The sequence below is a fragment of the Lottia gigantea genome, assembly GCF_000327385.1.
Source record: "Lottia gigantea unplaced genomic scaffold LOTGIsca_72, whole genome shotgun sequence".
Lineage (NCBI taxonomy): Eukaryota > Metazoa > Mollusca > Gastropoda > Lottiidae > Lottia > Lottia gigantea.
Window position 1 is genome coordinate 1,197,915 of NW_008710427.1, and position 72,089 is coordinate 1,270,003.

Consider the following 72,089-nt stretch of genomic DNA (forward strand, 5'->3'; position numbering starts at 1 on the left):
GGGGATATTACCCTCGCGGCAATAATAAGTTCGAAAATGAAATGAATATGAGACATCATACTTATATTTGATCCCTTTCAGTTCAGTCAAGTGCCATTGCTCAAACACTGTCAAAATCGTACAAATAACAAAATTATCAAGAATGATTGAACGCGTTTTCAAGAACAAGGGCAATAACTCATACTAATTAATTTTCGATTTATCTGATTTTCAAAAGTTTCATCTGTGTGTGACTACATACTCTCATACTTCGTCAATATCAGTCAATAATTGTGCCCTGTAGAGTGTTTGCGGACTAGAAATTATGGACATTTCATGTGGGCGTACAAAAAGACAGATCGGTGGATGAGTATGAGTGACAGCAATATACTTCCATATCCATGTGGGTGCCTAAAAAGGGTATGACAGAATAGAAATAAAGTAAAAAGTCAAGTCAAATGAAGCTGACATCAACAATCCAAAAAAAAAAAAAAAAAAAAAAAAGCTTGTAAAAACCTTACTCTGAGCTCTATTCCCAAAGAAATTAGAAAGCATAAAAAGTAAATAAACACATCGAATAATTCAAAATTGAATTCTAAAGTCATGATAGTATGAACACAATTAGACATACGAGTATTAGAAGATTATCAAGAAGTTTCATATGTACCGAAGATGCTGTTAATATCAAAAGGCCTATGAAATAATGACGTCATAAAACAATTTAAGTGAAATTGATCCACAGACGATACCGATGCTATAAGTAATGTCCCACATAAACACAAAGTTTAGAAAACCTCTTTACAATCCTTTTATCACAAGCACAAGAGTTTCAATAACACATTGGCTTTTTTGGAGCCGTAGCAACCTAACAGAGGCCTAAGAGGGAGTAATCATTGTTTTAAAAACTTCATTTGCAATTCAACAAAACATATATTTTAACCCTGATTTTAGACTATTAAACGTTTTCTTTTTTTCATAATATATCAAGTAAATCGTCTCTAACTCCTATTCAAAATAAAATATTAAACTTACATTATTTCTATAAGGCTGTTTACTACTATTGGTCATAGCCATACCATTCATTGATGAGTGGTCATGATGAGCTACATGGTCACCAGTAGGTGGCACTTTGGTATGGTAAATATGGTCTGCTGTAAGGTATGGACTAGGACCTAACCATGATAGTAATATTGGTAGATAAACTAATCCATGAAACAAACCATACCATACAACCAAGAAAAATACCTAGAATTAAATATTATATGTCGAACAAAAGTAATTGAAACATTTAACATCAAAGCTGCAGAGATATTTACCAACGCAGACTCAAACCTCTTTAGACTCTTTAGAAATATGACGGTCGTCATCATGATCATTTTCAAAGATGGCCGTTTCTGCTATTCTCTTAAATGTTTTTGTTTAAAAAAATCGATCAAGATTGTTATTTCTCAATATTATGTCACCATATGATCATATAATTTCGCATAACACTAACCTTTTTATTCAATTTCCCTTCTTTCCAGTGTTATATTGAACAGCAATGATGGGATTTAGAGTTTTGGTTCGGACTGTTTGTACTAAAGAGTTTTTATGTGAAAGAGATGAAATCGTGCATGTCAATTATAATGAAATAACAAACCTTGAAAAATGTTGAAAAGACATAACTGTTGCTACCTGCCAATAACACGAAGGCCAAAAAAGTACTAAAGCCACCATTGAATACTGGTGGTCCCATTTCACTTAGTGTTTCCTTAGCTCTTTCTGAAATATGAAACGTGTTCACGATTATTCTCAGAGTGTTAGGTGATGTGGTATAAGAGAAGATACCAGGCGATCAGTGTCGTATTTAGCAACTGTTATCCATGTTGACCCTCTTAATATAATTTTATTATTATTATTACTTACCGTCTCTGGTACCTTTAATAGTCATGAAAGTGTGTCCTATATGAGCTGAATAATCTACAGCTAGACCAATAGCTAGAATCAGTTGTATACTAGTAACAGTTTCAATTGTTAAACCCCAGAAGTGCATTGATCCACCGACATTTACCTACAAAAGACAAAGATGAATTTGTTTTACATGCAACGGTTTGGATAATCGTCATACTAAATATGTATTCAGATAAATAAAATAGGCACCTAAGCAATGGGGGGCATTTTCTTACGACAGCAAAATTGGCCTTCTCTTTTTTGGTTTTCAGCTATCGATGTGCACAGCCTGTAGCCCAAGACTATAGGCTACATAGCTTTCCAGTTAACAATCATTGACATATGTCATGTCATATCACTCACCAAAGTAAACAAAATACAAGATGATACCATTAGACATGTCCATAAATTAGCTATTAATATTAGAGTAACCACAAATACACAGGCAAAGGCTAAACCCAGGTTTCTGTACAATTCGTTCTTGATAACCTAGAAATATAAAAGTATTGGAAGTTATGATTCTAGCTCAAATAGTAGATAGTTACTCTTAGGAGGAATAGAGTCTTGGCTCTTAAAAAGCCCGTGACATCAATTTTGCAAAGTGACACACCTAATTGGTTTTCCTTTGGAGTTGGTATGTCAATAAGGAGGCACATTTACAAGTTTTCTGATATTTTGCTCACCTTATTAGTTTCCCAATTTAAAAAGGATCTAGCGTATGCAAAGCAGTCAGTATTAGGAAACCCAGCATCAGATATAACTTTTCTCAAACTGTCCATAGCAGCTATTTCAGTCGCAGAGTCTGGAAGATTCTTTAGTTTAAACTCCATCTGACTTGCCTGCAAATACAATTATGATGATAAAGAAGCTGATGAAAGATTACAGCTTATCAAAGTAACTATTTAAGTGTGTAAGGAAAAAGGCTGACACTTTTGCAGCTTCACAGCATACAGATCGAATAGATATTTCAATTAAACAGTTCAATATTCTAGATTGAATAGTTAAAACCCTTTGTAAAACTATTGAATATTTTAACCCTTGTGTTGAAATAAAAAGTCAATTATGAACTGGCTTAGAATAACTGTGTAAACCAATTCTTTTCCAAATAATTCTTGGGGCAGCAAAATAAAATAAAAATTCAGAATAAGTTCAAGGATGAAGATTTTATGAAATGTTCCTGACCAGTCACTTTAGCCTAAATGCTATCTATCTTGCATGAAAATATGAAAGAAAAGTTCACCATACCACTAAATCACCACCAGTCGTGTTAGCAAATTTCATCAATCTTTTTAAACTGCGTTGCTCAATGTTGACATATTTATATAATGTATCAACGAAAGCAGGTTCATCTACAGGGTATTTATCTACAATACAGATAGATTGAGTGTAATCTAATGAAGGAGTGCTTTTTTGCGGCCCTTTGGTTAATCACCGCCTTAAATAGCCCATATAATGTAAAACCGAAAAATAATTTCTAATGCTATGTCATGTTCAAATAAACAGATCACATTCCTCTTTCCGGATGTTTGCCTTTCACTAAAGTGGACCCTACGGTTTTTGCTATTGTGAATCTAAGGGTGCGGGCACATGAACAGTCTTGGTCTTGGACTTTTTTTCGAGGGTTAGAGTCTTGTCAAGTGTTTCACCGACCAGCTGTGGGAACATGAGACAAAAAAAAAACAGTCGATCGTTTTCCACTATGTAGATGATCACGAGCGGATCATTCAATTGAAATGAATCTTATTGGATTATGACGCTCTGTGTAAAGGACGATAAAACAGGAGAACACCAATTTCATACTCTTCTATACAGAATCAGGTATTAAAATTTATATTTTTAAAATCACTATTTGTGTAATATGTAACAACAGTTTATATATTAAGATTCAACAAGATGAACTTACTTGCATCTAAAGATGATGTATACATGGGATTGGTGGTTGTTTCTAAGAAGGAAGTATAAGTTTCAAACCAACTGTCGAAAGTACCATTAGCACCATATTCATTATTAGTCATACCCGTATAAATAAGATCCAGTTTAACTTTACTTCCAAAATAATCAATATTACCTACAAATATCATACATGAATCAAAAAGATATTATTATTTAAATCATAATTTAAATTAAGATAAAGTCACACCAAAAACATCTTCTAGTCATGATACAAATTCTTAGTGTATTTTCTCAATACATGTATTTTGCATCTTATGTCTGGTGCGAGCCATGTTGAATGAAATGAAAGAGCTGCAAACGTTTTGCGATTCCTATGACAGATTGGCATCTGTGAGATAAAGCCCGAGTAGTTCTTTCAATCTTACCACAATATATTGATCCTTTTTTCCCGTCATCTGGAAATATTTTCTCGGATTCAGTTAAATAAAGGAATGCATAAGAATTTTGAGGAATAAACCAATTGGAATCGAACTCTTGTTTTAAACTTATGACACCGTACACATTGGCTCCAAATATTGCCAGGGTTAATATGAATAGAACAATCTGGAAAAAATGGTACTTTTTAAAATTGGAGTGAGTACAAGCTTCATATGCACCCTTCTCCCAGTGTTAAAATAACATATAGGGATGTTTCGTAATATCATGAAGCTAATTTTGATTTATTGATAAATATCATTATAGAGGTTTTGTTTTTTTTTTTTTGTCACCTTTAGCTTCATTTCCAACTCGGCATTATGATACTGATATTTCAAAATATATCCTATAAATTGGAGCGCATTATCACTTTAAATGGTGGATAGATGCATAAATAAAGTTTCCAATTTTGTTTAAGAAATCTGCAGTTTTAACCGGGGGCAATACGTGTCGAAGTGCTGTTTGGGTGGCAGACTTGTTTGTCAGAAAATTTTCAGGCAGATTTTCTTTCAGAACTTAATTATTTTTGGAGCATCACTCTAAAACTCTACTTGTGTGGCTGGAAAAGTTGATATTCGGGCCCCTCCGTCTCCTACGCTTATGCTGGGGAACGAAACTCTAATAGAAGCTTTGTAGTGAACAGATTATTGTGAGCAGATTTCAAGATATTGGTGTTAAATCTTCAATTACGGGTCAAATCGATAACAAAAATCATCTACAAGGCTCCACATAGCTGGTAATAGTATTTCGAGATGGGAAAGGTAACGCAAAAAATATAAACAAAACAGTCGCTGTGGTGGTTTGTCAGATTTATAAAATTTAATATCGATACTTTTTGTCGAAATCTAAATGTGTATTTTAACCTACCTTGACTGGAAGTTTCATTAAAAATGGTGCATAATATTTCTTAAAAAATGTAATGAGTATTTCTTTCTGGCTACAGGCATTAGGAGTGTAGTCTTTATGTTTGTAGCAACAGCAACAAGCATTTCTATCATCTCCTCGTCGTTTCTGATCTAATGTTAGTGTAGCAGTGAAAAACACTAGTTGAAAAACAAAAAGACCGAGAATTCCCAGGGAGGCAAAACCACAAAATGATTTCAAGGCTGGAAGTTGCTGAAAAGAAATAGAAGTTAATAAAGTTATATGGGTCCTACATCCTACAATATTTTTAGAACTTTTTGTAAGGACAGGAGCAACATCTATATAACTACGATTACTTTCGACGTATCTTTAAAGAGAAAGTCCGACATAGAATAACTCGCTTTAAAACTTCTTAACATCCGAACAGCCTATGTCGATATAGTTCTTCAGATTTCCAGGTTAGCTAGAAATCGCAACTGATATATACAACTTTATGTAAAACACAAGAATAATGAATAAAAGGCGGACGAGTGATGTAATTAAATCAGACATACAAGAGATAAACCTCGTTTTAAAATCCTTTACTGACAAAGTACCTACCGTCGTTGCACCTATGCCAAAGGCAACAATATCTGTTAATGACGTCACAGTGACTGACAATCCAGCATGTTTTAAGACATGTCCCATCTTCTCCGGGATTTCAAGTTCGATTTCATCAGGATTCAGATTGTTCAATGCTCCCATAATAACAAACATATCATCAACACCAATACCTATACAACATAAAGATGTAGTTATGTTAGTGGCATACCTTATTTCATTTGAAGCCTTAATATAAGTTATCGTTGGTTTTACCTTCTTAAAAATCTTGAAAGTTACATTTCAGAAGGCAAACAAGATGCTACATCATCTTCTGCTTCAAAATGTAAATAATCGGTTTAGTTTTTGTAGATGGCTTGAGTCCATTTTGAAAGTAATTTGAGAAGTTCAGATATACAATAGATAGATTCCGTTTTATCTTACCTAGCAACAAGAAAGGTAGAATTGAATGGAGCGGACCATATTCTAAACCGAATGCTGAAGCTAATCCAAACGACACGGCGATGGAGAATCCAACACACAAGATACCAGAGAAGGCTAAATAAATCTGAAATGAGGAAAACAGGATATGGATCATGATAAATAAGTCAAGTTTAAGACTGTTTTTTATCCATTGGTCTGACTGGCTTTTCGAGTAATTGTATCAGGCAATCATCATCATCATCAGATCGTATCAAAGTGTACTTACTCCTTGCTCAACTTGGTTAAAACGACCCAAAACAATTGCTACATAGACAATCAAGACAAAGTATCCTGCAGATAAGAACGCTACATCTCCAGATATAGCTCCACCGGCTTCATCACCAAAACTATAGTAAAAACATTGTATGATTAATTGGCGATCAAATAATATAATATTTTGGATCAAAAAAAAGACAGGTATACTTATGGAAAAAAAATAAAATGTGAAAACCTTGCAGGTTATGGCGTGGGATGTAGGTAATTAGGTCACAGGTAAATCGGTCACCGGAAATTTGGTCACAGTAAAAAGGTCACACGGTAATTTGGTCACAGTAATAAGGTCACACGGTAATTTGGTCACAGTAAAAAGGTCACACGGTAATTTGGTCACAGTAAAAAAGTCACTCGGTAATTTGGTCACAGTAATACGGTCACATGGTAATTTGGTCACAGTAATAAGGTCACACGGTAATTCGGTCACAGTAAAAGGGTCACACGGTAATTTGGTCACAGTAAAAAGGTCACATGGTATTTTGGTCACAGTAAAAAGGTCACACGGTAATTTGGTCACAGTAAAAAGGTCACACGGTAATTTGGTCACAGTAAAAAAGTCACTCGGTAATTTGGTCACAGTAATACTGTCACACAGTAATTTGGTCACAGTAAAATTACCCATTTTAGGTGGTGTTGGTCATCTTATTCACATCAACCGCTTGTAGTTGATAACTAGATTCAATAAATGGTGGAGGACGGGCAATGTCACAACTTAAGTAGGTTCGTGACTTTGACCTTGACCTCCAATGACTTTAAAAGTCATAGTGTTCGTCTCTTCGTCCCATGGGGGTTCTTTGGACTAATTGCTATGTCCAGATGCGGTGTCATGAATCCTCCGACACAGTCCGACAAGACATTTGAGACTTGATATTCGCAAATTGAAAAGCACGTTTTCATCAAACAGGCTGCAATCTTGACTACGTTTTCGAATTTACCACTGAATGTGGAATTCATATTTCCGCAGAATTGTATTTCTGGTCCTCAAATCGATCAAGTGGCGTTTGAGACTGAAATAATAAACGATTAGGCCTATGTGACCTAAATTTATAGTGGCATTGTCTCGATTGTTTAATGAACTAGTCTTTAGATCAATTTGCCTACCAAGCCTTTTCAATCTTGAAAGGTGCTACCAAGCCGTTTCAATCTTGAAAGACCTTGCAATGATATAAAAATCGAAAAGAATCTGCTTTGAAACGCTCACGTTATTGGTACAGGCACGGAAATTTATGAGTAGTGGAGATTATATATAAAATACATATTAAATCAACTTCATTGCTGAAGTCAATACTGGATGATTTCACAGGCTGCATTCAGTGAGTGAGAATTCTGTAATTTGGAATGGAGAGAGTCGGCAAAAGTTAAACGGTGGTATGGCTTGCAAGCTTAAAAGGCAGACCGGTGGCGGGTTGTATCAGCAATAACTATATAGCTGCAGATTGACAGGTATACCAAATACTGTTCGACCGTTCAGGGCCCCACAAGGCCCATCCATCTCTGGTAGAGGGCAAGCAGAACACTATATTATGTATTATGAAATAAATATCACTACACCAGTTACCAGTAATTTCATTTTACTAGTTTTGCCTTGACCAGATCACTGTGTGACCAAATTACCGTGTGACGGTATTACTGTGACCAAATTACCATGTGGCCCTTTCACTGTGACCAAATTACCGTGTGACCTTTTTACTGTGACCAAATTACCGTGTGACTTTTTTACTGTGACCAAATTACCGTGTGACTTTTTTAATGTGACCAAATTACCGTGTGACCGTATTACTGTGACCAAATTACCATGTGACCCTTTTACTGTGACCAAATTACCGTGTGACCTTTTTACTGTGACCAAATTACCGTGTGACCTTATTACTGTGACCAAATTACCGTGTGACCTTTTTACTGTGACCAAATTACCATGTGACCTTATTACTGTGACCAAATTACCGTGTGACCTTTTTACTGTGACCAAAGTGTCGGTGACCGAATTTCTTGTGACCTAATTACCTCGCCCCATGGCGTGAACGCAGTTCCATAAAGAATCACACAGATTTTGAGGTATAGAAAGCCAATTGTGTACTTTTATTAGACGTTTGTCTAATTCTATAATGATTCATGGGTATATTGATGCTTTCTTTCATTCAACTTACCTTCTGGTTGCAAAATAATTGATTGTCAGTGCAGTTTCTTTTTCAGCAAGAGCTAAAAATTTAGATTCCCATTCTGCACTTTTCAGTTTTATCTGAAGTAAGAAATTGTTCACGATACTGCATTTTCAAATAAGATATTTAGTACAAAAGTCTGTAGTCCACTTTTTAAGACCTGCTTTAAAGTTAACATTCACGACATTGGTTCTGAAACAACTGTTTATTATGATATGTCAGCTAGTAATTCATCTATTAATTTCATGTGTGTGAAGAAAAATTTGTTCATTTTACACCTACTTTAAAACAATAGCGTTGAATGAATAACTTCATCTAGTCCAAGTACAAAAACACAATCTACTGGATTTAAGAAATAGTAAGATCTACATTTGGTGGAATCTTTGGTAATCAAAGTATAATTACCGTATCATTGCCATTTAATAACCATGTCATCTTAGTACCAGTCGATCCTATTATACTACCAGTACTATTTTTACTTATTTCACCTAATGCTGTGGAAACATCATAAGCTCTTCCTGACATTGGACTGAAAAAAGGACTTCAGTGTATTTTACGTAATAAACATTCTAAAATAGACGCGAAATGGTTTTGGTTCACAAAAGTGACATCGGGTTAAATACGGATACATTCGTCGCGATTATGCTGTGTTACATTATGACCATCTTATAAAGCGCGTATATGAGCAGAGAGCATTTAAAATAACATTATTAGCCATGGCATTTGCTATTGGCTTTACGTGGTACACTTTATAAATTATTTGTTGATTAAGATCTTTTACAGTGACATCAAACATACTTTATGGTAGCTGTATTTATCTCGTTTAAAATGTCCGCTTGTGTTAAACTTCTTATTATAGTACCATTATAGCTCCATAATTCTAGTATATTACTTACAGAACACGAGGCACCAACACTATCATGTAAAAAATAAACAGTCACATTGAAATAAAAAAAAATCTCATCGATAGCAACTGATTACTGTTTCTTGTTCTCCATGTTTTCCGATTTTGTTTATGCAATTCATAGCATGTGAGGTACTAAATCAAGCTGCCCCACTAGACCAGCTTCAAACTTCAAGGGTTGATGTGAGAATAGGTCAAAATTATTCCTAGTTGAAGTGAAATGTCATCATATTTCGTAGAGCTCGCGTGAAAATTTGTATGTCGATAAGACGGGACATTACAATTTATAATCAAAACAACGTTTGCTTCGTTCTAAAAACGTTAAAGATCCTTGCACTTCTGGAAATCGAAAAAGCTTAGGAGAGTACTTATACTCTGACAACATTTCTCTCAAACTGTGTATAGTGTGTCTGAAAGCTCAATGAGATGCAAAACCTTAGGAGGAAAGATTCTACTTCATTTCAATATTTATATATCAAAATAAAAGTAAATGACTTACGCGATACAAACATCAGACAGTTCGTCACCAGAATCTGTTTGTAGATTTTCAGCTTTCTCATAAAAATCAAGCATCTGAAAAAAAATCAAACTTAATATCTAACTGAACATTGTCTAATTATAATAAGCTGTATATCACTCAATATATTTAAAGGATTGATTAAAATGCTGTTGGTGGTGTGCTTGGCACTGATCACAGGGGAAATCGAGTGGCAACATACAGTTGGTAAAGTAATTCAAATAGTACCTTGGATAAAATTTACTATCCTGTATTAAATATAGGCCTGTGTAGGCCTATTTCTCTAGAAATAAGCTATAATTTATATAGCTTACCTTTCCAAATATTGATGGATCCAAAATATTAGGCGCTTTCACCATGATAACTGCAAATCTGGTAGAGCTAGGATACCACTCTTCTACTAGTTCTAAATTCATGATAACTTCGGAGTCACTTGCTGCCCATAATTTATTCGTTTCTGTAGTCTCTTTAAATGCTAATGCTATACCAATACCACACAAACCAGCAATTATTATACATCCTATCATGTATTTTATAGGATGTGTACCTATACTTTTTCCTAATCTGAAAGTGGTAATTTTGAATATTATCATATAGTCGGAAATATAGGTTAAAAAGGTGTTCACCTCTTTTAGTAAAACGTTTTTATTATCAAAAACGTCGTAAATATTACATGAAAATATTTCTAAAGTATGCTACTTATATCTTTGTATCTTTTGATCTTTTTGAACTGAATTTGTTTTTAAAGGGTTAATCAAAAACGGAGAGTACTAATTGTTAATTACGTAATGTTTTTGACTTTAAAAATTAATACGTTAACGTAAATGGGCACATTTCTCTAGATTTTGGAGTATATTTTTTACAAATTTAAGCAAAAAAAAAAAAAACTTTTCAACTGACAAGAAAAGGAGAATATCCCCTTAACATAGAGGCTATTGTAGTATTGATGAATAATATCAAAATACAGTTTTTGGCATAAGTTTTTAATCAAAGACTGTTAAGACATGTCCATGAAAAGAAATTAGTATTATCTCGTAGCTCGTTCAGGATGATATCCTAATTTGGAGGATTTTGCTACAAAATGCATCACTTGTGTATTTTGAGTAGTTATTTTTCTAAGCCAAACACCCTAACTTACATCCTGATTAAAGAAAAGATGTTTTTAACGACAACTTACTTGTAAAATACTGATTCTAATGAGCTGATTATAGCGTTACTGAACCTCTGTAGTATTCCAGGTTTTTCTTGAGGTGTTGTTGATTCAGTGGGAGCAACTCTGGTTGTACTAGGTTTCTTTTTAGGAGATCCATTTAAAGATGACTTACTCCACTGTTTTGTTGGGGATTCGTTCCTCACAGGTGACACGTTCCGTGAAGAACCATTCATGTATGGTCCACCATTTCTAGTCGGAGAACCAAAGCCGTTTCTTGAGTTATTACTGTAACTTCCTCTCGGAACTGGACTTGTGTATGGTCCACCATTCTGGTAATTGGCTCTGGTGGGTGATCCACTCATAGCTTGAACTGTAATCAAAGTGGTGAACTAACTGAAAGTAGTAATAAATATAACATACAGTTCTAACAAATTACGAAATGAACACTTATAACACCACAATATACGTCATAGTACAATACAAGAATAGTGTTAATATACAATTTTACATGATAATAGAATTAAAGGTCAGTCACGTGTTAACAAAAAAAACCTGAGGTCATTGTCTTCATACATGGTTTTTCTGCCAAATACAAATACTCAATTACTTAATTCATTAACGGAACGATAAATATACGAATATGTAATGAGTAAAGTGTACAAATCTTTGAACACCTTTATTCATATTACATTAAGAGGGGTAACTAAAACGCGTCCTCTATTTGCAATTTTGACAAGTTTGAAGTAAAAGTCGTGCATCTGTAGAAGTGAAGACTATCTTCTTCGACCCCTAATTCCTCAAAGATTTATGCAAATTTCTTTAGGAAAACTTAAAAGTTACAAAAAAGCAAAACAATTTTCATTTTATTATAACCTAAAAAAACATTTCGCTCACTCCTCATGTAAGCTTTTATCATGTGACGGTTATTTGAATTGTAGACATAAAGGGTTGAGCTGTCTTTGTTAACAACTTTGAAACTATAGTCATTCGTGAACAATTATTGCTAACTATTTATTATTCATTATATTCTTCGGGTCAATTTCTGGGACTTTATGGCTTGAGTTTACTGGGTGTCTTTGTGTATTTCAGCACATAAAAATAGTAGAAATCTGAGTATCAATAGAAGTGTTTAAATTTCGATGATCATTGACTGTATGACTGGCTACAGTCCGCCACAGTGGGCCCACATTTTTAGTTGAGATAAATTTCAATAAATTCTTTGGACTTGTAGCTTACTCAAGTTCAAGGCTGATTAGTTGAAAGAAAAACAAAACAAAACGAACACATCAATAGCTCATTATCAGAAGTAGGCTAACGAACTGGCATTAGGCTATAGTAAAGATGTTTAGAGAAGAAATTTAATAAATGTATGTAAATATTTTGGCTCAAGTTGGATTCGTATTGATTAATTATTATAGTCAACATAATGGGCATTGTTCATGATTGATCAAAGCAAATATGGTATTGAACTTATAGGGAATATACCGGGATAACTATATTTCGGTCGGCTAAGGAATAAACAATAATAATAAGCGAATCCATCTTCCATCGATAAACATTACAAAACTTGGATTTAATTATTCTAATGTTTTCATTTCAGTGGGAGGCTTTCTATTATTGTATAGGAGTGTACAAAATCGATATGCGCTTAACCCTTCTCAACATGTTCAAAAGTAACTTTGGCATAGGGCGGCGACATTTCCCCTTGGCATATCGGGATTCCATTTAACTAAGTCTGTTTATCAGATTTTGTATTAACTGTTTAAGTACTAATCTTGATATTGGTATAAATGGGATTGTCATAATATTAACAGATTATCGATTAGCAGTTATGTAGAAACCAATGGAGGTCAAAGTGCGATTTCTGGGACGAAGAAAATGATTACCGTGAATAGTATTTATTATATGCGCAATAGGTTCAATTAATATCAGGTAGGAACTTTCCTATAGAGCGGTCAGTGCTTCAATGAATCGAACCGGTGACGGAGGTTAACTATATCACACATACAAACCCTTTCCTCTTCAGGGCGGTTCTATTATAGAGTCTAGAAGAAGTACTTGTGATCTAAAGTAAACGTAGTGATTATCCACATTATATAATATTATATAATACATAATATGTAGTCTTTCATTTGACAAAATTTGAATATTAAGAATGGTGGGGTTGACGTAAAAATAAACTGATTGAAGATTAACAATTATCAATCGATCAATTTATAATAGACGTCAAAGGTCGTTAAGTAGGACTCTTTTGAAATCAATACCGGCCTTGAATTTGTGTCATAACACGACTCATGTTTATCAGTGAACCTTTAGAACTACCATAGCATTAGCAGTATTCAATTTCTCTAACAGGACCCTTAACTATAGCCCGTGTTAACTCTTGTGTCATCTAAGAAGTACATGTTTGCCTTTGAAGTATAGAACATAGACCTAAAGGCAACTATGATCTTGATTATTGATAAAAGGCTGGTGTATGCCTTTAAATTGACTATCTTTAGGCTAAGATTTAACCAGGGGTCATCTAATCGTGGGAGTTTCTTGTTGATAACACAAACTGTAACTGTCTTTAAATCACTGATAACCATACGTAATATTGAATACCCGCGATAAAATACAGGCCTAATACTATGACTAGAATTCGCACGTAATGGTGTTTATGTGATTTTATGTCCGTTTAAAGATCATTCCGTTTCAGGAGTGTTAGGAGCTTTGTATTCACCCATTTTCCTCATCCCCCGTCACTAAGTCGACTCCCTTATTTTCACAAAATGCAAATTTACGCAAGTGTATAGTCACCGCATACCACCATCAGTCCATAACTAATTATCCCCCTCCCAAAAGACAAACCATAAGCTTAGATACCAGCCTAATAAAGAAAATATCATACCTTCTAAACAGTGTTTATTAGTAAATCATGCCACAGCTCCAGTGTTCAATAACATTCACATGCCTCGTAACGTTAGACCTATATAATATTAAGAGATCAATAAGCCGGTGGTAAATGAGGTGTATTCTAATCGTCCGGGATTTCTACAGTGATATATTATACAGGTATAACTAAGAGAAAAGGTATATAATCTCAAATAAAAGTCATTGTTTACCTTACATAACGTTTTTATTTACACCGGATATAGACTACTTCAAAGCAAATGATTCTGCGCGTTAAAACCACTTCCCTTAAAATCAATATACTTCCAAAGCAATTATCATGATTATTTTAATAATAGATCACAGATATACACACTATATTTAAGTGAAAAGCCGAAAAATTTTGACGTTGTTTGATGTAATTTCCGAACCGGTATTCGTTTTCTACACAAAATAACATATATTATAGTATATTAACTGTGGACGAACTCGCTTTTTTTTTGTCATGGATGAGCTATTTTCTAAACAAGATAAGCCTAATAAAGTGAGATATTAATACGTTTAGGTTGATTTGTTATCCTGAAAAACGAAGCTGTCTCCAAGCCGACTGTATTCTAAACCGACTGTTAACCGCTCACGTTTTGCCCTGTAACAAAATTTTGCTAATGGCCACAAGGTTACACCTCACAGCAGTCTCAATTTCAATAACTGTTAAAGAAAAATTCTGGAATTATATGTGGTCTGCTTCAAACTACACAGTATCGTCCCTTTATAAAAATTTGTAGTTCCCGATTATAAAGTATCGAATGAACAACAGAACGCTAATGTAAAAGTCTCTGCTATCTATTATTCCCAGTGCATAAGCGGTTTGAATAAAGTGGTGTCTGCTATCAATTTCTTCAAAATGGATCCAAATCGTTTAGATGACCCATCAACAAATGTTCTTAAATAGCCATATTGTAGTAAAACCTTTACGAAATATTAATGTTTAAATTGAATTCGTTGACTCAAGTCATTTATACACGTGTCTACAGTATTGAGTTATGATTTTTCGTTAATTAACAGAGCCTGTATTTGATAAGATTTTTCTCAGAAATATTCTCAATTTTGCCAAATTAAAAAAAAAACGATTAAATAATGATGTTATGTCTTCTAAAATTGATAAGAACTTCAATTGTCTGTAAATTTGGACAAATTGCCAACCAGACAAGATATAACAACTGTCAATATCTCAATTTTATATTAGTTTAAACCAGCGATAAGTTTCATCCGTACAGTGTAAGTAATCCTTGAAGAATTCTGGAACACGTCTATCAAGACATCCAGGCTCAATATACATAACTTTTGAATTCGGTGATGACGTAACATTTTAAGGTTCCCCTCATCCACCATTGTCAGCTACTGTAGATCAGTTAAGAAGCTGAAAACCAAGCTCAGCATGGCATATCCAAGGGAACGTCATCTTCTTCACGTTTCATGTCCCTTATGTGGCTTAAAACATGTGCACGTTTCACGCATTTCCCTTATTCTTTTTTTTTCTTTTTGTCTTTTTTCTTTTTTGAAGCTAAAGCATAATATACATGATACACGCCCCTTGCAACAACTCAGTAGAGCAGAATCAATCAATTGGCAATGTTTTATAATAAAACACAGTGGTGTTATTTTAATTCTATATTTTTGTATATAACAAAATAGTAAATATTTGACGTCTTTCTCGTTGATTATTAATAGCAATTTATTCTCTGACATGTCTAAGATTGTCTAAGATTGTCTAAGTACATTTCTTATAGTATTTTCACAATTCAAAGGACCGTTAGTTGGCACTATTTTAAAGGGGTAGTATGCATAATTTTATTCAAAGAAAGTAACTCGTTAATTATAAGCTTGCTTGATTTAAAAATATACTACTACTATGTAAAATACTTGATCAAAATGAATTTGTCTCTAAAATGGTTAATAAAAGAGTGGGCTCATTATTTACAAATCAGTTAAACTATAGTTTATGGATGTGTATTAAATTCTCGGTATTTTTAGTTGAACCTTCAGAATTTTACAAGACATAATTATTAATCAAATCTTTCAAATAAGGTGAGGGACAATCTCTAGCTATGTGTCAAAAGTTTTCATTAATTCGAGCATCTATAACTTTCACAACCCACCAAAAAATGAGACTACCCCTTTAACATTTGCTTGTATGTGGAACACGCCACAAAATATTAGAATTGTGCACAATTCTAAAGCTGCCAGCTTTGTAAAATATGTAAAATACATTTAGAGAAGATTCACGAATGTGCATTGATTTTTTGTTCAATAAAATGTGTATGCTTACACGAAGTTGAACATTGCCCCAGAGTGTTTTGGTCATGTTTTAAACACGATATTTCTTTAAAGATCATACTATTTCTGATGTTAATCTATAACGCGAGTATACAAAAAAAAAACAACCACATCAATCCTAATCATTCAATGCATTTACAAGAACATCTCTAAATCCAATGACCGCGGTGGCTCAGTGGGTTAGGCGCTTGCTCGCTAACTTGAAGAACCAGGGTTTAATCCCGGCAAAGGTCGCGATAATACCTTCGGATTTTTCAACATTACAAATTCAATCAACCTGAAACACAACAGATCGCTGATATACATAGCATAATTCATTTTGTGTGAGGCATTTTGCACCTTTTGAAATGTCGCTACTTTTCCTCTCTAGTTTTTAAACGCCAATTAATGTTGGCCATTGGCCAATCTTTTTACCATTATTCAAACGGCAAGAGATAGTTACGCGGTCAAACTGTTTCACAAGAGGCCTACACATGAGTGTCAACAGACGATTCCTACATTTACACGCAGGCCCGTAACCACATTTGTTTGTTCGTAGGGGCAAGTAATAAATTAATAAATGCAATAATGCGTGATGTTTAGTAGCAGTATCGGAATTGGTTGGTAGCTTTAAAAGAAAGGGTTTGAATGTCATTGGCATATTGTGACATACGTCATAAGAAAAAAATAGCTGTCATCTAGTTTGCATAGTTTGCTTTGTACTATGGAGCTTTCTGAGGTCAGAGTGCAGGAATCTTTACTTTCCGTGTGCATAAAACCGCTAAAAACATACGACTTCCATTATTTGTTAATAATTCATCTATAATTAGTTTAATCTGAAAATCAATGCAATCTAACGAATTTATTTCACGCAATTCACTTAAGATGAGTTCAATTATTTAGATTATTATAGAAGTAAAGCCACAAGTCATCTGAGTATGATCAAACTGTTCTGGAACCAATTTACTGAAAGGGCATCTTTCTCGTTGAAATCAGTTTGACAATAATTGTCAGTCATTGTGTAAACTAAAACAAATTATAGGTAAGTTCAGGTATTACGGATGTTGTAAGCTAATGACAGATGCAGTGTACCAGAAGGGTGGGCCCTAAAGGACCTTCTTTTGCCGTACATTGTCATTCTTTTAAATCTTACATGATCTACGATAACCATTGCATCATTTTGTCGATCTTTGGATGTGGATTAGTCATGATGCATGATGAGAGTTGAGGAAGACTTTGGTAGATCACTTATCTCAGTTTTCAAAGAATAGGCTATTCTTTTTTATTTACATACGTATGGCCTACGCGTATCTTTATATTAAAAAGAAAACAAGAATAATACAAACAGAGTGTATAATCAAAACAGAAGGTGGTCTTTTTCAAACAATTCAACAAATTATAGATATTTTTACCTTTGTTTAAAGTTTATGTTATTCATGACAAAACTAATTATCGTTAACGAATTTTATGAACCATATAAAAAAACAACAACTAGCTCATATTTTATTTAAATTTCTACAATTTATCGCTTTTTTTTTATTTTGATATTCTCTTGAGTATTTCTAGTAAAACATTCAGGGATCTCTTAGGGATACAATATCGGTCATATAAAACAGCTCATCTGGAAACACAAAACACAATAGAAGGAAACAATAGATTTTGGTGAGTCTCGTCGATTCCCCAAGGACAGTGTATACAAATGAATCAAATATGTATGAAGCGTTGACGAGTATTATGGATTCAGCAACGTATGTATGTATTGCTTTGAATATTTTAAGGTAGGCCATGCTTCTTGAAGCGAAACATTTGAGAAAACCTATTCCTGTTCTATTGAATTCAGTGACTCTCGTATGGTTTTGACCAATCCAAAACCATCAGTTGCCAAAAAAGCGAAGAAGAAAGACGTAATCGACAAGATGTAGATTTGAGAACAGTCGCGTCTAGACGATTAAACATTTGTTCAAAACATCGTCATTCATTTTTAAAACAGTGTTCGTGGACATATGTTTAATCGTCTGCACGTGTCGGCTGTAAATCACTCGGGCCTGCAAAGTCTCATGTTGACCTCTTTTTTCTATTCAGTCTCTCTCCCATTGGCGAACCTCTGCGCACCCCTCTTCAAATTTCGAAAAAGAATTGTGAAAATGATAACTAAAGCAACAGCACTACTTAACAGCCTGCTGTGAGCATAGATGTTTGATTATTTTATTCGACGGCGGTCCGTCCACAATTGCTTGTTCTTAAACACTCTAGAAGGTGCAATTCTTGACAGATGTTGATGAAACGTGGTGTGAGTGTTTGTTATCACCCAAGGAGAAGGTACAATTTTTGACGGATTTAGATGAAACTTGGTGTGAAAATTAGAGGAATCGAAAAATATTTAGTATATGTTATTGCCCTTGTTCTTGAAAATGCGTTCAATTTTTAGCTCGAAAATGCACTAGAAGGTTGAGTTATTGACATATTTTGACGAAACTTGGCGTGAACCTAAGGATGAAAAAATTGAAAAATATTTAGTATGATTTATTGCCCTTGTTCTTAAAAACTTAAAAATTTGAGCCTGTAATTACTCTAGAAGCCCAATTCCTGACAGATTTTGACGAAACTTCATAATATTTTATAGTATCCTCCTAAAAAGTTCACAAGAAGTGTAAGATTGAAGGTTGAATATTTCATACTGTACTGCCGAATATCTTTATTTTTTTCTAGTGGACGTATATTACCTTTTCTGGCAAGCTATCTTAAATAGTATCTCCTCTCCATAATTGGTTTTTACACGGCCATGGACGAGTTTGGACATAGTATGGTCATAAATGACGTGTATAGATAGAAAAATGTTTTTCGTTCCTGAGTAAAAAGATAAAAACAAACAGGTTAGTTTTAGGGATGTTTTTAATCTCGTCGTGAAAACTAGGAAGTGAGATATATAGTCAACAAAATGGAATCGTTTTACAAATGGAAATACAAATGATTTGCGCTCATATAATAGAGTAAAGGGTAGATAAACGAAACTTTTTCTTAATCTGGGCAAACCTACCTACATGAAGAATAATATATTTGTTTGTTTGCGAGTAACAGAACTAGTCTGTGTTGGCCTAGGTGAGGGATAAAAGGTTGATAATGACCCTTAATGGAAAAATTCCAAAGCAATTTTAACATAAAATAGATATCATGAACGATATAAATATTTAAAAAAGTGAATAGAATAAAATGAGATGATTTGTGATGTAATACAGATCAATATTTATCTAATAGAAATAAGTAATATTGTTAGGAAATTGTATGTCAATTATATAAATTTGGTAAGTGTAAATACAACTCGAAACATTGAGAACGTTATTGAAAGAGACAACTATATAGAAAAGGATTTATAAGATCTTTACACTGGGATTGTTGTACAAAGTGCATCAAAATTACAGATATTGAGTATAATATGGTTACACACCGTTATTGATTTAACATTGCTAAATGACTTTAAATAGTAATAACCTTAAGTTATATATTAAATCATGTCTAATGGGAATTAAAGGACCTAAGAGAAAAAGACACATCGATCTCCTGTGACGGAATGTTTTCAGAATAGACTCGAGTAAATATTAGTGTTAATGGCAAACGGAAATTACCAATATTAATGCATGTAAACCAATACGAGAACTAAGAAATATTTATACGTGATTACAGGTTAAGGATAGAGGTATTACTGTGAACCTGCAACAATGACAGACCGCTTTGTGTTAGTAATTATTTTAGGAACATTAGTGACCTTAATACAATCTTTATTACTGGAAATACCAGATACCGGTAAGTACATTTATCATAATCATCAACTTAAATAAGCTTACTCTACCGGCTTTTTGGTTCCTTGGAAAAAAATGTTTTTCTGATTTTTGATTTTCTGGAGTTTAGAAGGACGAATACGTGCATTAATACGCGCACGTTAAATTGAGGCATACAGTATAAAATGTTCTCAAGCCGATTTTGTACAAATTCGTATACATGTAAGCTTTCCTTTTAATTTAGGACATTTAGCCTGACAAATCTGGTCCTGTCAGTTCCTTGAACATGATATACTGGAAGGACATAAAAATGTCAGCATTTTATGCGAGTTGGGCTAAATTTTCTCCTTGACAAAAACCAACGTACCTTTTGGTAACTTTATAAAAACTGAAACATTAAGACAATCTGGCCATTATCGGATATTCTACAATGTCTCTATTCCCGGTACATAAATAGGCTACCGTCCAGCTGTAGGATTTTCATGTAAGTTAAGCAAACCACTGTATGTGAGCTTATAAAAAGTCTAATTTGTACCCATATCGCCATAATGCCCAACCGGAAATTTGCTTTCCTTGATGTATGCACGATATCATGTAGTTTGATAATGCAGAATTTAGATAAAAAAAATATACTGATTCAAAGTTTATTTACAGATTTATACGTTTATTTATTGACACGAAAGTGTATTTTCAGTGGCACAAACATCTGGTTCTAGAACCATCAGACTGTATACAGACAAACGATCATGGAAAGAAGCACAGCAAATTTGTAGAGATAACGGTGGCCTTCTTATTAGCTTGGAAACAGCAGCAAAGCGCGAAATATTTCAGAAATTAAAAACGGAAGATTTCAGCTCGGAGTAAGTAATGTTCTTATATACATAAATAGAATAACTAGAAACAGCCATTGCCTGGTCCCCGTCACTGTGCCTGTATAATGAAATTGTTATAGGTTTCCTAGTTTCAAAACAAGATTTGAACGTGGAATGCATTTCCAACTATTGCTGGGTTATATTTAACGACTATTACTGCATCACTTTATACCGACTATATCTTCACATTTTCTCCCAATTTTCAGTTATGATAGACCATGGGTTGGTTTGTATTGGACAAATGATCAAACATTACATTGGGACGGACTGACAGCATGTCCCGCCCCCGCAGCACAAGATGTAGATAATTATAATTTTAAAGCGGATGGAGAAAGAAATTTTAAAAATGGTGAAAGATGCTACAGAGAGAATAATGGTCTAGAGTTACGGGGCTGTGGGGGGAGTAATATGTTTGTCTGTGAATTCTTTGCAGGTAAATTATTTATAATGACTATAATAGTCTCATTTTCTTACATAAATAATTAAGGTGCAGAGCGTGGAATAAAAAATTCAAATCAGATTTGAAAATTTATTATCTTTATTTGTTCTGTCATCTTATCTTCAAATATACTCTTAAATTTAAATACTTTTAAATTGCCTCATCCCTGTCAAAATATATATTACCCAATCCTACATAGTATTAGTCTGTTTTAAACAAATTTGGCATAATGTTAATTTAATATGTTGAGAACATTTTTGGATATGTAGCCACGTAAAATTCCACCTAGGTGAGACGCCATTTTGTGTTTCAAAATGGAGACCATCAAAAATCTATAATTGTCAATATTTCTGGATCTATGTCAGCTATAAACTCGTTCTTGGTGTCTAATCGTACATTTTGGGGGGTTAAGGAATACGATGATTCAAGTTTCAAGTGGCTACAACCGCTACCATGTTGAATTTCAAAATGGCGACCATCAGAAATTTATAATTGTCAATATTTCTGAATCTGTGTCAGCTATAAACCCGTTGGTGTCTAATTGTACATTTTGGGGGCCAATGAATACAATGAATTATGTTTCAAGTAGCTGTAACTGCCACCATGTTGAATTTCAAAGTGGTGACCATCAAAAATCAATAGTGTCAATATTTCTCGGTCTAGGTCTAAACCCGTTTTTATATAATGATGAAGTTGTAAGTGGTCACTGTTGCCATGTTGAATTTCAAAATGTCGAGTAAAATATAGGTGCTTTACCTAATATTTTGTTATTCTTGACATCAAAGCGATAAAGGAGAGTGATGCCCCAATTACATGTTTTTCAAGTTACTTTTGATGGGGATGGAGAACCATTTTCAAGATTAGAGTACTGTCCTGTTGGTTCCACATTTATTGAGTGAAACAGCAGCCAAGACTGTAAAAATGTCCTCAAAATTTGCAAAAAAAACTTTGCAATGGAGCGTTCGGTCGAAAGATCAAAGCTACTCAGTGATATTATCAAGCATCGAAGAATACAATGATTCAAGAAGCTACAGTTGCTACCATGTTTGATTTCAGAATGACAACCATCGAAAATCAAATTTTTGGAACAGAATCCCATGATTTACTGTTGCCAGGTTTAATTTAAAGAAACTCAAATCTGGGTGCCTATAGGGGTTATAACCTATTACTTTGTATTTAAGCTTGAAAATAAATCTAATTTTGAAAATGGTTATCCATCCCCATCAAAACACTACCGTACGCAGAAGTAACTTAATTTACTGTTTAACATTGCAACAGTGACCACTTATTAGTTGAATCATAGGATATGATCTTCATTCAAAATATACAAGAACTAGATCAGAAATATAGATACCTATAGATTTTTGATGGTCACCACTTCGAAGTTTCAGTTTCAGTTTCAGCCACCAGTTTACTTAATTCATTGTATTCCTTGACCCCTAAAATGTACAATATTAGCCACCAAGAACGGGTTTATAGCTGACATAGATCCAGAAATATTGACAATTATAGATTTTTGATAGTCGCCATTTTGAAAAGGGAAATTTAATGTGGCTCCATATCTTCAAAAATGTTCACAGTATATTTAAGTAACTTTATGCCAAATTCGGTGCTTGTATTACAAAATGAACAATACTTTCATATGGGGTCTATGCCGCTGGACAATTATTTGTCCGTTATTGTTTTTATACATAGCGTAATTTTTATCCCAAATCCTTGAAACAATGTTAGTACTGATATAGCAACGAAAAAACAAAACCAATCGAAAGAACTTTTAACATATCGAAAGTCTTTTTTAAGCAAAATTTTTTTTCAGCTGATGGCTGCCCATATGTGAAACAAAATATACCACTAGCTTACGGTTCCCAGGTTTACACTGGTGTACCATCACTGGACGATTGTCAAGCCGAATGCAGCAATAATAATGGGTGTTTTTTAGCTGGAACAGTTTTAACAAGATGCATTTTGATGTATTCTGTGGATTCAGCAAATACTTCTGTCGTTGTTAAGAATTGCGCCTCAGGTAAACATTTATTCACTTTGTTGGATATTTTATTTTGGTTGCACCAACACTATCTAACAGAAAACATCTTTTGATGAAATAAATCAGAATAAGCTTAATAATCCTTTTGAAGGGGTTGATAATTTGATCAATCCTTGATACTCTAAATAACTCTACTGATCTACTCTTTTAATCTGTCGAGTTAATCGCTTGCTTGTTTTTATACGAAGCTGGAAGGCGTATCCCATGTCAGTGATACATTGTCCATTCGAATAGAATAATAAACCAGAGCCCGGGTTTGCACGTTCTATAGGCTTATATCTCAATAATCTGAAATTTGAAAGTACTAGAAATGGTGAAAGTTCGATTTGCCAGTCCATCATAACCCAATCAGAATCAGCAAAATCGGATGTAAAACATCATTTCATTTTTTTTATATATTATTTTAACTGATTTAAAACTGAAGGGCAATGTTTAGTATTCAAATAATGTACAGTCAATAGAACTTTTTATGTCTTTTCTTTAGGCTCTTCAATTGAAACGTCAATAATAGGTGGTATTACTGCTGATACTACTAATCCAGATGAATGTGTGATAAATCCCACTACAGCTGCAACTACAACACCAGTCCCGCGTATGTTAAGCTTAATCACTTACTACAACGTTGTTATCAATGTGATATTTTATTTATTTTCTTCTTGAAAATCAAGTTCATTCGAATACTAAGACATCATTTATCCAGTTAACTAACCAATCATAACAGAAAGTAAAGTCTGGTTTAAAGGCAAGAATAACAAATAATCCCTCCCCAACAACAATGGCTACAATGGCTTAAACAGGCCAACAAATGCATATATATCATCGTGCAATACCAAATTAAATCTTCAAATCTGGGATGGCCAGTACCAGATATGTTATAACTATACAACTAGAGAATAATTGATCTCTGAATAAAAAGTTTTTATAATTCTCGACCGTTCACCTTTGCTACTTCACACTTCGTGAGTATTCTGCAGAGAGAATATAAAAGAATGTGTATTTTATCAATATTTTTAGCTCCTGCATGCCCAGAAGAAACAGTTACAGAAACAAGCACTGAAACGAGTACTGAAACAACGACCGATACGTCAACAGAAACCTCCACGTTTACAGAACACTTTACTGAGACTTCTACAGAAACGTATACAGAAACATCGACAGAGTTTATGACTGAAACAACTACTGAATCTTACACCGAAACTCAAACAGAAACTGTAACAGAAACATCAACCATTACCAATGGTGCTACTACAGTATATGAAGTGAGCAGTATAATAATCTCTGACGTTTCCACTGCAGTAATAACGGTAACAGAATCGCCATCTTGTGAAGTAACATGTTCTTCTTCAGAAATTATTGAGTCAAGTCCAGAATATAGCACTTCCTCGACAGTTTATGTGCATTTTTCTAGCAGTCTATCAGCCAGCGACGATGAAAGTGATAGTTCCATAACAACTTCGTCCACATTTGGAGGATTTTTAGCTTCGGACGGAACATTGCGTACACAAGTTTGTCGCGACATAATATATGTCACCCATGATCCTGCACAAACTCAAGCTGCTGTCAACAGCATAGTGAATGAATTAACAGTGGAAAAGGGTAATTTGACTGCCGTAGTGATTAAAAAAATAAGTGCAGATGACGAGCGTCCGTCCTCAACAGTGATTGGTTATGCCGGAGTAGTATTTTTAGTAATACCCATTGTGTTAATGATAATAGTAGATGTACCAACATATTACATTGCGGCTCAAGCTGCTGTCAAATTTTGCAAAACCAACAATCATTAAATAAGCTTAAGTTTATGAAACAATTTTGTATCATAGAATCAAACAAAATTATATTGGACATAATTTTCGACCGAAATAAGCAGTTCATGTGCCCCACTCTCCAATAATGCCTATATATACGTTATCAGGAAACATGGCGACTTAAAAATAATATAATGCATAATAATATACTACCAACTAGTGTAACTCACCTACGTTTTTCATTGAGCGTTTCACAATAAATAAGCCTAAATGTTCTTTACATTTTAAATTTCCTCATTCCGTTGAATTTTTTGTCATTTATGACTCTATTTCTATGACCGTTAAGTTAAAATTGCTTCGAATAAGATAAACATGTCAAATACAATTTCAGGCTAACCTATTTTACTTGATTAGCAAAAATTTATTATAAGTGTTTCAGACTGCTAATCAATTGTCGCGAGTTATTTTATTCCCTGCCATAACCTATGAAAATAACAAGATTCTAATTTTAGTTGCCTATGTATTCCTATCATAATTATCTAAGCGACACAACATAACATACACTTGTTTGGGACCTGGTATTTGGCATTTTCAAAAGATTTAACCAATATTTTTAACATGATAAAGTGTCTGATATGGACATACCTACCACATTCTCCTAAGGCACCACAGGTAAAACTTGAGTTGTTAATCCCTAAAATAATTTTGCAAAAAGTCTTTTCGATATTCAAATTCCCAAACATGGGAGCCACATTATAGAATTTGCCTTTTGACTGCATCACATATTCTAAAAGACACCTAAACTTGTGGATTGTTTTCCTCAACAAGATTACAACGGGGATCATTGCCTTTTCAGCTTTGAGGCTACACATTGCTGTACTCTAACAATATCTGGAGGAGAGTAAAATGCCAAGATAATTGTAATAAGTCACATCTTCAAGGTTACGATTATTGAAATACAATAATTTTTAATTATTCCTCATTCCGGAAAATTATAACCTTTGTTTCCCTGTGTTAACAGACAAATTAAAGTTTTTATAAATTAATTCAAGTATATGAATTTTTCTTCGCCAATCTTCTACTGTGTCAGAGACAATTCCTAAATCATTTGCATGAAGGAGCATAAGAATATCTTTAACATCTTGTAAAAATGCTTTTGACATTACCCACTCTCATAATTGAAACTAACTGACTGATATACAGACAAAAAGCAGCGGGCTTAATATACAACCTTGTCGTACACCAGATAAACACTGAGAAAATTTGAACCTATCTTTACAAATGAGAAGACTGAATATACATAGGAAACGTTAAGCATGTTACCACAAACACCATTTTTGCAGAGAAATTATGCAATTTACTCCAGATAATACTGTCAAAGGCCCTGGAAAAATCAACAAATAAACAGTAAAATATTTTATTCATAAGAGAAATGGATTAGGGAACAGGCTTTCGCCTATATGACCCAATTTAGATTAAATATAATATGATATATTCAATATGATATATATAGAGATTAGGGTGATTGAAGAGTAACCACTTACTATTCAATATAAAGCACTGGCACAGGGTTAAAGTTATGTTTACAATAATTGTGATGCTAATATGCAGTGAACTAAATCAAAGAAGATCTTAACGGTTATCCTATAAATCTTCTTGGACCTAATAAAGAAATTCATAATACTTATATTCTACATTTACGGAAATAACATTATTGGGACAATTGCCTGTGGAAAATACAGAATCATAAAAACTTTTCTGGAATAATGAAGAAAAGCGATTAATGGCGAGGGGAAGTTGTGTATTGATAAGAGTCTAACTGGTTGGTTAATAAAGACATTGTTCAAACAGTTTGCCTTGTCCATTGGAGTAAAGGATGGGACGCCATTATGAAGTAAGGGTGGTATATCGTTTTTGGATTGTCCTTGCTTTTTCACATAAGAGTTGAGAAGATTCCAGCAATCTTTAGAACCAAAGTTTTCTTTTTCATTTCTTGTGTTATCAATTTTCTTAAAATATTCTTTTTCGAATCAGTTTGGTATAAGCTTACTTGTTTCTTATTGTCCTAAAATATTTCCAATCAGTTTCAGAATTCGCTCTGACTGCTTTTCGATAAATCTTCCCCTTTTCTTAGACAGATATTTTTGTGTTAAACTATATAACGTGAATATATGATCAACAGTTGAATACCCCCTCCTATATCCTGCTTGGGCATCAATATACTTGTCTTCTTGTCCACACTAATTTTGTATAGAGCACAGCTGAATAAAGCTTACCCACATAGTCAAGGAGGGAAATACACCGATGCACTGGAAAGCAACCGTCCTGGAATATTTTATTGTTTATATTGTTAACAAAGGTAATAACCTCGTCAAAGATTCTTTACAAAAATCTATGCCGATACCATTAGGGCCCGGTGCTGTTTCAGATTTCATTTGAACGGCACATTCCTCACTTCTCCTTCTGTTATAGATATATTCAGTGAGTTCATATTTAAAATGTTTTCGTTAGTTTTAAGTAATCAATAATGTTATCGGGGCCTACTGATGGTTCGTCTGCCAATGACTGATTGTTAGGATTTAAAATAGACGGAAAATGATTGATCAAACACAAGGTTTTATTGACTGACATAAATTGGACTTGGGTCTAAAATGTTTTACAGTGCTCCAGAAATTTGCTTTGTCTGTGACAGAACGGTCATAGGCCTATGAATTCCCTTTTCTTACTATCATGACAGTCTTTTACAGCTTATAGATCAAGATGAGTAGTACAATTACAACATGTTGTTTAGAAATTTCAATTTTTCTGTTTAAAGTGCATTTAATTCTTTATCAAACCATGGAGGCTGTTTTAATGTAGGCTAATAAGCTTACTTGAATGTCTGCTATGTCCCAATGTCATTTGAGTGGCAAATGTCTTAACAAAATCAGTAGGCTAAGAATGTTGACTGCACAGTCAATATTTTGGTTTACGGTACTTCTTTAAAAAAATTGATAGTGTATTTATCATATCATTTTGATACATTTCAACAAATTGATCTCTAAAGCCTAAAAGCCTACTTATCTTGCCATCCTAACCTTGATTAAGATAATAAAACTTCACCTTCACTGGCTTCCCACACAGAAGACTTTCACATTTCTTGTATTATTGGAGTTTGAAAAAGAAGCGATTTGATTGGATTGTAGGCTATGCTAGCGAATGCTACCAACCAAAAGCTTCCACAGAAAGTCTATGAACACTAAAGACATTATGTAGCCTAAACATCCTTTCCTTCTGTCGCCAGTGTCGTGGGCTCTGATTGGCTGTAAGCCTATTCTCTGGCATGCAATCTAATCAAATCGCTGTACAACTCTTGAATGTTTCAAGACTTTGTGCAATAAAAAATTAATGCAATTCCCTTCCCAATATAATAGTTGTACTTACTTACCCTAATTAGGCCTACTACCATGGATCTTTAGGTAGACTCTAGAACCAAACAGCTGCACAAAATTTATTTTTATCTCAAATGACGTCATCTGTAGTAACGATGACGTTGGAAGTTTCAGTGGACTCATAGGGATTTTTAAAGGAATAAATTAGAATGAACATAAAATTTAAGAATTTTAAACTTGGCCAATAAGAGCATATTATATTCATCAGTAGATATACCCATCTCATAAATAATATAACAGGATCTTTTGGGTCCCCACGTCATGACGTTACGGCGTTATAAACTCTCTAAATGAAACCAAAGCCCTACATTATATATAGGCTAAGGCTTTGACTGCAACTAGAAAGTGAAGGCCTACTAGGTCGCCGACAAACATGACGAAACCGCTTATAATAGATCCAAAATATTTTCAAATTATAAAGTGGTCCCTCTCGTAGCCTAAATCGAAAATTCTACAAAGTGCGCTTCCATGGTGCATCCGACGCTACATTTACTGATATATAGCGTTTCGTTTGAGAACTAATTGCTTGGTCTTGGGGTTCTGCAAAATAGAGCAACACTTTAAAGTCAAGGCAGGGGCGCAGAGGGAGTGCAATATATTGTGTTTGCTTATTTTTTTCTCGCATTTTCGGCGACCTTGTTCATTTGTAGTCGACAAATAATATCAAATAGCCACAGTCCAGTGTGAGGAGGGGTATCAGTATCATAGGTAAGGTCGAAACGCATTTGCGACAGACAAATCGGTCAACGCGAAATATCACACAGCCACAAAACACGAACCAGCAGAACGTATGGTGCACGAAATAAGCTCGGATATGAGCTCGAAAACAAGTGTAGCCCATTCGGAGGAATTCTATTACTCTTACGAAATAAGAGACAGCTTGGAGAGTAGGCCTACTATTGTTTGCCATCGAATTAAATGGCGGAAAATTCCAAAATTTCATGAAGTGATTGGATACGTGAATAGCCTACTGCGTCCAAGCGAAATTCCACCGCAGCCCTGAAAATATCCCATGTTTTCGATTCTATGGAACTCTTATCATTATAATCTTTCAAATTAATCATTATATTGAAAACTTATATAAGGCTTTGAGCTGACAGCCTTTGATGGAGCTTGGGACCCAAAATGGAGTCTGTAGACATTTAACCATAGAACTGTATAATATGATTTAACGTCATATTTTCATGACGTCATAAGAAATCTCTTGCTTCAGAGTTGTCGCAACCACCATGTAACCCTATATAATTATCTTACTATGGTCGAAACTTATATACATGCTCTTTAAACCTTGGATTTCGGGGAAGGGAGGGTTTGATTCTCCCAAATGTACAGGCCTAGGATGAAGTAGACACTTTGTTTAGAAATTGGGTGAGATCGGCTATTGAACGGTCGTCGATGTTGAAATGATTAGAAACAGGCTTGTCTTTCTTTAATTTGATATCCGACCTATGAGCATTAAAACGAGTTCGTAAATTATTCTTAGTTTCTCCTACATATTGCTTGGGGCATTTCTTGCATGAAATTAAATATATTACATTCAAATGTTCGCATGTTAGATGTTCCTGGATCGGATACCTTTTATTCGTAGAGTTGCTTACAAAATAATGACTTTCTGATATAAAGGGGCATCTACTGGATAAACATGGAGCCCTCCTTAAACCTGAAGGTACTTCGGCATAAAGCCTGTTTTTAGCTGCTATCTGTGCTAAGGTGGAATTCTTATGTTTCGTAAAAATCGTTTAGAATACCCACTCTCTTTCAGTTTTGAGAAAACAATTGTACAGGGTTGGTTGAAATCAAATTCGGTGATATCGTAAAACTTGTGACTTAATTATACCAGAGAAGGTATGTTTTGGGTGAAAGGAGCTCTTGTGCAAGAATTGATGAGTATCAGTTTCTTTGAAACGAACACCTCACGTTCCCACTCTGCCATGAAAATGTTTGCGTACGAAGGGGCGAATCGTTTGCCCATAGCTGTCCCTGAAGTTTGTAAATATGTTTTACCATTAAATGTGAAACTTCAAGCTTAAACAACGTTAGAATACAAATGTGGCGTTACCCTTTGATCTCGGCGTACCATTATTGTCACAGTCCAGAAATTAAATAAGTAAAATATACATTTTAATCCATATCCATATCATTTATAGTAAAATGAACGACAAAGCAATACGGAAGTAATAGTATGTAACTCGAACAGAAATATATTTTTATTTATTTTCCTGACCGGACATTTTAAAAGATCGTCTGTATTGTTAGGCATGTGATTGGATATCATGTGACTTATATCATAGCACGTGTCTGAGTAGATGTTATTGTTTGTGAACCTTTTTTGTTAAGTTGGTTAATGTTCGAAAGCTTGTCTAATAATGACGTACTACTCGGACCTTCGGTGCTCGTCCCACGATCATTTTTAGACTTATTGACAAATTAACTTCTCCACCAATTAGATTCCAAATTATTGCGGGAAAACGTTTGAATAACCAGACGAACAATTTTTGTTACAAAGTCTCAAAGTTCTCGGTTGAGTTTTTTGTCATATAGTGTCAATTTTCAAACAACAATAATATATTTTTCAGAAGACGAATCAAAAGAATATCTTCTATAATCTTTACAACAGAATATTCATACATGTATTTGAAATGGCATGCGAATCAATGTAGGCAAAGCTATGTCCCCTTCAATTTCTCCATTACCGGAAAAATCTCACCTGGAAACTTTGAAAATTGCGTAACATCGACAGAAGTGTTAGAATGCTCTGATTTTTTTGTGTGAATATTAAGTATACGTGTTTAGAACTTTCTGTCGAGTTTCACATCGAAAAGCTGGTTGGTGCGAAACTGCAACATTTTCGGATAACTCAATAGAGGCCGCCATTTGCAATCACCATCCTTTTACACCAAATGTTACGAGATTCCTTAGTGTAGTGGCGTATGGTTTGCGAAGGTTGGTTATTAATTTCTAATGACGAGAATATGGGATTGTTAAAGCAACGGAAAAAAGGTGTGAATAATCTGCCGTTGCTTAAGGAACATGCATTATATAGAGCTTTGATAGAAGTTGACTGGTTTTTTCAAAACAATTTAATTAGTAAGCTATATTATTACCATCATCATTGAACATTGTCATCGATATCCAAATCTTATGTGATTGGTAGGGGGGGGGGGGGGGGGGATATAAGATAACCCAGAATTTGGAAGGGGGAAACCAATCCCTGAATAAAAATACACGATGTCTGCGTTTAAAATGTGGATCTTCTGCTTTCAGTTAGGGTCTACATTTCAAAATCTAACTGACTGGTCGCTGGCTGAATTGAATAAGTTATTCACGAGTTGTACCCCTTTGCCGGAAATACCTATTGACTTATAGTGCATTCAGACGACTAAAATTACGGAAGCTTAACTATCGACCGTTCTTCGAGTCTGGTTTATTGTTTTTTGGTGAGCGTTCAGACGAATATAGAAATTAAGCCAGCTTCGACATTAGGCTACCTTGGAAGTTATCGGGAAGTTCAGAGGTCATAATACCATTACGCATGCGCATTATTGTAGCCGAGCTAATATTTGAGAATACCTTTGTAACAATCTGATCACATGGTAGCTGCGTTAGAGTATATTTCTATACCATGTAGTGTACATCAGATCAGATTGTATAAACCTATTGCTTGTCACAAATATACTTTTAATTGAGCACTCTTCACTTCCTATATAATCTTATCCTTCAATTTGACTGGTTTTCTCTGATCTGGTAACCTTATGGTTCACATCAGGGTGAGCACTTTTAGGCTGAACAGCCCAATATTAAGACGTCTTAATCCTAAATCCCTTAATTCCTACTCCTCCCCCATTTTACAGAGAAGTGAGTTAATTTCTGAGTGAAAAAACTTTGTTGAAAATCGGAAAATCGACGCCATTTTTGTTGTTATTGTGAAATCATGGCGGGCAATGGACAAAATCAAAATGCTGTTGTTCCACAAGCTGAAGTATCACAGATAAACGTTCCCAATCCTATTCACAACAAAATCCAGTTTGGCCTTCTACCCGACAAAGTTGACATTTCGGTAGACAAAGGTGAACATTTCAAAACTTGGATAGAAAGTTGGGATATTTTTGCCGATGTCAACAACATAAATGTTCTGCTAATTAACACCCAGGTTTCTTTATTGAAAGCGGCCTTAGCAGACGAATCATTAAAAATTCTTAGGAATTCTCAAAGAAGACAGCCAAACGAGATACTGCGTGCTTTAAAAATTTATGCCCAAGGAAACCTCATTGAAGTTGTAAAAGCATTTCATTTTAACACTCGCGCACAGGCAGTGAATGAAACTTTTGATGATTTTCTTACGGAAGTCAAGGAACTTTTAAAAACTTGCAATTTTCCTGAGGATTTTCACCATCGTCTCATACGTGATAGAATCATCGTAGGTATAAACAGCAGTGATGTTCGTAAACTTCTTCTAGCCAAATCTTCTGGATTAACTCTAACAAAAGCAATCGACATTTACCGTTCACAGGAGACGTCAGCTCAGCAAGTTTCCGAGATCGTAGGATGCAATGGTATTAAATCGTGTCTCGCGCTATCAAAATGCCAAGACAAAAGCGAACCAACAACCTTCCAAGATTAAATGCTTGTAATGATAATACATTTTCTTTTCAAAAAGGTGATATATTGAGAAAGAACTTTAGGTGGAAAGAATTTGCGCGAAATTTGGAAGGCTCATCAGAATCTTTTTGAAAGTTCCAAGAAGGTTTGGACTGTACGGAATATATCAGTAGATAAATCAGGACAATCAGTGCCAAAAAGTAAAATAGAGGTTTTAATGAAAGACGACGGAAGGAGAGAAATGCATCGAAATGTAGTGGGCGATAGATCAAATAATGTTCTAAATTTTCAAATCGATGACTACAAATGCAAGCAGCATGTTCTGAAACATGACAAGAAAACTTATCTCCGTTAAATCACCACAGGCGAGACGGAGTCGACAGTGGATTATCTGGTATTTCCTGGGGCCAAAATAATAATAGTTCGGAATGGTTATATCGGTAGATTTAAGAACATTTTTAAAAGATTTTAATGTTGTTGAGTTTTTGTACATATCAGGTAAATTTTTCCATTCTCTGATTGCTGAAGGGATAAAAGAGTTATAAAATATGTTCTAGAATAATATTGTTCAAGAAGGTTATTGTTTCTAAGGTTATATGAGGATTGTTCTGTTTTGATTAGGTTGCAGAGATAGGGTGGAGTTAAATTGTTGATCATTTTATACATCATAATGAGTTTGTGCCATCTCCGCCTCTCCTGTAGTGTAATGAAACCTGTTTCTTGATATAGTAATCGATGGCTTGTTCCCCTCACATATAGTGCGGAGTGCATCAAGTTGTAATCTTTCTAGCTTGTCTGTTAATTCTGCAGTGCTTCCTTCCCGGATAATGTCACAATAAGCAAAATAAGGAAGAATAAAGGAGGAGTATATTGTTTGAAGAGATTTTCTATTTAATCGATATTTCAAAGATCTAAGACAGTTAATGAGCCTACCAGTTTTCGATTAAGTCGTAGCAATATGTACATTCCACTGACAGTTTGATTGAAAAGTTAACCCCAAGTGCTTATGTACAGAGACGTCTTGAATATGAATTTTGTCAAGGTTTAGTGTCGGTAAGATCGGATTTCGTTTAGTATAGAGTGCGAGTGATTCGGTTTTGAGAGGGGTTAAAGGAAACAAGCCATGTTCTAGCCCAACTGTTGATTTTTTCCAAGTCACGGTTAAGTATTTCTGCGCAAGCAATTGGGTCGTCGATTTTTTAGGTATAAGCTGGTATCAAGTTGATGTTTTTTATAATGTCATTTATATGTATTAGGAAGAGTAAAGGTCCTAGGACAGAGCCCCGTGGAACACCAGCGGGAACAGTTTTAGGCTCAGAGGAAACTCCAGTGACAACAACCGTTTGAACTCGGGTAATCTTGAAACCACTGGAGCAAATTTCCTCTGATGCCTGCAGCCTGGAGCTTATGACAGAGTGCAGCATGCCACAGAACACTGTCCTGGTATACTGCTCTTGATCTATGGCTTGACAAAAGAAGTGATTATGGTCGATTAGTTGATAAATGGTGGACTCGCCGTGTAAAATACCGCTTTGCAGATTAGTAATATTGGATTTTTTTTAGAGGAAGTTAAAGACATGCTTATAAATACATTATAAATACATTTTTCAAATAGTTTGGAAATAATACTGAGAAGAGAGACAGGTCTGTAGTTGCTGCAATTTGAAGGATCGCCCTTTTTTAAAATAGCTGTAACATTTGCTGTTTTCCATAAAATCGGTACTTTAAGTGAAAGAGAGAGGTTGAAAAGAGTGCAGAGAAAATTTCGTTTTTGGTTGATTTTAATAATTTACCATTCACATGATCAGGTCCAGAAGCTAGTATGTCTTTAACTTCCTCGGGAGTAAGGTGCACTTGGCAAAGTGAATTGTGATTTTGTTCTAAGATCGGAAGAGGTGCATTTGAAGTGTTCAGCTGTGATTGTGATATAAAAAAGTTATTCAGACAGTCCGCCTTGTCAGTCGGAGTAACAGCCGGTTTGCCATTGTTGATTAGTGGGGGAATCCCAGCTTTTGGATTACATCTGTTATTCACATATGAACTAACCAGTTGCCACCAATCCTTGTTTCCAAAATTTCCCTTTAAGTTAATTTTGTTGTTGAGTTTATCATAACTTACCAATGTAAGTGTTCCGAATTTTTCTAAAATTATGCCAATCTGATTCAGAATTCGATCTAACAGCTTTCCGATGGATTTTATTTTTTCTTCTGCTCATGTTTCTGATCGTGTTATTCATCCAAGCTTCATCACGGGGTCTTATTGTTACTGTTTTATTGGGTACATTTTTCTTTGCAATGTTTATTAGTTCAGATGTGAATAAAGTTACCGAGTTGTCAATACTTTTATTGTCAACAATGGCATCCCAGTTGGTACTCCCTATGTCTCGTCGTAAGTTGTCATAGTTTGTCTTGTCATAGTCCCAGATGGTGCGTTTAAAAAAAGGATACTTTTGAAGATTTGAAAGATAGACGACAATACACAGGGCAATGATCGCTACATGACGGAGCCAAACAGCCAGATTCAAGACTTGTACAATTTGTTAAGATAAGATCAAGGAGTGTTCTAGGGCCATTGGTATCAATTCGAGTAGGATCAGATATAAGCCGTTTAAAATCATAAAGGTTTATAAAGTCATGGATAAAAGAGGATTTTTTGAAAACAAGTCAATATTAAAATCGCCAAATATGAAAATATGATTAATGTTGGAAGTCGATACAAGTGAGATAAAATAGAATCATTTATTGAATTATCGGAGTGCGGATGTCAATAAGAAATTTGGTATTGTTTAGTAATGTTTCAATCCATATGCCCTCTGTATTGGCCGTTTCTGGACTATATTTCTATATTATCAAATATATTAAAAGTAGATAATATGTACTATTTTCTAAATTATCAAATATATTAAAAGTAATATGGACTATATTTCAATATTATCAAATATATTAAAAGTAATATGGACTATATTTCAATATTATCAAATATATTAAAGGTAAGTAATATGATGTCGCAGCTACACGCCCCTATGCAAGATGGAATCTGGGACTCGCCACGTATTTGGTTCGAAGGATGGAATTACAGATTAGTTTCATACATTTATTACACACATTACATCTAAGAAATACACCACATGAAAGTCGGATAGTCGCGGATATGTGCTAAATACCAATACGGAGGTTGCCAATGCATTCCGCCATTATTAATTAGATCTACACCATTAGTAAAAAAAAAAAAAAAAAAAGGTGTCTAAGGACTAGTGCTAAAGTATCACCGACCAAAATAAATAGCCCTGAAATGACAATAGGTTCTGTTTAACAAATCAATATCTTCGGCGTAAAGTACATCTAAATATTATCCATGAATATTATCCATAGCCCGCGACTAACATTAAATCATATACAAAACATATTAGAATGAGTGACAAACATTATCTCATCTACTTCGACAGTTAGTAGAAGTCACATTAACATACGATCTAAAGAATAAAATATAGTTACCAGTTTGTGGAATAGGACCACAGAAGTTAGCAGCGCACTCCAACTATCTCACATGTAGGTACTGAGCCACTGTAGCCTATTAAAACTTTATACCAGCAGGTATCCAGATCCAACCAATAGAACAATGCACGAGCTTATTAAAAACCAACCACCGAACAAATAATTACACCATGTGATATACAACCTCGTTAGACAGTACAATCAAATGCATTGCTTACTAACCGATATACAATTAAACACAAATTGGTTTATAATTAGACACAAGTCTTTTCTGTGCACATCAACTAAATTTCAAAACTATGATGTAAGTTGATATAATCCCAGAAAACTAAAATAACGAACGTAACATAATTACAACAATTACTAAATTATATAAACCAAATATAGCAAAACCAGAAATAGTTTACCAATATAGATTTTATAACCTATAACCGCATACCAAGCATTAATAATACAGAACGTGTTTAAACAACCTGTAATAAATCGAGGGGGGAATTGACAAGACAATAACCTGTAAAAAGTAAAAATAAAAAAAAATAAAAACCTGTACTCTATGTCACATGGTACAAAACACATACTGTTACCTTGACTATATTTCTATATTATCAAATATATTAAAGGTAAGTAATATGGACTATATTTCAATACAAAAAAAAAAAAAAAAACCTGTACTCTATGTCACATGGTATAAAACACATACTGTTAAATTGACTATATTTCTATATTATCAAATATATTAAAGGTAAGTAATATGGACTATATTTCAATATTATCAAATGTATTAAACGTAAATAATATTGACTATATTTCAATATTATCAAATATATTAAAGGTAAGTAATATTGACTATATTTCAATATTATCAAATGTATTAAACGTAAATAATATTGACTATATTTCAATATTATCAAATATATTAAAGGTAAGTAATATGGACTATATTTCAATATTATCAAATATATTAAAGGTAAGTAATATGGACTATATTTCAATATTAGCAAATATATTAAAGGTAAGTAATATGGACTATATTTCAATATTATCAAATATATTAAAGGTAGGTAATATGGACTTTATTTCAATATTATCAAATATATTAGTATATTCTCATTTTCTTGTGGTGGTCCCACAGTATCTATGCAAATAAACCTTAAATTCGCTGGGAAATGTCAGGAAATCGTGTTTCCGGGTGTCTAATATCAAAATTTTCTTGTGGTGGTCCCCCACTGGCCCCTAGTATCTTAACAAATAAACTTTAAATTCGCTAGAAAATGTCAGGAAATCGCGCTTCTGGGCGCCTAATTCTCAAATTTTCTCAGCGGCATACCACGGACCCTATACAAATAATCTTGAATCTTAAATTCGCTGGGAATTGTCAGGAAATCGCGTTTCAGGGAGTCATATTCTCTAGAATTTTCTAGAAGTCCCCAGATTCAAAAAATCGTTTTTCCAGGTTTCCAGTGGACGACCTCGGCAGCAATAAAGATAGCAATAACTCTTTCGAGAGCACCACTGTAATGCGTAACAATCCACAAAGTTTTCTGGGAGGTGAGGGGGATAGACTACCTAAACTAATGACTTTCTGATATAAAGGGGCATCTACTGGATAAACATGGAGCCCTCCTTAAACCTGGAGGTACTTCGGCATAAAGCCTGTTTTTAGCTGCTATCTGTGCTAAGGTGGGATTTTTTATGTTTCGTAAAAATCGTTTAGAGTACCCACGCTCTTTCAGTTTTGAGAAAACAATCGTTTTCCAGTTTATTTGTTTCTGCTATGGAATCTCCCTTAAAGACTGTGGTATCGAGAAAGTCTTTTTCTTATGCTTTTGTCACTCACGTTTGCGGTTAGTTTGATAGAAGGATGGTGGTTGTTGAGAATTCCCAAAACTGTTCGATAGAATAAGTCCAAACCATAAAAATGTCATCCAAAAAGCGTCCGTAAAAAAGTGGGTCAAATGGACGGAGGGGCAACACCTCACGTTCCCACTCTGCCATGAAAAGGTTTGCGTACGAAGGGGCGAATCGTTTGCCCATTGCTGTCCCTGAAGTTTGTAAATATGTTTTACCATTAAATGTGAAATCGTTTCGACTAAGACAAATCTCTAAAAGCTGTAGAATTGCATCGTCGGGTCTGTTTGGATCTGGGTTTCTATTAAAAGCTTTACGAACTGCCGTTAGACCAGTAGTGTTATCGATATTGGTATACATAGAAGAAACGTCGATAGAAATTACAATAGCATTAGAGGGAAGTCGAAGATTTTTCATTTTATTGACAAAATCGGTTGTGTCTTTAAGGTAGGCGCGATGTTGACATTCTAGAGGTAGTAAGAAATGATCAATGTATTCTGACACTGCATATGACTCACTACCACAGTCAGATATAATCGGGCGGCCTTTAGGGATTTTATTCGAGATAAACCACTCCTTGGTTGGATTCTTATGGATTTTAGGCAAAGTGTACAAATGTCTGAGATAACTAGTTTGACTAAATCGGCAAGAATATTGTTAATCATGTTAGCAGTTTCTTTGGTAGCTGATCACGGTTGTTGAGGCCTAAATGAAGAATAATGGTAGTAGGTGTGGGATCTTGGTCGTATGATTCCAGGGTTGACTGTATGTGATAGATTTGGGCACCGGGGTAAGAATGTATTTCAGTGTCTGAACTGGTTTTGGTAATTCGATTCAGGTTAGATGATCCAATTATTAAGGTAGATTTCTGAAGCTGTTAGCTTCCATAATGATTTGTCCTTGGTTTGGTGATAATACGGTTTGGTAGCGGATATAATGGTCGTCGACGGTGTGATTGGTACTGGTTTGGTAGTTGTTAGAATTGTCGCATTGGGAACGGACTGGGATCTGGTTCGAGGGGGGGAAGGTCTGGATACACGTCTCGACTTGGATGGAGACTGAGGGGTGGTTTGCTGGTGGTTGGCTAGTTCTTGGATCACGTGGTGAAGATTCAGATGGTGTGGAAGGGGAAGACGAGTCTGAAAGTGAAAAGAGAAGGGGAGTGCCCTCTCTACGAGAGCGTTTACCTATGTCTGCTGGACTAGGAGTAGGTGAACTTCGGGCTCGTTTAGGGGTTTGGTTCGGCAACGTAGTGGCTCTAGATGGTGCAGGTGTAGTGTCCATTTCAGTTGGTAGAGATATGGTTACTCTGGTTTTTGTTTCGTTGATTGTTTGGTAGAATTTGGTGATTACAGCTTGAGTGAGACGTTTCCCATAGGAGCGACGGGCCCAGGACAGGGCATGAGAAACGATGCGGTCGACGGCAGGTGATGATAAAGACTTGGTACGAATGGTGGTCAGCTTCTGTGGTTTGGTAATGGTCAGGACCTGCGTAACCTGAGAGAGCCATGTCCGATTGAGGGATCAAATATTCGCGTCAACAGCTGATGTTTTCATTGCTGGACGGATAAAACTATCCAACTCAGAGACTTTGCGTTTGAAGGTAAACGCTGGTTGGCCTTGCTGTTGAAGGGTAAGGATTGCCAAATGATGGAGGCACTGCAAAACTTGGAAGAACACTTTCACAAAGGGTTCTTCCTCCTTATGAGTGGGGACTGGTTGGCGTCGGTGGGCTGGTAGTTGTTTCTGTTGTTGGTCAGGTCGATGGTTACCTCTTGATTGGTTGGTTGGTGGTCGGCGATTGGTAGGTGGTAGAGGTGTTGGTAGATTATTGTTTCTATGTCTGGCTTCTTGCCAGTGGTTGTTGTAGTTGGGAAGCATAATGAAAATAACTTGAGGTTAGAAAGGGAATGTACAGCGGATGTAACAGGAGGAAACTGTATATGCTAGCGTGAAAATGTGGGGATCAAATTATGCAAATAAGTCAAACTGGGTTTGGGGATATATAAAGTAAGATGAAAGTTATGATGGAAAATGCAAAAATATACATTTAAGTGATAAATAACGCTAACAATGATGTGAAAAATTATAACAAGTAAAACAAAAATGAAATGTTTTAGTGGATTGAGTCACCATTTTGACAAAAAAATAGTTTCGGTTGTTTCCGATCTATATATAAAGTAGTGTCTATTTTTAGTAAATGAAATATGTCAGAGCGACAATAACAAAGTATGGCACCCAGTTTGTGAATCTATATTTATTAAATGGTTATTGAATTATTTATATTTTACATATACCACAATATAACAACCAATAGTTATTCATGAAATATTGTTATTTGAGTTGAAACATTTTTTATAATCAAAAGTATTTCGCCTTGCAATTTTTTCAATTACATATAGTGATATGACTGAGTCTAAATCACTACGCTATTGTCAATCAAACTCAATCTTCAGGCAGTTTTTTTCTCTTACCCATTTACCGGGCAAAATAGCAACCTTTATAGACAAATCAATATTCAACTCACGGAAACTAACTAACATTGGCGATAGTTGAGCCGAACGGTTAATGGTTAAGAGCAATTTGTCCGTGTCGAAGTGAAAAGTGAAGGTATCTGGACTTGGGCGATACAAATCATTGTAAAACGAATGTAGTTAGTTTGAGGTATTTTTTGAAAGAATTATGCAATGTTCATACATTTCTTGTACTTCTGAAGACTATTTACATATATTCAAGACTCAACATGGTGCAGCTGTCCCTTTAGCATAAATTGTTTAGTGATCTGAGTCTTCACTCCACTTGATTTGTCAACTCTTCAGAAACTCGACCCTCGAACTTTTTCTATATCATATGTGATATGAATACAACTTCCTGCAGTACAGGAAACGACTATTTTTACACTTCTGCATCTGACGATCTTCATATTTCCCAAAATGTGGCAGAAATGACAATCCTGGCAGAAAATATGCACGCAAAAACGAAAAAAGGGGAAGAGAAGGGGATTTCTAACGATATCACGGAGGAAATTATACAATGATTTAGTGCAGTGCTTCTCAACAGGGGAGGAATTCAAGTCAGTATACAATGCAATCAAAGAGCAGTGTGCAATGCACTGCCACTGATATTGATTTGCTTTAAAATACGTTTATAATATCCTTCAATAAAAGAATTTTTATCTATGAAATCTTTTCTGAGTGGGCATGGAATATACATCATATAATGCAATGAGGATTTCATTACAAAATGTTTTAATAGTAAGTCTACCATCCTGAAAAACTGGTGACTGTTTTATCCTTCTGATTAAAGTTTAGCCAACGACATGCAAATTGACCATATATAATCGCCTTACACTTCATCATTATATCGAATAAGGATTGAATTGTGATCCCAAAATTCAACACCTGAGCTCTTTATGTTATCAATTTGACCATTTTCTGGCTACACCCTGCAAAATAAGATGTCTCCAAAACATTACAGAACACGCCTATCTATTTTCCGGGTTGTGAATTAGAGGATGGTATACAGATGTTTCTAGATATAAAAAGTATGTAGGGCCTAACATTAAAAGATTGACTTTAGACAGAAGCTTATCTATTTCTGGAATAACCCGTCACTATTTTTAGACGCCCATATGGAATATAAATAATGTCGTCACGCATGTCCTTCCGTTGGTCCGTCTGTCCACAATTGCTCGTTGATACTCTAGAAGGTACAATTCTTGATAGATTTTGACGAAACTTGCTAAGATCGTTTGTATTTACCCAAGGATGAACCCTATTGAAAATTCGAAAATTCGAAAAAGATTTAGTTATTTCCCTTGTTCTGAAAAACGCGTTCAAGTTTTAGCTCGTAAACACTCTAGAAGGCACATTTCTTGACAGATTTTGACGAAACTTGAATGTTAGTGATTGTTATCACCTAAGGATGAATCCTATTGAAAATCAGAAGAATCGAAAAATATTTAGTATGAGTTATTGCTCTTGTTCTTAAAAACGTGTTTAATTTTCAGTTCGTAGACACTCAAAAAGGCACAATTTGTGACAGATTTTGACAAAACGTGGTGTGTTTGTTATCACTCAAGGATAAATCCTATTGAAAATCAAAGTTATTGTCCGTGTTTTTGAAAATGCGTTCAATTTTTAATTCTTGGCAGATTTTGACGACATTTGGTGAAATTGTTTATTATCACCCATGGATTGAAAATCAAACAATGTTTTATAGGAGTTATGGACATAGTTATGGCTATGTAATTACTAATTTTGGAAGTAGAAATAGATGAAAAATAGACTTGGTAGACACTCCGTATTTGCTGTCAAGCTATCGACAATAATGATAATGTCGTTCGCTGTGAAGGGTTAAAGGTTTATGCAACGTTTCGACTTGTTTCGCGCGTCGTTCTCGGGCACATAATGATAAGAAGTGATGGCCGAACTACATATACATCAATGCTTATTATTAAGAACACACAAGAGAAAAATTGGTTTATTAGTATATTGCCTAGGCAGTGCCATTACAGCTTACTCTTTATTAAATTCCACCTTCCCCAGTACAGAAATGCACCTGGGTAAGGGGCAAACTGAGATAGGAGCGAACTGGAAAGGGGGCGATATGGAAAAGGGACAATATAGCATGGGGCGATAATAGAAACACCGGTGACTGTAAGTTGTGGCCATTTTATAATTATATTCTTCGTTTCGTCGACAGTGCATTTGTGATTCCATATATATATTATTGTACGTTATCCTATCAGTATAGTCATAGAACTGTAATATAATTATTTTAGTTCCTTGTCAGTAAAAGCATTTTCAGCCTTTTGTCAGTTTTTTCCAGCAAAATGTAAATTGTTCGGGATAGATTTGTCTTTAACACGGTATTTGTTAGTTGTTATATTAATTTGTGCAGGTAAAAAGTGAGTGTCCAGGGCCGTCATTTCTGGTATTGAACGGACCACAATTAATTTCCCCATGTTGAGCCACTGTCATACTATAATAAGACTCTGTGTTGAGCACAAAGGGTTATCTCCCATACAGTCCTTACTTTCTTTTATTGTGTTGTGTTATTATTAGCAGTATATCATTTTGTATTGTCATCTTAGTCATTTGCCATCTTAGTCATTTGTCATCTTAGTGTGACTAATATCGAAACGCGTTTGTTTGCAAGATAAAGAGTTCACATTTCGTCAGACTTTGATATGAATATTCAGAATGAAAGTTTGATAAGATAATTTCTATGTATCTAATAAAACGTGTCAAAATTAGCCTGTTGGTATGATATAAGCTAGCTATTTCCTTTGACCTAAAGAAAATTAGTCAAAATTCGCTAGTTTGCACAAGAGAATTCATGCAATTTAAATGACACTTTGTAAGCTATTATCAGATCACTGATGAGTTTGCAGATAACAATTTATTTTGACTGACTTCAGGAGACTGTGAAAGACTTTTGTAACTAGTGGGAACATTGCAATTTCAACTAGTTGAAAAAAAATGTGACTGGTTTTTTCAATTGCTATGCAAATAAATCAATGTGCTATTCAATTATTAACTATACTATTCGAAGTACGTGTATATTACATATGTTTTTCAGAACATACTTGAATTTTTTCAGCTAACTGTTCAACACAGGACCTTTATAACAGATATGCATTTAATTTATGATTTAAAATGGCGCTAATGTTCTTAAACTACATATCTAGTGAATGTTAAAAGCTTGATTGTTGATTCAAATAAATAAAGGACATCTCATCTGAAGCACCTTTAAAACTAACTTGCCAGAAAGCTGTGCTAAAAAAGTTTTAATTAGTTAGCACAATAATTTATTATACAATTACTTGCATAAGGGTTGAAAAATCTCGACCATGACTGGTGACATCGATTTGCATACATATGGGATGGATAAAACCTTAACCAAGTTTATGATATTTCGATGAACAGATTTAGAGTTGACTTATGAAAAGTGTAAAAAGTTAGCAATACTGAATAGAAGCTCTTGTTTTCTTCCAATTTCTTTGAAACTTGAAGGTATTTCTTACAACTTGGAAATTTACGATGCAAGTTGATTTGAAAGGTAAAGATTATGTCTCAACTGTTAACAGAGCATCCAGCAAGAAGCCCTAAAGCTGCAAAGTAGAAAAAACGCAAAACTCTTCTTCGTTCGCCGTATGTCCTACTTCTGTTGTATGGTATACAACCAGAGGCATTTCACGCACGCAAGGAAAGTTAATACGCGCTTCTGATTGGCTGTGATTGGCGCCAGGGTGTAAAGCTAGCTGACAACTGAAGTTTTTAAGTCAGTGTAGAACAGTATTTCGTGAGGATAACAGGATCGTGGGACATATCCAGACTGCATCATGAATTCTTTTGTCTTGTTCGCTCTTGTTGCCGGTAAGTACAATATCTGTTATATAGAACAACGTGTTTCATTATTATCGATTTAGCATCAATTCACTACACTAACTGTTATTAGACTGTAAACAAAACGTCCTTGAGCTATAATATTGATGTGAGCTACGAAAAACGGCTGTTATTCTCCTATCTAGCACCAAAAATTTTAAACATAAAACATTACCATCATGAACCGAAATAATCTTAAATTATGATAAAATGATCAATTATGTAGTTTCAAGACCGATTGAATGAACTTTTAAATCAAGAAATGCTGAGCTTAAACGATTCATAACCCTTGGGGTATGAGTGTCAAATTTTCTTATCAACAAACAAATGGCCGTTCAAATATCACCATGACCTCCCGTTCACCTCTAGATTGGGACGCTGGTGACATATTTTGATAAAAGCTCTTTGTTATCATTTCATCAGCGCATTAATCGCATCTGTGTCGCAAACAATAGTTTTCGCTTACATTGTTTTGCCCAAGGCCTTCCAAGTCAGAATTGACAAAATTCATATCACTATTTCGTTAGTTGGTCTTTTTTAATTAGAAGTCAAATATTTACATTCGAACTTCGGTGTTCGAGGCTGGAAATTGTAATAGTTTAAGTTTCAACTATCAAGTCCAAACAATTATTGGCGAAAATGTCTGTAGCTTTCAAGAAAGAATTATTGACTGTAGAGCCAGTATATAGGAATTTTCTTTTCACCATGTTAGCCGACTAACCTATAAACCTGGGGTCTTGTTGAACATCATTGCATAATTTCACTAACTGAAAATGTCTAACTTAGGAGCAGGGCGCTGTTACGTTATTTGGACAAACACTTTTCTTTTGTTGATACTTGGGCCTGGCACACATCACATTGTACTGCATTTTTCGTAATGAACTTGAGGGGGAAATGATTTTCAATGTAAAACGGAGCTATTTAGCAAAACATGTGCACTAATGAACCACAAAGAACTGGAAGGCGTACTTGCGGAGTCATTTGTCTTTTGTTTTCTGCATTGATACACAATGACAAATTTTTGTCTTCTCTTATGGTTTGTGTGAATTTTGCACAACAGTTGAAATCTTCTTTCTGATGACCTTGACCGCACCACCCCAAATGACCTTGATAGTTGCTCAATATCCTCCTTTACAGCCACACATAAGAATCATGTACCACTCTTATATATTTTGCACGCTTAACATGCCAATTGAAAATCCCATTCGCTTATTAACATGAAGCTAAAATTATAAATGTCGGCTAATCAGCTGTCATGGCTCCCAACATTGATAGCAATCAAAATAGCAGGTGTTAATTGAAGATATCTTTTCCATTATTTCTGAAAATTATGTACTATATTCAGTTGCTCAGTAATGGTTAAATTTGGTAAATTTCAACCCAATAAAGGGATAGAAAATAATTTTTTATTATTGAATTTTTATATGATTAACGCATCTGAACGTAGGCAAAAAAAAAAATGCGTGGATTTTTTCCCTTGTTATATAGATCGCTATCTAACCGATATTGTTTAGCCGTGGACTCGTTTTTGTCATTATTTCAATTCCTAGATTAAATATCGCAGCTAATCGACATGAACAACCATGAATTCTAAAGAATAATGTATCGAGATTATACATCAAAAAGTACATCGAAGTGTAAAGATTATGTGGCTTGGCCTGGAAAAGCCACCCTAAATGAGAGCAGCCGTGTAGAGCTCGATATGGCGATATGCCATAATATAAATATGACGTAAACGTAAAAGCAATGCATATATAATATTCTAATCGTTCATAGACTGTCATAGGGTCCAACACCGGGTCATATCATTGGAATTTCAGAGAGGAATTACTAATGTAATTATCATTAGATCCCTCTGGACATTATTCTTAATAAGTTCATCAGTAGATTCATTATTTCCAATTTGTATTCAGATATTTGACTAGAAATAATTAGCTTGATTATCAGTTACAATTCTCTTACTTATCAGTGACGAGGACTAGTTAATGTCAAGACCATTTTCTTGTAATATATGGAGATAATAATCTCTGGTTAAAGGGAAAGCTTATAAATATTTAACTATGTACAAACGTGATTGAGGTAGATCATCATGGTAATTAGTTGCAATTATCTTATAGTCTGAAGAAAGGGAATGGTAAAAATAGTTGACGATGTACTAACTGTGTTTAGATGGACCTTTATGACCCGCTTGTCAGAGCTAAATTCACAAATCCTAGAAGGCACTATGACTCAAGGTGACACAGTACTTGAATGTTGGTGTTCTTCAATAATATATTTGTCTTATATAACACAGACCGCAAAAAGATATTCACGCAAATAAATAGTAGTAACAATGTTCATCATTGTATTGTTGCAAATCTAGCATGCTTAAAATTGGAGATATTTTATAATGAATTCTTAAACATATTTAGCCATGGGAATTCATGGAATGTCAGTTAATTTCTAGTTATAAGTTCAAGGCTACTGATAGATATAAAGCTGTCAAATTAAATGGAGCCAGATGTTTCTATAATTGACCCGTTTTACATACAAAACCTGGTTTATATGAACCATATCTTTTCTTAAATGTACAATACATGTAGCATTCATAAAAACAGACACTTTAGAGGTTTGTAAAATATTACCAAGATATATTACTCATTGAGCTAGGTTACTCATTGGTTACAATACTTAATCCACATAAAAGTGGACCGAACCTCGCTAAATGCAAATTCTAAGTATATTTAGAAATATAACCTACTGGATGCAAACAATGGTATTGAAAAAGTCAAGAAAAGATTATATTTCTGTCTGAGACAGATGAAATATCTATTGTATCATATTTTATAAAGCTCGGCGTTAAATAAATGACTTTTTTTGTATCATTTGTTCAAGTTTACACAGGCATGAAGCTTACAAATAGTTTAAAATAATCTTATCGGAGAGAAAAAAAGCTTTTTGACACACTTGTTCAAATCCATGAAATTATCGGTTTCTTTTTTTCGCTTTTTCACAGATTAAATTAAAACATCGTGGAAATATTACCAACTTTTTCCCTCAGTGGAAACACAGTTATTGTACCAGTCTTAGGTACATATTCTTCTCTCGATTAAATTGATCATGTGTAGACACAGTTTCTATGGCAACTGAGTATTTTAGGTCATGTTTGATTCACCCACATGGCCATGAAATGAAGTGAACCTTATCAATTGAAAGTAAAATTACTCCATCGAAGAATATTTGTGTTAAAAACAACTTTTTCTTTATTATTTCACAGGAAAGTAAATGTCAGTATCGACCGATAGTCCATCTTATATTTTCATATTCTTAAAAACTAAGCTACTCAACACTTTAAGATTAATATTCTTCCCTCCTGACCTAAACCCATGATTTTTTATACGCCCACATGGAAATGTGGACCTATTATTGCCGCCGCCCCTGTCCGTCCGTCCACATTTCTTGTAGGCGCGAAAGAGGCTACAGTTTTTCAACAATCTTGATTAAACTTGGTATGCATGTATATATTGATGGGATCTCAGTCAAGTTCGAAATTGGTAATAATGGGATGAACGGTTTCAGAGTTATTGCCCTTGATTTGGTAAATACGCGTCAAATTTGGCCTGTAGGCATGATAGAGTCTTTAGTTTTTATCCAATCTTGATGAAACTTGGTATGCATGTATATATTGATGAGATCACAGTCAAGTTCAAAATTGGTAATAATCGGATGAACGGTTTTAGAGTTATTGCCCTTGACTTAGTAAAAACGTGTCAAATTTGCCTTGTAGGCACGATAGAGACTACAGGTTTTATCTGATCTTAATGAAACTTGTTGTGTATGTATATATAATTGATGGGATCTCATTCAACTTTTTTTTGCCTTTGACTTTGGTAATAATCGGATGAACAGTTTCAGAGTTGTTTTCCTTGTGTGTACAGCACTGAGACATTGTTTGAATTGATTGCAAACGTGCAATCGAGGGGGGCAATTTAGCAAAGCACCTTAACAGACGATTAAACGTCGGGTAACGGACTTTCATGGAGAATTTTAGATTCGAGATTATTTTTGTTAAAACACACAAGTTATAATACGTTACATTTTTATTGCTGTTTAAGTTTAAACGTAGTCGAGTATGTTTTATGGCAAAACGTTGAACAAATACGTCCAAGTTAATTTTCTGGGTACGCTTCCTGTTGAAGGCAAGAAGAACAAGATTGCGCTGGCGAAGCTGAGTCATAGATCGTCGTTGTGGTGAGTCAACGCGAGTAAGAGTTGAAAAGCTGCTTTCACACACAGCGGTACTAGAATGTGGCGACGCTTGCAGCCAGTGCATATAATTTAGGGAAAGCCAATTTCTGCTCGTATAGTTTTTGAAGAACAAGATTGGAGTCCTGATTTTCTGTCTTGGCAACGTTATCTTGCAGAAATTGTTTTGACACCTCAATTGTTATGCTTCTCGAGACCCTTTCCAGTATCACCTACAGCATGCTTCCAATCTGTGTAGCCTTCAGTGGTGAATTTTTATTCACCCGCAGATGTATTGTGAAACACCTGACATGGAAATCAAAAAGGGGCGTCCCTTGACACTGAATACTCCAGCCATGGAAATCGATCATACCAGCAGTTACTAAAATGGCGACCAGACTTCGCTGGAAATTTTATTCTCGGTTGCTTTGGAACGTCTTCTTTTCCAATGTCACCTGGTACTCCTGTCTTTTCAGAGCATCTTGGTACTGCATCCGTTGTGTTGCCCGCAGTGGTTTTGATACCATTGTCAGTCGTAGTAGTGTCGGAACCATCAAGCAATTTGTCTTTTTTGATCAAATATTTATCCATTTTTCCTACGTTTGGTTGTTTGATTCATATGAATACAATTTACAAAATATATGTCTATTAGTATTTATAATCAACCAATCAAATCTTTTGAATTTTGAGATGGGACAGATTACAATCCAATATCAGACCAATAATTTTGTTACCAATGACGCTTTACTGCAGCCTTTTTATGATTTTCAACGAACTTAATTGTATCAAATTATTTATTCTAATGTAATTAAATTTAAAAATGTTATGAAAAGCTATGATGTCTGATTTCATCCTCAGCTAAGTATAAACAGAAAGATATTTAAAAACAGTTCTTAAGTAGGTCTACAGATAGGAATACTTAGTATTTTGTTGAACCATTCCGCATAACGCAGCCCTGAAAGCCATAACCTTATTTTTCGTTACGTATAATCAAAATATCGAAATACTCAACATAATTATGATCGACAATGCAAGAGCAGCTGACTGGTGCACTTACTCCACCATAAAATGCCTGACCAGAATGACCACTGTTGGCTATTCACCCAGACTCAGTTACCTGCCGCTCCTATTGACTCTGGAAAAAGAAAAGGTGTATTTTAAAAAAGTGACCGGTACATTTTTCTAGGGGGGGCAAGATTTGATTTAGGGGGGGCAAAGCCACCCCCCCCCCCCCCCAAGCCCCCCCTTTCTCCCCTTGGCTACGGGCCTGGCCCTGATGTTCCTAATCGTACGAGTACACGGATATAATGGCAATGTATTCAAATATAATTTAGACTGAATTGTCAATTATGATAATAATTACACCAACATAACAACAAATTAAGAGGCGGGTTGACTCATTCCAGAACTTTTGGCTTCTGACCAATTTTTTGATGCAAAGTACAATGCTGTACATGAGCCTTTAGTCATTGAAACACATATATTCTTTTGAAAGAAGGGTGAAATAAGATCTATACGAAAGTCTAGATTGCGATCACTCAAAAATAACAATATCAGTAAATATCACAATGTATTGTACATCGAAACTCTAGTTAATGTAAAGAAACACACAGAACATAACAAATTATATTGGAATCAATCCCAAAGATCATGATCCTGAGTAATGTTTATATATAGTTTTACAGGATCATGATATTTGCAACTAGGTGTAATTAATTGCTTGATAGGGTTTGATGTCCCGAGTAAAATCGATAGACTTAGTCAGTTGAAAGTTTTGATTTATATAAACAAAGTATTAAAGACAAGTAATTTAATTTTGTTAAATTGGTAGTGTTATGGTAATAAAAGTGAATATCCAAGAAGTTGGATCATATAGTTTAAACAGTGTTTAAGGTGGTTAACAGTTCTGCACATTTTCTATCGAACGACAATTAGTGTTAGGGTGTATTGAGACGAGTCTCAATGAAAGCACAATCGTGATTTATTGGAAGAGGATTGTGACTGTTTGGTGTTAACAAGTTGATGTAATAGAATTGGTTCCATTCTTTCAAATTAGCTCAATGTTGAACGATTGTCTGCACATATTTCGATCCACCCCTAAAAATAATGTGATAAGTCAGGTGAGTTTTAAACCGAAATGTGTAATTTTCAAATGGAAGTCTCCCTTCGGTCTTATGGTTAGCATTAACATGACATGTAGCTTGGTACACAGAAAAAACAATCATCTTAGAGACGAAAAGAAGATATTTATCATGTATATAGTGGGCTCAAAGGGAGAACTGATTATGTCCAAAATCGACATTTTAAGAAAAGAAAATTTTATCGCTCCCATAAAATCAGATAGTCTAAAAATTCAAAGGTTCAATTATGTTTACATTCCCTTTCCAACTTTTTAAAAATAATATCTTGAGAAAAATGTGCCAAAATGTGAAGGATAAGAACCATTCTTTGCATGTCGTGCAAACTTACCGACGTTGAAACAAGACTTTATAATTGAGGAATGTGGTCATACTATCACATCTCTATCATTCGGTCGAAAGTATATGAGTAAAGACATCTTTTTCAGTATTGTCAAAATAAATGTAAACTTGTACGGAAATATCGAATAATAAATCAATGCTAAGAGTATTGGACAAGGGCCAAATGGTAGAATAGTTTCTATGGAATCTAAGACTTATCCTTGTAATTGATGTTTCTTTCCTTCTAAAAAGGAGAAACTTGTGTATCTCATATCTCTTTTGTTGCTGACTGTGGAAACAGCATGGGATTGACTCCGTCATACAATATGGACGTGAAATCTATTTCTCGACAAGCACGATCATTTAAATATTAAAATAAGATGGAGGATTCAAGCATTGAATTCGGAACAAAATCCTTCTCGTCGCAGTACACATTGATTTAACTCAAGAAAATCAGTAATAAAAGTGGGTCTCCACTTCATTTCAACAGAAAGTACGTTGCTGTATTAAAAACCCTGGAGGTGTAGTTCAAGGAAAACTGTATTTTGCTACACCATAATTTGTAAGACTTTGGTACATCCATTAGCCTTTACAGCAAAAATTAGCAGCAGCTGAAACTGTTATCCGATATTCCGTAACCTTTCAATTAACTATTTGACTTCAGGAATTACTGAGATTAAGGATGTCGTCATCACTCAACAAGATGCGTGATTCAATTAATTGATTGAGCGTGACGTGTAAAGATTGGTGTTGAGCTAATGGTATTCTTTATCACCATACACAGCGTCCATTAGAACCTTGTCAATATAGGTTAAGATTCGTCTGTATTATTGAATGGGTATACAGATGAAAAAAAACAGCCATGTTGTAGGATAGGTTTATCTATAAGATAGAGTATTGGCAGGTTTATTAGCTGAGACTAACAAGTTCACAAAAATAATATCTTGACCTTGAGTTCTCAGTACGATCGATTGTGACTCATATGGATATACTATTTATAAATAGTATTAACTCAACGTAGCACTTTTAGTTATCGACATGACATAATTTTTACTAGATACAAACAAGTAATAAAGATAAAATACATATAAGATAAATCATAAAATGGTAAAGCAATATAAATAGAAAATATCTTCGATCAATAAAATCACTTCATCTTCCTGCTGCATATGAATGGAAAATATGTTATTCTAGTGACGTGTAGATGATGAGCTTGAAACAGAATGTAGTACCGGTATTTATAAGAAGAGAGGGTATCGATCGAGACAAGGCTATTATTAGTTTTGGGCTGATTCCAACATTAGCGATAGAATACCAGAGTGGTGGCCTCAAAGAACATACCAGTCTAGTAACGTACACTGCTAGTTCAAGGCTATATATATATTATTCCTGAAAGAAACCAAAGCATGTCGTCATATTAATCTACTTTATTTAAGCAAATCGAGTCTATTATAATCAAACTGAGCAACCAGCAATATATGACATGTGAAATAGCAATAACTGCAGACTGAAATCTTAAAATCTTCCATTAACAAGCATTAAAAAGAGTTGTCTCAGACATGAAAGCATATATATAATAAAAGTCTCCCAGGACCGGTGCCCCCAACCTCTTAAGTTTACGAGCCCCCACTCATAGGACAAAGAGATTGTACATTGCCTTTATCACTTTTCGTTCATATTTATATTTGCAACGTTTACTCCAACATTATCCTAACATCTGGGGTTTTATCACCATGTTGGAGAAATGTTGTTACTTGTATAATGTTACACAGAGGAACTGCCAGGGCATTTTTGTTGGGATTTGTTGGTAGATTTGTTTGTAGGCTCGTATATATAGATGGTTTACACCATTTCATCAACATTCTGCAACAGAGTGTGACTCACAGACTCGTGTGATGCCAACTTGAGGTCATCTTGACAAAATGACAGCCATGGATGAACTGGAATAAAAAAAACACGAATTCAAGGGTACGCTCGATGCTGCTTTGATGAACCCGAGACTATGATTTACCCTCATTTCGGCGCACCCACCTCATGTCCACAACAATTGCCAAAATGGCCTTAAAACACGCCTCTCCCTCTCTAGGCCATCCATTTGCTTCAACAAATTGTTGTACCAGTATTGCTCAAGTGTAGAAAGAGCATGTTTCACAAATGTTGATAGCGACAACCCTTAACATTTCAAACTATTATTAAGCACTCAATGTACACGCACAAATTAATATTAGGCTATATATTTTGTCATTGGGTTTAATCCTCTATTTGACAGTTTGTGTTAGAGCACTTGATATTTTGTTTTACAACATAATTGTTGAACTATACCTGTTATTCCTGTAACTTATTTTGTTTATTATTCTTTCATCCCTCTGTTATCACACCTCTGACCCCTGGGTTTCATCATTGTTTTATCTATTGTTTCATTCATACTTGACTGTAATATAATTTTGTAATATTATGACGGCTCTTGAAATGATTATATCTTGGAGTTGAATCAATAACTCTGCATATTATATCCTGTCTGATAAAATGTGAAACCACTAGAAGCTTATTTTTCACTTTTAGAATATTCGAAAATTCACGTCCATTGTTGAAAACACACAATTGCATTTAAATCTTGAAAATCTACGACACAACTACATATTATTGCGCAGTGGGGATTTGATCTGAATTGAATCGATTTTTTATTCTTCATACAAACTTTAAAACTTTATAGCTTTTGGTGGAAGAGGTTTTTTGTCTTTATAATTATTTCACCATACATTACAAACTGATATGAAATGAATGGAGTCTTACCTAATCTATTTTTCAGCAGAATTCTTATTGAAATACAAGACATATAAAATATGCATCATGAACAATGGAGCCGTATATCACACGAAATGAAAAAATAAGCAGCTCAAAATGCATTCCAAACTTAAACAGCCCATCATAACATGATACAGGACCTGTGTAAGAAAAACATACCAACATGATACAGGACCTGTGTAAGAAAAACATACCAACATGATACAGGACCTATGTAAAATCATACCAACATGATACAAGACCTGTGTAAAATCATACCAACATGATACAGGACCTGCGTAAAAAAAACCATACCAACATGATACAGGACCTGTGTAAAATCACACCAACATGATACACGACCCGTGTAAAATTATACAAACATGATACACGACCTGTGTAATATCAAAGCAATACGATCCACGACTCGTGTAAAATCATACCTACATGATAAACGACCTGTGTAAAATCACATCACCATGTTACACAACCTGTGTTAAATCATGATAAATGTGCTGTGTATAATCACACCATAAATATGATAAATAAGCTGTGCACAGACATGGTATAGGGACCGTTTTTAATAACACCATTAACATGATTCAAGACTTGTGTATAATCACACGATCATGATAGGAATGTTTCAGCAAACTTTCATTTTATTAATGATGTTTTAAGCTGTGTGATGTTCGGTATCGAAATAAATGTCAGCTGCTTTCACCATTACCCTGAAATTTAATAATTGATGTTTCGTGTCCATAACACAATCTTAATATTCATTTATTGTTTTTCAATTAATCTCTTAAATCTTAAAATTTTTCTGTCACTAAATAGAACATGTTAGACTGACAGGATGTAAACGCTTGAAATCTGTGTCATGTTAGTGTGTGAGGTACAGAGGGTACTAGAAAATAAAGGCATTGGCTACACAGTATATAATCTTCTTAAAGGAAGGTTTAGTTTAGCTGACTAGGTTTGACAGGAAATGTCGTCAATAATAGTTGACGAGAGTAGACTCATGAAAAATGTAGGACTAGTCTTGTATTTATATACATTGTATTTATTTGTAATTTCAGTTGTTGTAACAGCAGTAGCTGGTGATTGTGATGTGATGAAATGTATTGCTGATTTGCAAAATGTAGACTATCAAAATCCCAAAGAAGCTTGCCCGTAAGTAAAACTCTGTACAAAAGTGTAAATATCATTGTATTTGTTGCTTTGGGAAGGATCAGGTCAGCAAAGTTGGCGAGAAACTTGACATGTTGGAGAATGTGATCAATCGACGGATTTAGTGAATCTGAGCCAAAAGTCGTTGATTAGAATGGCCAGTTGATCACGGTTACTTGTATTTAGCGCTTTGCTCATGTCGACTGTGTGTGAGGGATCTAAGCAGATGCTCTGAATCCCCAGTTTTCCTGAGCCAACGTGTCACAATATCCTTACAATTACCCTACTCTAAGTATATATTTAAGCATAGCAATGTTTATCCTTTCATAGATCACACAAATTTGTCTGAAGATGATTTTATATGACATTAAAAATTTCACTTGAAAATCTATCAAACCCATATTATATATCTTAGAGTTGGAAAAGAAGCTATTAAATGTATGGAAAATGTTATTAATACTTGTGCAGCATTAGGTGATAACAAAGAATCCGTTCAGAAACCATTAGATATGGCCAAAGAAAACTTTAAAAAAGCATGCGGTGATTCAGCTGCTGGTAAGTTGTCCAATGACTTGAACTTGTTATCGGTTCAAATTTGTTACAGTAATAATATACATCCAGTATGGAGACGCAAAAATCTGCAGACAAATTTTCACCTTATTGTACTTAAGGTTTCTCTTGTTAGCATTTTTGATTTCCTGTAGATTTGTTATGCAAAATAATTGGCAGCAATAGTGTATAGAATTGGAACGGTGTGGTAAAGTGTCAAATCGGCAAAATGAGGACGTAAAAGTTAGTTTATGGTATCACTGCACGCTAAAATCCTTTGACAATTGGAACACGAATAGCTTGGTAAAAAGTTTTTAACTGCTTGCTGCTGACTGTATAATGTATATTTATGTTGTTTATTGTCTATTTCCAGGTTTCATCCAAGCTCAAAGCATGTTTATGTTGCTTCCTCTTGCTATTATTGCAGCTATCTACTCACGTTTATAAATATTAAATATAAACTGGAGCATCCGTCTCTTACCGTGTTCACACCATTCTTTGTAATACTCATCTTTAACGCGATAAGAGACGAGATTTTTTTACTACTTCTTCCTTAAAGAGATTATATCAAATTTAATCCTGTGCCTTTCAGCATCAGTTTTTCAGGTCAGGCTAAGTGAACAAACAGTAGTGTTAACATACAGAGACGATTTCATTAGAATTGGTATTATGTGTCCATGTCTTATGCAACTCATTGCCTCTTTAGGCTATTCTTGGTTATTTCTACAGGGACTTGATCTTGCTTATAAATATCGGTACTTTGGTATTTGATTCTTTTTAGTATCATTAAGAACAATTCTAAGTGATATATATGATAAAATCAAAGTTCAGTTTTATCAAACTAGATGCAAGACCCTGTAGAAACACCCATAGTTTGTTATGTAAATTAGCCCTTTTAATAATCTTAGAATTAGTTGATGTCAATAGCGGTAATTAAACAAACGCCGCTTGTTTTGTGAATTTTTCGTCTTGTTTACTTTTTTGCTCAGTGGATAAGAATACTTGTAGAATTTCTAATAAAATCCTGTTTATTACTCAAGATTTCAGTTTGTCCATAGATCATATCAATGCTAACATTTTATCGGTGGGACTGTGTATAGCATAACTGGTTTATGTAATGAGTCTTATTATCCCACACCTACAAACCAGAAGATAAATACTAAATGCACTAAACAGAGCAACATGGACATTATCCTCTCGAGAGAGACTATTTGACAACTACTCAACCCTCGTGAAACATCGAGTCGCCAAATGTCTAGAGTATGGGTTTTTTTGTCGTCTTGAGCTTCAGTCTTACTATCTAACCGACCAAAAACCCGGCATTAGAAAAATTGTGTCCCAATTCGCCACAAGGCAAGGAGGTTTAAATCGATATAGAATCGCTTCATTCCTGCTTTTAAGAAGGTCTATAAATAATGCCTGACAATAATGTGTATTGGACGAGTTGAGATAAACCCAAGCAGGAATTACGGGACATAATTATAACCATACAACTGCCAGATGAAGATATTAACTGATCCAACAAATTTACTGATCGGTATCAAGTCAGAGTTCAGATCGTGTCCTATGGGATGAAATAAAATGGGAAACTCACTGGAATGTACAATATGGGATTGATTTTGGTTGTATGTACGTTCTCCCTATGAATTACGGTACACTTAAGGTATACACGATTGTGATTCGGCTGGCTGATGAAAAGGCGACGACAGAGAGACGCTGATATCTGATTTCTATTAAAATTTTCTCCCGATGTTATATTAGGTGACAAGGTGTTATATAAATGACAATACGTTCCGGACACGGAAACACTTGCGTAAAGGCATATTACCGTCGATTGTTGAATTAAAATCTCCCTGAACATCTCTAAAATATGCCCCAGTGACAGCCGATTTTTTTTACATTCATTGATTTTTTATCATTTAGCATTGATCAATCTTTACAGGTACAATTTAATTTGATCGGCAAAAGAAATATTCAAAAAATGTTCACTTAATCTGACTTCCTAATAATTCACTCCCGTTAGTTGTTTATCTCCAGCTGTTATTGAATACTATTAAATTACGATTTTTCAATAACTCCACCAATAGGTCAGATTTTGAGCATGTGATAAATGATACTGAAATATAAAATATTCTTTCAAACATTTTTTTATGACTAGGTGAAATGGGTAATGATGGTATTCTTCAATAAAAACAAACCAGATAGTGGACTGAGATTCATTGATCAGATTTAAACGTAATTAATCGTTGAAAATTCATTATCGACAGAGAGTTTGCCACATTGGCGTGAAATGTAATAAATTGCAGGTTTTTATCGTTTTATTTCCAGTGACCTTAATATGACCGTAATTTGAACGAGAGATTGGATGTTCGTTGATTACATTAAAAAGCTGATCTCAACTGTAGAAGCTGGGGTAAATATACATGAAGATGTCGGTAGGAGGCACGAAGCCATTGATTTCCCAATGAATTAGTTGTCGATATTTTCCTAGAGCGAGACAGAAAAATTTATGAGATAAGTTATATTTGACCCAAATTTTATCTTATTAACTATACTATATTCCAAACAGTCGAATGAAGTCGAGTGGCAATTTGGCAATATTACTTTGTATGTTTAAAAACAAAACGTCGAATAGAAATCCAGCTAGCATTTATTCATTTAACTTTACAATAGAATGACATTGTTTCAAATAAGAATTTTTACGGAGTCATAAGACAGACAGACCTATTGTCTCGTTTACACTTAGATGTTATGAATAATAAGGAAAAGAGTGAAGACCTTTATAGGCCTACATCAGATAGACAACATGGTGGGACACGACAAAAAAATAGAATAAATTATAAACTTCATAGACCATACATACTGGGTACGAGCAGTCGATTTTACTTTTTGGGTTGTATTTCGATTTGTCGTGCCGTTTCAATCAATTTCGGTATGTATTGAAAAGTCTTATCGTGTCGTGTCATGTCATATTGTGTCGTATCTGGTGTTACAGGCTTTTTTATTGGTACACAGGTATGGAGTTGCTAGTAACATGTTCTGTGCAGTCATGACAAAGCTTCTAATTGTTTCTATTTGAAACGAGTTTTCCAGTTAATTGTTTTGATCTTGAATGTAACATTAGAGGGGAAGGGTTTATAAAGGTGTGCTACCTTTCTACAGCTAACTATATGTTTTATACTAATCTTATAACTGTGTTTGTTGTTTAAATCAAACTTTCTACAAATTGGCCAACAATGAAAGTATAGGTCTGTGATTCCCATATTCATGTAATACAAGATTGCTATAATTGTCGTGATAAATTGTTATAATTAGCTGATATTATCGTTATATTTCATTAGGATGTGAAATTTTGCCAGAAAAATAACCTCAGTTATTCCAAATTCAACAAAATACCTTTTCCCTTAACTGCCCCCTGACAGAGTACATGTCAGAATTTACAGAGAATTTACCCTTTATAATACATTTTTGCCTTGAATGCTATAAATAGATTCTCGTATAAGATTATGCGGAGCATAAATAAATAAGCAAAAATAAGAGTCGTATATATACATATATATATATATATATATATATAATGTTGACCACGAGAAACTGTAGGATTAATGCATGATTTAATATACAATCTTTACAGAATGAGAAACAAAATAATATTTTGAAAATAACTTTTATATTTTGTCACCTGAACCTACTTCATTATAAAGTTAAAGTAATGTGGGTTGATCGGATTATTTTCTGTCTACTTATTAACTTGTCAAATATATCAAGCTCAAATTAAACTCTCGATTTTCGAAAAAAACATCTTTTATATGTAATAGGCCAACTGTTTTGTATTTTGTTGTTTTCTACATTATTAAAGAGAAGTTATATCTATGAAGTATTCCATATATATTATGACGCATAGTGACTATAGGTCATTAAATTATTTCTCATAATAAGTGAAGTAATCGACACTGTACCATATCATACAGGAACAAAGGTCACTGGTAATAACCAACATTGACCTTTTTAAATACGTTCTAGAATAGTGCCCTTTATTTCCATTTTTGGGGGTTTTGGGTTTTTTTTAATGACTGACATTTTGTAATTTTGTCAACTTCTCATTTAAGTTATTTAACTGATAAATGTTAAGACACAATAAATAAATAAAATCTCTTAAGTTGGTAATGGTTGAAAATTGTCATTATATTTAAGTACTTTTCTGTACCATTATAATTAACTAGTTTAACAACAAACTGGTACGCAGTAGTAATGAACTCCTATGTTTATTATCGAAATAATCATTACAACAATGTCGTTCCTTGTACACATTCATAAACTTTGGTAGACACATAGTCTGTATTACGCCTACTTGACAGCTTAGAATCAGATTACAAAGCAACTTGTTAAATTAGCGTGATATGTCACCCGCTAATTTGGGCATTCTCAAAATACGTCCTATATTGAATAATTCTCCAATTATAAAGTAAATTAATATTATCATCCATACCATTCTGCAACCTTCAAATTGAACATCATTATATTTTTAGCATTTATTAAAATCATCATCAACCTAACAATATTATTAATTATAATCAATAAAGGACATCTTGGGATCTGTATTGTTTTCGAGTAGGTATTTCGATTCTCATTTCAATTTTGAGCCAAACTTGTTGAAATGCGTACTCATAAATATCACTAGACATTTCTGATATTTCAACAAACGTTAAAGTAAATAATTTTCAAATAATCGTAATTAGGTTAGTATATCAATTTTGTGTATTACTATGGAGACCAAAGACTAAAAGAGGATTCTACTTTAACTTCATAAAAAACCAATATTTTCTAATTTTCTCATAATAGAGGAACTTCAGAAGCCAGGTTGCTATGAGTGAAATAAGCTATATTGTATCTAAATCTAAACGTGTAACCATGCCAACCATACATAGAGGTTACAAACTAAGCCGACTATACCGATTCTGACTAATGTGTTAAATATAAGTAGTAACTGATAGTAATAGTATTCACTTATTCAACTTCACAATACCTTTTAACCATTTAAACACGTTATAAAATTAACTTCTGGTTACTTCTGGCTCTATTGTTAAGGTCAAATGAACTGAAATCAAATCAAATCAAAGATCAATTGATTGATTGAAAAAAAATTGATTAGCAATTGATAACAAATTTTATTTCTGACTAATCTAGTTAATTTCACGAAAATGCCGATCGTCAAAGTGGTTATTTTGATTCGCAAACTGCGATGCGATATGGATTTAATTGAACCTTGAAATAGGCTCTCTGAAATCACCAAATGCAGCCTGAATAGATTTGCGTGTAACTATTTTATACCCTAGACTATGGGAAAGACAATCGCACCCATTATTTGTCCTACAGATTATACTTTAAATAGATTTGGAACTATACAGTCCTAACTTTTACTACCACTTGGCGGCCATTACAGCCAAAACTGGAATGTGATGGTTCATTACTCTTTGACAGATATGATACAAATTTATATTGCACGTTGTCACCAATTGATACCTCACTAGTTACAATAACTTGACCTGTTCTTGGCACCCTGGTATTAGGCTTCATGTTTCATGTCTAGAGCCTTCTTCACTAGATTAAATTTGAAATTTTGGTTCTCTTAAGCAAAACTCTGTTCTTTGAAAAGAAGATAGTCGTGAACATTTCAGAAATCAGAATCCTATCAATCAGGAATATCAACAAACAAATCTGATCACTATAGAAACACACTTTTATATGTGATCAAGTTTTGCAATTTTTAAAAAGCTGCAAAGTTTTAGCATTTCAAAACCATATAAAAAGTTTGGAGGCTAACGTATTTATTCAGATAAACAGATAAATAGATTGTTACTCATAATTTGACAGTACCAAGTAATATTTTTTATGAATAAGTTCTTGTAGGAAATGCATCCAAATCATCAAATCTGTGCTCATAAAATTAGCAGTGTAAAATAGGGTAAGTAAGTAAATGAACTAAATCGCTGCTTTTCATGACTGAAATTGCTGAAGCGCCATAGATGGTCGATGGGTCCCCGAGGTTTAAAAGTGTTTTACATTACAGTAAAATACATTTAGACAGAAACAGCAACTCATTATGGACATACATTCATACCGAGTGAAGCGACAGTCGCAGCGTTGGGTCTGTGGCCTACTTAGGGGGTGGGGTGGGGTCCTCAGTGGGGTCCATAGGCGAAGTCTATTCATGCGCCAATTTACATTGAATAATTTCAAAACAAGATACAAAAGAAACCAAGGAGTTTATAGAATGGTTCTAAGAAAATTGAATGAAGGTTAATAAGAAAAGTTATTGTAAGAGAGGTCATAAAGATGTGTATGTATGTAATATGATACTGGTCAAACATTAGGGCCGAACTTTATTTTGAAACTTTAATTGGGCAGATTTATTGCAATGTAAAGACCTGATGACATATTGTTTACAGTAGACATACCAACTAATTATAGTCACTGAACCATGGGCAGTACAGAATACTCTTTTTTTGGTAGTAAAAGTTAGGACTGTATATATATTGCGTGAATTCCAAACACTCTTTACAAATGAGTACTGATTGGCATGTTAAATTATTCAGAACTTGGCAGGCGATAAGTATATAGTCATAATATGTACAGTCTTGAGAGTTATTAATCATACTAAATGAGAATTGATATAGCATGATGGGATCAGAGTTTTTTTGCTTGAAGAAATGTGAGAAAAACACTATTCGAAAAGATGCGATTAGGCGAGGTACGGTATTTTTTTCCCCACTGTATAGATGTTCTAGCACCATACCGTACACCTCATCTCGTATGACTACACCATAAAACTGTGGTATTGCAATGTACATTGTATTTCTATATACTCAAACGTCAGCTGCGATGGCGATATGATTTGAAAATCGCACTGAAACTTTCATAACACAGTTCGAGTTCTTTCTGAAGACAGAATGACTTTTTCCATAAAGAAAACTGGTGTTGGGACCCAAGATGTAAGACACATTGTAAACTTTTCGTGTTAGAGTGAGATGAGAATAGTCTTCTCAAAAAAGCACTGACCTAGGTAGAAGACAAAATGAAAGGATAAGATAGTTAGTGTAAACAATAGTTAAAAATGGTTATGATTGAAATTATAAAGTATGAAACTCTTGTTTTTTCCTCGGTTCTGGAAATTCTAATCTTAAAAGCTAAAACTTGTTAAAAATAATCTAAAAAATACATATATACATGTATACATATATTTATTCGCTCATTATCTTGATGTTGAATACTGGAGCCTTTTGACCTATTACAAAGAGAATAATAATATAGCTATATTTAATAAAGGGCATAAGTACCCTTACAGCTATTTACCACGGCGTGGCAAATAAAATTAGTCATGATTTGATATTCTTTTCGGGAAAAATTGCTTAAAACTACCTAAATATTTAAAATAACGATTTTGCAATCAAATAATCATCATTTTCATCAAAAATTCGCTTTTGAAAAAAAATTCCGTGTTGTATGAAATTTGGTGTACATTCATTTGTTCTTTCGGCAATAGATCTTTATTACAAATTAGTCAAAATTTACTTTTAACCTCGATGAATTGGAAAGCAGGCTTATTACAAGTATATCTATTCAAAATCAATTGAGGAGTAAACTTCCTCAAACGATCGTAAGGGTATTTTGTGTGAGAATAAGTTTTGAAAATAAATTCCTGCATTTTATGCAATGTTTCTCCTAATATTACTGCGTTTTTACAAGTTACTACAGTGGCGTATTTAGAGGTTAGTTCCCTCGAAAAGCCAAAAAGAGGGTAAATGTGGCCCTCACTCCCGTCAATGAAATCCTGGCTACGCCACTGAGTAAGTAGACCTAATGTATATTTCCACAAAAATTGTAATGTTGTGTCCTCTGGGTATTAGCGTGATATGAGAATAAAAATCCCATAAAAGCGCAGGCCTAGGTCATGAAGTTAGAATTTTATATTTAGCTAGGTACTGTTTAACGCGTTCGCCCCTATACATTTTCGGTCTTTATCATGTTTGCCCCTAGATCGTTCGCCCTGGGTCCGTTCGCTCCACAATATTTTATGACACAATAACCCATGAGCCACAAAATTTGGAAAAAATGTTTAAATATGTGTTTAATTGTCAAATTTGGTCACTTATAAATTTAAAAAGGACCCGTCCGCTATCATGTGACTAAAAACTGACTTGTTAGTCTTTCATTCAAACCCCTTCCAATTTATCGTCCAGAAACTTGCCTTCACCGACATAATGTTGTTTCTCTAAAGGATTCTATTTTTCTTGGTGTCCAGAATTAAAATGAACTTCGAAACAAACAAATGAATTATGTGAAAATTGTAAAAACTACTTAAAGTTCTCAAGAAAGTGGAAACATGGCTCACTTTTCAACTCGATTCATGCAGCATGGAACAATTATTTTGCGACCAGGACAAATAATTTTTTAAAAGGGACAGTTACGCCAACTTTTTGACCAATCATAGTTTAGTCTCAGAAACGGGATTGTTTTAGCTAAGCCAATCAGTAATAGTGTTCACAGGTCACCGTCCAAATTTGAGCCTCAAACTCACATGTGAATTATCCGTGTTTGAAACTAGTATACAGAAGATGTCTGCAGTAATGATACAGATATTGACAATGTTTGATTGTAGTTTGTACTAGAGGTCAGTAATGATACAGATATTGACAGTGTTTGACTGTAGTATGTAGTAGAGGTCAGTAATGATGCAGATATTGATAGAGTTTGACTGCAGTATGTAGTCGAGGTCAGTAATGATACATATATTGATACTGTTTGACTATAGTATAGTTTAGTAATGGAACAGATATTGATAGTGTTTGACTGTAGTAAGTAGTAGAGGTCAGTAATGATACAGATATTGATAGTGTCTGACTGTAGTATGTAGTAGTGGTCAGTAATGATACAATTGATACTGTTTGACTATAGCATAGTGTAGTAATGGGACATATATTGATAGTGTTTGACTGTATTAAGTAGTCTAGGTCAGTAATGATACATATATTGATACTGTTTGACTATAGTATAGTTTAGTAATGGAACAGATATTGATAGTGTTTGACTGTAGTAAGTAGTAGAGGTCAGTAATGATACAGATATTGATAGTGTCTGACTGTAGTATGTAGTAGTGGTCAGTAATGATACAATTGATACTGTTTGACTATAGCATAGTGTAGTAATGGGACATATATTGATAGTGTTTGACTGTATTAAGTAGTCTAGGTCAGTAATGATACAGATATTGATACTGTTTTGATTGTAGTATGTAGTAAAGGTTAGTAATAATACAGATGTTGTTTCTGTTTGACTTTAGTATGTAGTAGAGATCAGTAATAATACAGATATTGATAGTGGTCGATTGTAGTATGTACTATAGTTTAGTTAGGATACAGATATTTATACTTTTTGAATGAAGTATGTAGTCGAGGTTAGTAATGATACATATATTGACAGTGTTTGACTGTAGTTTGTAGTAGAGGGAAGTAACGGTACAGATATTGATAGTGTTTGACTGTAGTATGTAGTAGAGGTCAGTAATGATACAGATATTGATGGTGTTTGCCTGTAGTGTGTCGTAGAGTTTACTAATGATATTGATGGTGTTTGACTGTATTATGTAGGCACTGTCAGAAATACGTTAGGTATTGACTGTGTTTGACTGTTGTTTGTAGTAGAGGTCATTAATGATACAGATATTGATAGTGTTTGACTGTAGTATGTAGTCAAGGTCAGTAATGATACAGATATTGACAATGTTTGACTGTAGTTTGAGTAGAGGTCAGTAATGATACAGTAATGATATTGGTAGTGTCTGACTGTAGTATGCATTAGAGGTCGGAAATGATACAGATATTGATCTGTATCATTACTAACCTAGACATTATACTACAGTCAACACTATCAATATCTGTATCATAACTGACCTCTACTACAAACTACAGTCAAACGCTGTCAATATCTGTATCATTACTAACCTAGACAACATACTACAATCAAACAGACTGACATTGGCCTAATTTAACAAGTTACCACGCCGTGGTAAATAGCAGTAGGGGTACTTCTGACTATTTACCACGCTTACCACACCAGTTGTAAATAGCCACTGCCTTAATAAAGTGTTGATGAGATTTGACAAAGATAAAATTAATTATGGTAACATTTGATATAAAAAGTATAATAATATTAATACAGCTATGGGTTTTGGAAAAATGTTTTACGGTGGTTCAAGTCTGCCATCGACTGACTAAATGATTGAAGACATTTTTGTATAAACATGTGGGTATTTCTCTTGCAGAGCTTTATAGTGTTTGTTTTTTATTCACAATAACTGACGCATTGGTCGCACTATGATTATATTTAGTAATGAAGGCGATTATTTGGTTATCGTGCTGAATATTTAAACCATTCGGATATAGCCTAGTGTGTCCAGCTGGTCCATCCAATAACCCTCGCGCTATAGTCTTGGTTTAATGTTAAGCATGGATGGAACGTCTCGAAAGTCTTGAATGGAGTGGTTGGGATGGTTAAAGTGATTCGCAACCGGTATGTTTTTGCGTTATGTAAGATATCATAGCGATCGCTAGTGAGTTCTCAACATATTTTTAGTTTCGACAACATATTGGCCTTCGCATTTTTTTTTACAAAAAAAAGGAATATTCAATTTTGGTCAACGCAAGACAGTAGGTCACTCATTAAGGACATTTTTGTCGGTTTGTTTTGAAAATAATGAGAAACGTAGAACCTCCACACGGTATTGATCTAAAGCCATTGAAGGGTGGGGACGGGGGGTTAATCTTCTCTCTGAAGTCTACACGCGGAGTCGATATAGGTCTGTTGGGTGCAAATTCTATGATTTGATAATGCCAGAAAATGTGATCTTCGATGAAACGAATTTTTAAATGAAAGTTGGTGGCTATAGGTCTATTTGAAATATACCTTGATATCAAGCTTTTTATTTTCACCAAAATTGGTACCTTTAAACACTGTCGTGATCATATTTGTTTCGCTAAATATTCGCGGTTAATTTTACTCATGGATGATGGTTATTTAGAATTTCAAAATACTGCCAAAAATTCTCAAGAGATTTAGCCCAAATGATAACAAAGTAATCCACGCAATTTGGCCATGGAGCTAATGAGGTTGGGTTATTCTGAATCAGACACGGTTATTCTTTCGTCTATCGAAAAAAGGTGTTGTATCCCCGTTGTTATGCATATACTTGGACAGATTATGATATCATTCCCTCATCAAACTCGAATGTTTAGCAAATGACAAGAATGTGAGATATAGGTGTTGTAACCATATAAGTGGTATCTCATCGCATTTTGTTTTTTAAATTGACTCCTTTTGCGATCCAAATGAAATTTATCACGAGATTCTCCGAATCAAATCAAGGTGTATATTTTGCGTGAGATTTTTCCGCCAAATCTAGAAATTTACGGCTATTCCACAGCTATTATAAACTTATAAATCCTAAGGAACTAACTTCATGTTCGATCTGAATTCTACAACTGAAACAGATTTTTGCTAGCGAATTTTTTATGACATGTAAATCAAAACTTAACATGAGTAGCTAAAAGTGAAATTTGGTGTGATAAATTGCTACTCAAATTTTCAATCTGAATCCTGATTGTAGCATGTGAAAAACACATCACAAAAACCTCTTATATAATATGACCAATAGTTCATTTGAAGGGGATTCATTGACTGAAAAAGGTTGGATTTCTGTCCCTAGTGAGGCATACGAAATGACTATAAGCCTACTTGAACAAGTAAGCTACGATTAAAATGTAATGTAACGGATCAGCATAAAATTACCGAATTTTATGAATACATTTAGCCTACTTCTGATATCGCGAAATATCGTCACGATAATGTAGCAAATGTATACATGTACCAGTATAGGAATAATTCCATATCGTATCGTCAGATTTTTTCTCATAAGCCTATCCTTTTTTTTTTTGTTATCGCCATATCACCCAACTCTACGCTCTTGACACTGACAAAGGTCCAAAGAGATGCATGTTTGTCTTAAAAATCACATATCAAAACTCAAATCGATATGATTATTTCAAAAGTCGATCAAAGTAGGTTTGGATTTTTCAAAGAAAGGCTCCTGACACAACAAAGTACATATACAAATTCAACTTTACACACTTACAGCTGAGACCTGAAATAATATACCGAAATGGTTTAAACACAGACAAAATGAGAAAGTTGTAAAAAAATTTTATCTTTGTCCATTGGAGGCAATGTTAAAAACACTAATGTTCTTGGCATTTTGGAAATTGGCTCTCATCAGCATGTTTCACATTTCGCTTTTAAAGGACAGATTACTTTAGGATGAATTATTTAGGCTATAATGTGATTGAAATGTAGGTCTAACAAATGGAATAGAAAAGTGTCAACTTGTCCTTAATTTATTTGGCCTATAGATAACGCGTTCTTAATTTGCTTGATTGTCGAAGCAATATATTACAAAAGATTCTGGCTATATTATAAAACAGACTTTTTATTGTGTCACTGAATACCGCTGAGAATTCAACTTATTTTCTACTGTCTATATAATACGGGTTTAGTGAGAATGCGTTTCATATAACAATACGGACACTCAGCAACCCCATTTTGTATGGAAGACCGAACAGCCCAATATTATTAATATGCTTAATTCCTTCTCCTTCATTTGTAGGTCATTTTTGATATTTGTTTCACAAAATGATCATTAGTTCATGAAAATCAAAATTCGTTCTCTAAAAAATAAATGTATCAAGTAAAATAATTGGTATAAGCACAATTTTGTAAAGCTAAATTCAAAAACACAAGAGTCTCTTAACATTTCTTCGGTAACAAATCTTCAAATACAAATCATGCCTAACAAAATAATGCTGCTTATCAATTTCAATGGACACAATTATGATGAGAGTAGGCGCTGTTTAATATTCGAGAAATGTATTAGGTGAAATGTTAAGCAACATTAGTTAGGCATGATTTGTATTTGAAGATTTTTTAACAAAGAAATTATAAGAGACACTTGTTTTTTTTTAATTTAGCTTTTAAAACAAGTGGGAATTAAGCATTACGGGCTAAGAATTAGGGAAGAAGGATTATTTAGACGTCTTAATATTTGGCTGTTCTGTCTTCCATAATTTTGAACCAATTTTTCTCATTTTCGATCAAAAATGGCATAGCCGCACATCAAAATAAAGGCAAAAGAATCACTTAAAGGGATATGCTGTCTAAATAATATCCTTTTGCAGCTATCTGTACTCCTTTTCAACTGAAATCTGGAAAGCTGAAAAAAGTGGAAGTCAAACGAAAAAGTGCCATCGTATATGTACCGTATTTACGTCCTACATCCAATAGGTTTTAAGTAAATTGTTGAATAACCGGACATTTAAAAGTACTATTCAATTGAGAACTTTATCATCAATGAGATAGTGGTATCCGCTGAAGCAGTGCTCTAAATAGGACAAAATAAAGAACATAAAAATGTGACGCGGATTTCGTCTAATAAAAATAAAGTAATCGATGTAACCTTTTATATGACATTTGAATTTTCCTACCGCATTCTGGTGTAGAACAAAGAGACCATTGTAGGTATTCTCCCGGTTATCAGAGCAGGAATAAATGGTTGACTAACCATATTTAAAAGTACATATTACCATCTGTGAAATAATCTCATCATGCGTGACAGGTAGACAAAGGACATTTTTCAAAATATCTGTTCTGTGTTTGTCTTTAAAACCAAAAGTTCGATTGACTTTCGTAGGAGATGCAGGGGAGCAAGTGTTAAAAAATAGTGTCCCAGGAGAGGCCCAACTTCAGACTTAAGTCCATGGACCCACACTCATATAGTTGAGCCACAGGGATTTTGGTGATTTATACGTAAATATATCACTGAATAACCCTTCATCTTTGTATATATTGATCCCAATTGTATTCGAGTTGATAGAATAATTTGTAAGATGGAAGGAATTTAGTAAAACAAATAATCAATATACCTCAGACAATTCCATCTAAAGAGAATATACTGAATTCATCGGTTGAGTGGAATCTGTGTCATCCTGTACGGACTAGAACAAGATTACAACATGTCATAATTACAGAAATCAATGGTCTCTACGCTCGGGATTAACGGACCGCATAATCAAAAAGTAGTTTATAACATTGACTGCGGAGACATAATATAGTCGATAACTCTTATTAGCATAGTTAACATTCTCAACAAATTACTGTGACATTTAATACTGCTAATTCTCGCTTATTTTTCCCCATTTTCGTCCTGAATTGGCTTATCAACCCTCACTATCAATGGACCAGGGCACCTTCCTTGCTTGATCCACACGATTCAAGTAAGCACACGTTTTCGCAGATACACGAAAAAGAACCAAACCAGCTTCTCGTGCCCATGTATCTCATTCAATAAGTTGATTTTAAATTCAAGCTAGGTTCTAACAGGGTATTATAAACAGAATAGCTGGTAACAACGTTTTCAACTCTGTCCTTTTTATCAATTTCAAAATCCCGAGTCAGGGAACAGTAATTGAGTTTGAAACAACCTAAGCGGAGAAATTTGTCGTCTTATATGAAAACATGTTATTGATTTAACATTAAACATTTAAACTTTTGTTTGCGCAAGCAGTATTAAATGTCCGGCGAGAAATAGGTTGCGATGAAAAAAAACATGGAACCACAGACGTGACACATATGGTGTAGGGGGATAATGATGGTATGACTGAACTACAAAATTATCCAACCTTCCGAAAATATGTGGGTTTGGTGAATTCAGTGAAGGGTACTAGGACACTACTATTTGTCTTTTATATCAATGACCTCACTGATGGCGTAGACTCTAGAATATTCGCAGACAACACATACATCTTCTGAAATATTAAGTGCCAACAAGATCGACAGATCAAACAATGGGATCTGATCAAACTTCAGCAATGGAGTCGAACATGGCTACTGAGATTCGGGTAAATGCTAGTGTATGACTGTTGGAAAAACAGCCAGCAAGACCATTGGCTCAAAACACTACCTAGGAAGACCAGGAAAAGGAAGACATTGGTGTGACTTTCGACTCAAAGCTGACTTGGTAACAACATATATCAACGAAAAAATAACAAAAGCTAACGCCATAGCCGGAGTCATCAGAAATGCATACGTTTCGTTGCATTTAACCCTTGTCAGATGTTACGTCCACTACGCTGCTAGCGTCTGGAATCCATATAGAGATTGAAGCCATTAAGAACGTCTAAAGAAGGGCGACAAAAACATGCCTGGCTTCCAATTATGAAAATATGTTGACCAAACTCAACCTCACGACATTGGTATACAGATGTCTGCGTGGTGGGACTTATAAGATCGTCCATTTCATATATGACGGACAACCAATAGCCTGAAAACTGCCTTGAAGTCAGCAAGAGACCATCAATACAAACTGCACAAAGTAAGAGCGGAAGAAAGGATACGCCAGTTTGCATTCCCTTGTCGCATTGTCAACCCGGTTGGACAAACGTGACTGAAGATGTGGATATAGACGACCATGAAAGACCTGCGCTACTAAATCATAAAGTAAGACTTTGTAATTTCAAAGGACTTTTTCGCGGGTTTTTCCACGTTTGCCCGCGACCAATTACATTTTTATTTGACGTAAGATCGAATATGAAAGGTTCCGTCAGTGTTGTCCGAATTCTTTAAAACAGAATACAACATTGAAACGAGCTTTTGATTAAGTATAATATTGTTATATGTTCTAGACATTTCATTCCAAATCATCAAACGTGTCTAGAAAATGACAAAAAGGAAATTATAAAGGGATAAATAATGGGCTTGTAAGGCGAGTATTT

General features: G+C 34.4%; 4 protein-coding genes across 4 annotated transcripts; 3 read left to right on the forward strand and 1 right to left on the reverse strand.

Moving 5' to 3' along the window:
* Positions 1-984: 984 nt before the first annotated feature.
* Positions 985-9,535, reverse strand: LOTGIDRAFT_130973 (hypothetical protein; the record flags this gene model as incomplete). Its single annotated transcript, XM_009066012.1, has 14 exons — positions 985-1,224; positions 1,619-1,740; positions 1,885-2,029; positions 2,272-2,397; positions 2,592-2,742; positions 3,149-3,299; positions 4,161-4,404; positions 5,143-5,391; positions 5,740-5,912; positions 6,163-6,286; positions 6,428-6,548; positions 8,622-8,713; positions 9,039-9,162; positions 9,432-9,535. Coding segments are annotated over 14 exons (2,166 nt in total), but the record flags the coding sequence as incomplete, so codon positions are not given.
* A 10,575-nt stretch (positions 9,536-20,110) lies between these two features.
* LOTGIDRAFT_168148 (hypothetical protein) lies at positions 20,111-25,309 on the forward strand (the record flags this gene model as incomplete). The annotated part of the gene is made up of 6 exons (XM_009066013.1): positions 20,111-20,195; positions 20,865-21,030; positions 21,249-21,475; positions 23,298-23,504; positions 24,010-24,117; positions 24,540-25,309. The coding sequence occupies 6 exons, from the start codon at positions 20,111-20,113 to the stop codon at positions 25,307-25,309; spliced, it is 1,563 nt and encodes a 520-aa protein (XP_009064261.1).
* Positions 25,310-36,253: 10,944 nt separating this feature from the next.
* On the forward strand, positions 36,254-39,981 carry LOTGIDRAFT_168149 (hypothetical protein; the record flags this gene model as incomplete). Its single annotated transcript, XM_009066014.1, has 4 exons — positions 36,254-36,289; positions 37,537-37,626; positions 37,717-37,806; positions 39,661-39,981. 4 exons carry the CDS (start codon positions 36,254-36,256, stop codon positions 39,979-39,981), a joined length of 537 nt encoding a protein of 178 aa, XP_009064262.1.
* A 13,788-nt stretch (positions 39,982-53,769) lies between these two features.
* Positions 53,770-57,254, forward strand: LOTGIDRAFT_235969 (hypothetical protein; the record flags this gene model as incomplete). The annotated part of the gene is made up of 4 exons (XM_009066015.1): positions 53,770-53,833; positions 55,575-55,668; positions 56,081-56,220; positions 56,588-57,254. The coding sequence occupies 4 exons, from the start codon at positions 53,770-53,772 to the stop codon at positions 56,659-56,661; spliced, it is 372 nt and encodes a 123-aa protein (XP_009064263.1). The 3' UTR covers positions 56,662-57,254.
* Between the last annotated feature and the right edge of the window lie 14,835 nt (positions 57,255-72,089).